A 72,089-nucleotide genomic window follows, 5' to 3' on the forward strand; every position below is an offset into this window, starting at 1 on the left:
CCTGGGTAATTGTGTACTAAAATGCAATCTTCCATACCATTTCAATAAATCAACATTTTACCCAAAATTTGGCCGTGAATATGCTGATACATCAATACTAGTATTGTTTTCCCTTGTAGCAACCTATATTTAAAAAGCAATTTTCCCACAAATTAACACTTCAAGAGATTGATGAAGGGGTTATAAAAGTTTGAAGAAACTAACACGTCACAGCATAATTTTTCATAAAAAATACAGATGTATTGTCTTTAATAAACTGACAATATTTACACTTTTGATAAAGCTGAAATCAACAGCTTTACATGTTAATAATATTTAATCTATACAAAGGAGTTTCCAGTATTATCTCTGTCATGGCTTTGGTGAAAACTATTACAAATAAAAGAATGTATAAATGAAACAGGTAACTACAAAGATCTGAACATCATTAATTTCCACTCACTTCATACACTTGCTCACATCCACGCAACAGCCTTAATATTGGATTTATATTATATGGAAAAAGATCTTTTGAAACTAATCTATCTATTGCTATCCTGAGACGAATTAGGACTGTCATTGTATCTTCTATTTCTCTGCCACAACAAGACACAAATTCTGCCCAGTTTTTCCTCACAAACTTCAAAAATCGCAGTAAGTATAATAAAAAACAAGTTTCATTTGAAACCAAAAAGTCTATTAGCAAATTATGGTCATACGAAACTATCTGAAGAAACTGCATAAAAGTTCTTACTGGACTCAGTGAGTGTTGGAGGTCAACTTGAGTTTGAGTTCTATAAAACAGTCCAACTACCACATCCAAGCAACACACCATACCTTCAATCAAAGCATCATCCTGATCCTTGAACAGCTGCACAACCCACTGGGCAAGAGGAGTTTCAGGATGAAATGGAATTAAGGCTTTTACACAACCATCTAACTGGCGGAGAACTTCTCGGATGCTTCGTTCGATGACCGCCATGTCCGCATCAATATCCTCTCCGCCAGAACTCTGAGAACTGTCACTGGAGCTATCACATCGTGTCTCTTTCACAGTCACGGCAACACTTTTCAAAACCAAAAGTGTCATTTTTTGAAGTAAAGGCAGATCTCCATCTCCGGCACCACCTCCAAATCTTCCACTACCACCTCTATACGGAAGTGCATCAAGGAGACGCCGATCCTTCACGTTGCGAACTATCAAATGTGCCAGCTCGCAGGGTTCCTCTGCAAGGATTTCTTGCAGTGCGAGCGTGCTACCATAACACAACACTTCATTAAACAAACTGATTATGTGCTTCCAAATTAGTGGCGGAATTGAGGAAGTAAGTAAAACAACAAATTTGTCCAGATCAGCATAAAAGGGCTTCGTATCAACCACAGAAAGATTTGCTTTCACTGATATGATTGCTTCCCACAAGCTTAAGAACGTAACAACAGTAGATTCATTTTCACTTGAATACGAAGCAATCAAATCATGAAACTTCCTAACAATTTCCGGCCACTTATTTTCAAGAGCTTTTATACACACACATTTTACCTGACTGTTGTCTAAGCCATCTGGATCTGACAAACTAACCACCTCGCAAGTCGATGGTCGATTATCATCCCCCTCTTCTTCCAGTGGATGATTATCCAATTCTTTCCACTCTATTACACGTTTGATTACTTCCAATGAAAATGATATCTTTTGAGGCTGAGTTGCTAATAAAACATTAAGAGTGAGACTCTCTAACCAAGATTGATCAACCTGAGATTTTGAAATAATTAAAAATGCAGATAATGCTCTGCTGGCTGTGAAGCAAATAAACTGGTCCGAGTTGGAAGAAAATTCTATCAACAATTCTACAATCCCATGCTCATTTTTAACAAGCTCATCACAGTATTCACTAATTCTAGCACATAAATACCCTTTGCTGCTCTGTTTTATGGCTATTTCACAAAGAAGCTGCAAAGTACTTATAAATAATAAGATATGGTCCCTTGTCCAGTTGGTTGCTGAGATTTCATACCCACAATCCTCTGACAGAACTTTGGCACACTGGAATGGCCTTCGGACACCTGTATCCGGCAGGGAGCAAAGACACTTTGTTAGAAGATGTTGCTGAAACACAACTAGCTCATGTTCTGGCTCCCCTTCACTCCCTGCTAACCCCATTTCTTCAACTCTTGCTTTTTTCTTCACTGGTTCAGCCATTGTTGGCGGTACAATTAATGTTTTTCTTTTATGAACCATGAACACTCTTGCACAATTCTTGGTATCATGTAATGCTTCTTGATGAGTAAAACAAAAGAACTTCTAAACACATGAAAACATCTGAAAGATTCATTGTCATGTAATCTGCTTCTTCTCAACCATATTTTATAAGCTCACTGCAACACCGGGTCAATATCAAATGCTCCTTCTGTGAGATTGTGTGGTTCCATCTTTCAAACATACCCTGCAAAAAATAAACAAATATGTAAATTACATTAATGATAACATAATCAAGTTTACACAAATGCATGTGTATGTATTTTACTGTATGTTCAGTTTTCCACCTCTCTAGAGAAATATAAACAACAAAATGGACAGAGAACATTGTGAGGGGAACTGTTTACATTGCAATCAAAGGAAACATAATCACAACATAGAACTTTTTAGACAAATCAATCACACTCCCAGAAAAATAGGCATGATTCTCAATAGTTGTATACTATAGAATTTACATAAAATATACGAACTGATAAAGACTTACAAAAGAAAATTAGATTGAAATATGTTATTTTATGCAATTACAAATCAGGTAGGTTTACAAAAGGTTTCCAAATATAAAAAACAATGAGAAGTTTCTAAATTTTTACTTGAAAAATCATGGTTATTTTGCAAAAAAGCCTAACATATTAAATTCATCTGACAGATCACCATGTGAAATGCAAAATTTACATCTACACCTGTAATGAAGGAAAATTCTCTTCTAATACTATAATTTATACTGCACTTACATTTAAATATTAAGCACATCAAAAACTACACAAATTATACTATCTACAAACACTAACAACCACTGCACTCTAGTATGTATTCAACTAGGAAATCATCAGGTATGGAAGAATGCGTGTTGCTAATTGTCCTACATTGTGGAGAAAGGGACAGTAATTTGCTCCACGGTGTTAACTTTTTATACGGCTTATGTAAGAGAAGCATGGAGCATTTAATCCCACGAAACCATATATTGAACAAAATCTTAAGTAATCGCTAATATTCCGCAATATGTGTTAACAGACATAAATCAAAATCAAACCATGTCAAAATTGCATTCGTAGCATGATGAAATCGCAATAAAACAAAAGGAACTTGGGCCCATAATTCCTCTGTGTACCTGCCATGAGAGTTATTCTTAGGGACTGGATTTCTATGCAATTACATATTTATCCCCTTGTATGTGGACCAAAAGTGTCAAATGTAGGAAAATTATACTGTTGGGAACAATATAAAAATGAATTCCATGTTACATATTTTGAAGTAATTACCTATTTTATATTTAGGTAATTAATTTTACTACTGTCATATATTTGCAAAGAATATTTGTTGAATAGTGCCTGCAGATCAGCAGTTCAAGCAGTGGCGTAATTGGAATCTCCAAAAAAAATCCACTTGAGGCTGAAAAATAGCACAGGAATGAAGGAAACGATCAAAGACTATGAAAAACATCATTACATATCTTAAAATGCATATGTATTTTTTGCATATTTCAGTAACTTTTATGTACAGATCTTGTATGTTTTGGCTACATAAAAATCTCGGCCTTAGACATCATGGTACTCATACCATTCCTTCTGTAGTCAATAAAGTTGCATGTGTGTATTGGAACCAAATTAAGTGCAAACATAATTACCTGATTATCACATAGTAGTACATATTTATTTTGTAATACAACAGTAAAACGTGACAAATTCTCTAAGATACAAGTATTCTTCAATGTAATGTTCTACATATTTTAAGCATGAAATTGGATAATTGCCTGATCATCATATAGTAGTGGAGCCTTGTTTAACACATTAGCCCAGTCTACTTCGCTGCACTTTTTGACTCTCTTTGCAGCGAAGTGTCTAGTTGGTTACATGGTGCAACACAGAGTCGTTTAGTTCGTTGATTTGGAGTCAAGTACTGTATTTCTGCACCGTTTGCACTACGTTCTGGATTGGTGTGTGTGGTTTATGGTCACGTGGTGAGTGCTAACTAATCAAATGAACGTTTAAAGCAGCAGACAGGCATTTGTTGAATCTTCTGAACTTGACCACCACTTTCCTTCCACTTGGTTGAACATCAATTCCTTGCACCCCCCTGACACTGGAATACACCTGCACTACACAGACTGTCAAAAAGTGCAGCAAACTCGACGGGACTATTGAGACTTGGGTAACAGTTTGATATAGGCAAAACACATTTCTTCAATTTTACAGGAGAAAGTACTTACGGCACTGAGTTTCTGTAGACTTTTGAAAGGTCGTGGAAGTGTTTTCTCCCTTCGTACAATTTATTCAGCCAGTAAAACATGTATTTTTCAACATTAATGTCTCTGCGATGCAGAAAAACTCTTTCCTCTATTACCTTCGACTACGTGAACCAAATGTTCCGTGTGTTCGATGACGTAACCCCCGGTCAGAGTTACCAACGATGCCATTGTTTTCCCAGAACATGAGAATTTTAACTATGTTTGCCTAACCTAACAGAACCTAACCTTGCCGTGAATGGTTCATGAGGCTATTTATGAATGGTTTGTGGGGTTTTGGAACCTGGAGGAAAAAAATCTACACCAGAAAGTAGAAATTTTTTGGTTAAGGTGGTTTGAAACACTGCATACACAGATGATAGAGAATGCTAGACAAGATTTGCCCGCCATATTGTGTGTAACACAAGCGAAAAAGCAACGAACAATAAATAGCTATTTTTATTTTTCTGTAGTTTATGGTTATTACAAGCATAAGAAAACAGTTTTTTCTTTGTGACGTTTCAGGAGAACACACGCTCCTTTCATCAGACATTTATTTTCATTTTGACTAAAGATACAGTTATAACAATGGTTACTAATTTTTTAAACAAAAAGAATCCATTATATAATGGATGTTGTCAATGTTACATTGTTGTAATATATCAACTTAACTGTGAAAAGAAGCAGTCTGTTTTATTTTTATTTCAGATTATTATTATTTAATTATGAATCCCAAATATCATCAGGTAATTCAAATTCATCGTTGTTTTCACAAAGTCTCTTGATGTTTTCTGTTACATTAAATTTTAAAGATGGTGGCTTACTCCATTTGTGAAAAAGAAAACTCCATACTGGATCTATGTTACCATTTTCATTATTTAATTTATTCCAGTGTTCTTCTGCAATGAACGAAGCTTCCCAGACATTCAACTCTGTGTTTCCCGTTAATCTTTTTAAAACCCTTCTCTTTTTAATCAAATGCTTCTCTTCGATGATATGAGTTGACAAACCTGTTCTTGGGTTTAGATTTATAATGTCCAAATCGTGTTCGTGCCATCTTATTGCCATTTTCCTTGCTGTTTGTCCCACATAATCCTTTGAACATGAACAACTTATATTATATATTCCTGTGGTTTCCACATCTGGGAGAGAGTTTCTCATTTTGAATTCATTAAATGTACATTCCAAACTTCTTGGTGATTTAAAAACAATTTTGAAATTAAAACTTCTAAAAATTTTTGCAATTTTATGTGAGAATCCCTTGTGGAATGGAATGCACACACATTTCTTTTCAACAGATTTTTCACCTTTGTCTGTATTTCTCTTTTCCTTTAGTTTTCTTGCAACTTGTTTTTTGATTTGGTTTATTCTGTTAGTTTGAAAGCCATTTTCTTTTGCTATATTAAAAAGCCTTTCTTCTTCATTTTTGATATCCTTATTATTATCAGGCAAAATTTAAAAATATGTTATCCATTGTTATACGCGAATGTTCTGAATTGGCATGGATGTATTTTTCCCCCTGCTAATTTTTTCCTATGGACTGATGTTTGAATTGTTGAGTCAGTTGTCTTAATTTGCAGATCACGGAAAGAAATTACATTGTTATTCATGGGTTCGCAAGTGAATTTTATACGACGATGTGATTCATTTAACAATTTAAATACGTCCATGATGGTGTTCTCATTTTTAGCAATAATTAGCACATCATCTACATATCTGATGTAGAGTTAACCCAGTAGAATCATGGGAAATGGTTCAATGGTTTACTGTATGTGCAAATTACAATGACTTTATATTTGATGGCAAAATCTATCAGCAAAGTAATGGTCTATCAATGGGAAACCCAGTATCCGGAATCATCTCCAGCATTTTCCTTCATTACATAGAATCTCCAATTGTTAATGAGATAGGTGCGGATATCAAACTTTACATCAGATATGTAGATTACCATCGACTACGTGAATCAAATGTTCCGTGCATTCGATATGTAACCCCCTGTTTGTGTTGCAACCACGTGGTAGTTTTACAAGATGACGTGTGAGCAGGATTTTTTTTTTCCAATTTAATTTTCTATGTTAGCCTAACCTAACTTTCCGTGAATGGTTTGTGGTTCAAGTTTCGCTTAAAAACCTTGTGTGAATAGTTTGTGCAGCATTTTTTCGGTTAATAAGTTTGGAAACACTGCATATCAGCTGACAATAGACAACGTTAATCAAGATTTGCCTGCCATATTGTGTGTAAAGAAAGCGAATTAGCAATGAACAATAAATACTTGTAATGTGAAAAATTACACTTTTTTCAGCGAAAAAAGCAAAATCCCACGTTCAAAAATGTTCCGCTATACATAACAGGTAAGTACACATGTAAATAATTAGGAAATAAACGAGTGAAATGTGTTTTCACAATACCATACTCTTAGCAGGTTTTGTTCAATATATGCTTTCGTGGTTAGGTTAGGCATGTTAGGTTTGGTTCCCTTAGCATTAAAATAAAGTCCCCAAATGCATTCTACTAAGGTTCTGATTTACTTCTACATTCATTCCCACGCTTCTACGACATTTACTGTCGCTTCTCGATGGAGAATATCTTGTCCATGAGAAGTGCGTAAGTTGTTTTTTTCAACATAAATAACTTTTTTCAAGTCCAAACAGTGCTCATTACTTTAACCCTCAACTACAGTTGTGACGTCCCACGGACCGGAGTGTTCCTTTTGCTTGTTACCCCGCCATTAGTTTTGACCTTGAGGCTACCTCTCTTTCAGTACCTTCCTCAACTTCAGTGTTTCTGTGAAAGCGTGAAGGGAAAGGTTGCATTAACTGCTTCTGTGGTGTTCTATTTATATACTGTGTTTGAGGGTTAAAATCACCGACGATTTATTACGATCAGTAGACAAGAGAATTGCAGATTTTTTATTTGTGGCATATACTGAATAGAAGGACCCGTGGTTTTGAAGAACGAATGTTCAACAATAACTATGGACTAAATTCACGTTGATCAGCTGTGTGTAAATACTCAGTTGAGAGATATTTTGGCTTAGTGAATTTGGTTTCCTTAAACTCACAATATAAACAAAATATATTTTTGAGAACTTAAAAAGAATGTTTCGCTCTCAAAACTATGTAATTGTGCTCAGTGAATAACAAAGCATACATGATTAAATTCACATAATTTAAAATATGTCCTGCTATAGTTCTATTCCTTTTTTACTTAGAGGTCCTGTGGACTGCACAAATATGTTAGTGCCCGAAATGTTCACGACAGCGATTAAGGGTTAAGGAAGGTTCAAATTTCCTGTGACAATAATTTCCAAAAGTCTATGACAATTAGTCTTTGTGCTAGGAGAAATCATAAAACAATCGGAACAGTTACCAAAATTACAATTATTTCAGTGAAAAAAAGCAAAATCCCACCTTAAATAATGTTTTGCAATGCATAATAGGTAAGCACGAATGTAAAAAAAGACGAAATGGACGAGTGAAATGTATTTTGGCTATATCAAATTGTTACCGAGACTTGTGCACATAGTAGTACATATTATTTATTTTGTAATGCAACAATAAAACGTTACAAATTCTCTAGGATACAAGTATCCTTCAATGTAATGTTATTTGTATTTTAAGCATGACATTGGATAATTGCCTGATCATCATATAGTAGTGGAGCCTTGTTTAACACATTGAGACTTGTGCATAGTAGTACATATTATTTATTTTGTAATGCAACAATAAAACGTTACAAATTCTCTAGGATACAAGTATCCTTCAATGTAATGTCATTTGTATTTTAAGCATGAAATTGGATAATTGCCTGATCATCATATAGTAGTGGAGCCTTGTTTAACACATTGAGACTTGTGCATAGTAGTACATATTATTTATTTTGTAATAAAACAGTGGCTAGAATGTACAATATAGAGAAAGTCTCCAATTTTGTTAATTTTCGGTATACTAACTAATTTTGGCCTCCTAATCACTAATCTGTTGTAAAAAACCGGGGGTCACGTTTGGAAATTGTACATTTTGATGAAAAATTGTTCGTTAGCACCAAAAACCATCCACGGGTAGCCCCACAGACCATTGACGTTAGCCCCAAAAACCATCCATGGGTAGCCCCACGAACCATTCACACGAGGTTAGGTTAGGCCTGTTAGGTTAGGTTCCATTAGCACTCATTTCACCCCTACATTCATCGAATAAATAGGGATCGTACTAGAATTGAACATCATAAATAATTTTCTTGTAAAACAACGGCGTGGTTGGACACAATGACAGGATATTACATTTTTGTTCGTAAAACTACGCATATACACCTATATATATAAAAAATTCAATCGGCTTTTTTTCAAATTTTCAGACGTGACCCCCGGTTTCTTTCAACAGATTCGTTATTAGGAGGTCAAAATTAGTTAGTATACCGAAAATTAACAAAATTGGAGACTTTCTCTATATTGTAAATTCGCTCCAAAACAGTAAAACGTGACAAATTCTCTAGGATACAAGGATCCTTCAATGTAATGTTATTCATATTTTAAGCATGAAATTGGTCATTTGCCAAAAAAAAAAACATGACCAATCATCAATCTAACAATTCGACCTCTCATTTCTGTCACTTTAAGTGTAGTATAATTAAAACGAGAGTCCTTCATATAGTGGTTTGAAGTAAATGAAGTGAAAATCAGATTTTTCTCTATTAGTATTTCAATTTTACCCATGCATATACCGGTCGAGTAAGTGTATTGTTTACTATCAGAATATCGAGCGTTCTGTGTACCTGTGGAGCTTATGAATGTTATTATCTTCTAAAATCCGTAACTTATCACAACTTAAATGTAAGAGGTCAGTCGCTCTAAAATATAACTAGAAATAAATATATTAAGCAGTAAAAAGCCCATCAGGTACACAAAAAATAAAAAATATCGAATAAAACTGTTACTCACGTAAAATCACTCCAACTTGAATTCATCTTCAATTATGTAGCGGGTACCTCTACTGCTCAAATTGCACGGGAAATATGATTTCAACTCTGACTTCGAACATCAATCCTCAGTTATAGTTTAAATTTTGTGTAAATTTTCACTGCAGAATATTCAAGTTAATAAATATCGCACAAAAACTTCCTATTTGGCAAGGTATAATTAATTTTCTATGAACTACACATCACGATTAGGAACAATATGACGCTGTCATCAAAATAAAACCCACAAACATTTATATACAAATTAGCAAGAAAATATTTAAATTAAAGCGTGAAAATAAAAAAATTGGTACTCTTGCTTTGAAAATTATTCATAATTGTGCTATATTGATGTGTACGTATTTTTACTTGAAATAAAAATGTATTTTTTTTACATTCACATATTTTCAGTAGTCCCTTTGGTATCCGGGTTGGTAACAGTGTTGCCGGATGTGCACGTGCTTCTGCTCATTTTGCATAAAGCTTTTTCCTCTTCGTTTCGTATAAACAATAGACTAATGCGTAGGGGTGTGCGGGACGGGAATAGTTTTGGCAGGGATTGGAAATGTTTAAAATCCCGACGATCGGGGCAGGAAAACGTAGTCATTTTCATATTGAAGCGAGCATCCTCCGAGTATGGTCATGCAGTGCAGTCTTGAAGAAGAGAGAATGGGTGAAGTCCTGGACTGTAAGAGTGAAAGTCTATTTCGACTGTAGCGCCAACAAATACTACCAGTAGATAAAAACAGGGAGTTTTCCCCGCGTTTTAAACACTTGTTTTTCACAATATAAATCACACAGCATTTTCAAATGTTCTTACACGTACACTTCCACACATGAGAAGAACTTTAACCAACAACTTTCTGGCTCATAACGAGGTACGTAGCCAGGAGGAGGGCTAAGGGGGCTGAAGACTGCGAAATCCCACAAATATATAATTTACTCGTAAATAGCGTGTTGTGGTAACTAATTTTACTTCCTTAGATCGAAAAAAGTTTTAGTGTTTATTAGAGGAAACAAATTATATTTTTATTTTCTACCATTTAATCCAAAGAATAATTGATTCCACAGCTCTCAAAATGAGAGGTCACTTTATGAGTAAAATTTGGCCCTAACTTTTACATTCATTTTTTTAACGGAATGTGTAAAAGTTAATAACAAAATACAATAACTATGAATTTCAGTACACCAAAATGTAAGAAAAATAATGGACAACAGTGTTTCATATTCACTCATAGGCTAGGGTGACCAGACGTCCTGATTTTCGCAGGACAGTCCTTTTTTTTAGGGTTATGTCCTGCGGTCTGCGATGACACTCCAGAAGACCAAAGATGTCCTTTTTTTCGACAGTGTCCTCCGAAATGTCCTGCAAAACGTCTGTGCAACTGTTAGTGCCTTTTAAATTAATAGTATTGTTAATTTGCATAGAAATACTTGTAGATCTAAAAAAAATACGCTCGAGGCCTTCTTCTTTCTGTAAAGCTTATATTTATTGCTTGGGAGCAGATATTGCATGCAGTCTGTTCATAATATGACATGCAAGATACCGAGTGATGACTAAAAATATATACAGGGGCGCTTTGAAAATTAAAAACAGCCCAATTGTGGGATTTGCATATTTCGTTCATTGATGAGATGATTACTACAGCTGCGGCAAGAGACAAATATTTTCTCAGTACTGATTAATATTTTAATATTATTTCACGATGTATGGATGTTTTATGGTACGAAGGTGAGGAAACATAAAAGAACAGTAAGAACAAAAGAGAGATAGGACGTTAATATGATAAATTAAAAAGATAAGTAAAAGGAGGAACGAAAAAGAGAGAAATGAAAAGGAAAATGCTCCGTGGCTTAGTGGTTGAACGTTAGGACGCCAGGGGTCCTGTGGTCGAATCCCAGCCTGGCATGGACGTTCTTTGCGAGTGTCCATTCATGAATTTAATAATATCATCACTCATATCCATTATTGCAATTAGCCAAAAGTGACAGAAAAGCGACGTTAAGTAATAAAAATCACATCAAATCAAGAAGAAAACAGACTAAGGAGAATCGTGTTAACATACATTTCAGGAGACATGCAAGCAGCATGACTTTCGCTTTGCCAAGGAGGGGCGGGGGGGTGCACTTGACCCTGTGTTGTATTAGTTATAGCTGCAACCATGGGTGTCCTGCTCTTCGTTTAAAAAAAATCTGGTCACCCTAGCATAGGCAGATTGAGTATTAAAGTCTCTCCATTTATACAGGGTGTCTAGGCTAGAGGTATACAAAAATTAACACACATTATTTAGCATCTGTAAAGTTTATTAACTTTCTTGTCCCGGTTTTGTACAAAGTAACTCAGAAAGTTTTTATGTACGATGGTAAACCTCAATGTGGGCACCATTTCGAGCTCGACAGATATCCAAACGATACTCAAGCTAGTGCCAGCTTTGAGGCGTTATTAGTGCAACCGATTGAACAATATGCTGTCTCAATTCGCTCAAATTGTGAACTTTCCACTTGTACACAACATCTTTAATGAAGCTTCATGCAAGAAAATAGTCTTATGGTATGAAACCTGGGGATCTCTGTGGCCAGGCAGTTGAGCCCATTTTACGATCCAACATTTAGGAAACGTTTCTTTCAGAGACGTGCGCATGCGTGACTCAACAACAATTTTGATCGTACAAGTGGACTACTGAAATCTTGGATCGATGGTCTATCGACTGATCTTCACTACGAGACAATATAAGGAGTAGTGTTTGCATTAAAAGTAGTTATTTTTGAATACCTCTAGCCAGACACCCTGTATAATAACAATTATATCAATAAAAAAAAAATTGAAATTAAAATTCTATAATAATTATAATTGTAAAATGACAATTATAACCGTGGTAAAAATTATTATTGTCATTATTATTTCTACTAATCAAGTTTTTTCAGTGGCCTGGCTCCCCACTACAAATATTTTGGCGATGCCTGTGCTGATATGGGATGAGCCCCTCCCAAAATAAAATCCTGACTAAGGCCCTGCCTTTCGGACCAAATTTACCGACATAACTGAAATCTCGAATGGGCCTGGTTAAAGCAAACTATTGTAGGTGAAAGCACCCACACTTTTGATGGGCAATTGTTCTCCCATTTAAATACATGGGGAATTTGATGCTGAACGTGCTGCTATTACATTAAATTGCAAGTTTAATTTCATCTTAACATCAGAAATTATGTCGGAACATGATACATAAATAATCAGTGCTGTGAAGGTAAGAATTTTAATAAGATGATCGTCAACAACAGAAAAGATATCGGAACTCAAAAAAAACTTAAAATTTGCACAGCACTTGTTTACGTCATTTGCAATTTTCACAATTTAAGTGCTTTATTCTTGTGAATCTCGAAAAGAATAATACATAATAATTTCATGTGACTGTACTTTTATATCTTTATATATACTGACTCCTTTTTTTATGTGATGTCATACTTTTCCTCATGGCTAGTAAATATGGTTCATACATATTTATTGAGAATAGTTATTACAAAAAATATATTATATTCTGTTTCATGTCTCGCAACCTTTCTTATTTACAGGAATTAAAAAAAGAAAGTAAAGTGTTCCCGTGTTATGCATCACACCATGAAGGCATATAGGGGGTGTTGGGTTAGGGCCCCTCACATTCTTGATCACGGCCGAAGGTGGGAGTGATGTGATCAGCACCACGCCCCAGGCTGCCTTTACCCCCTGGAGTTTCATCCAGGTGCCCACTTTATATGATGCTGGATGGGTGCCGGAGCTGCTTGAACAGGTGGAAAATTTCCTGGTCCTTCCCCCGCCGGGGATAGAACCCGGGTCTCTTGCATGGTATTCAGATGCCCTAACAACTGAGCTACCGTGGCTTTTTTATAATGTATACTTTACAGGAATTATAATTTTAAAATTGTTGTAACCCAAAACAAAAAGGACGAAAATACGGGGAGAAAATCTGCTTAATACAAAGAAAACATATGATAATTTTAAGTTATCGGATAGGGCATGCGCTTACTCACTTAATACATTTTTTCTTTGTAATTTGGGTAGTTTCTCAGATTCCTACTCCCGCCGTTCAATTACACATATTCGCAAGTCACAAGAGGAAACATAAAAGCGTAGTGTAAAAATCTAAATTTTTGTATTATAGACCCATGACAACTACGGACAACCAAAATTACGAGGGTGAATGAAATATGAACGAGCCTTGATTGGCTAAGCGTCGGAATGGGTAGCAGGGTTTGATTGGGCATGTGCGGCCGGTAGGTGGGGTTGTCGTGAGTCAGGAACCAGAACAGCGGGTGGGTCGCATGTTTAGTTTAGTAGCTCTCACGATGAGTGAGCAGTGTGTGCCAGTGTCTGTTGCGCAACGCATAATCATCAAGTTCCTCACCCAGGAAAACGTCACACCGACTGAAATTTACCGGAGACGGCAGGCCCAGTTTGGGAATGGTACCCTCTCGTGGGCAAGAGTGAAGGTGTGGTGTAAGGAATTCCAGCAAGGCCGTGAACGTGTTGCAAATGAAGTGCACCCCCGTCGTCCTCGCACCAGTGACGAATGACAACATGGCTCATGTTCATGAGCTTGTCGAACAGGATCGCCGAGTCACTGTGAAGCAAATTGCAGCAGAACTTGGTGTGAGCTATGGAAGTGTCCAATCAATTATCACAAAGCACTTGGGCTTCCGCAAAATCACAGCTCGGTGGGTTCCCAAGCTGCTGAATGTTGCTCAAAAAGATGACCGAGTTCGCATTGCTCGCCAGCTTCACACTCGTTTTGATGTGGAAGGGGAAGCGTTTTTGCATCGCATCGTTACCTGTGACGAGACATGGGTGCATCATTACACCCCAGCATCCAAGTGTGCCAGCATGGAGTGGAGGAGGAAAGGCGAAGGAAACCCCGTGAAGGCCAAAGTTCGGTTGTCTGCGGGGAAGGTGTTGGCCACGGTGTTTTGTGACTGGAGGGGGATCCTACTGGTGGATTTCTTACACGAACGTCGGACCATCAACGCACCCTACTACTGCGGCCTCCTGGATCAAGTTAAGGTGCAGTATCGACGCAAACGACGAGGCTGTCCCATCCGCCAGGTCTTGTTCCTCCACGACAACGCCAGACCCCATACAGCAGGGGTTAAGTGGCAGAAACTGGAGGAAATGCACTGGGAACCACTTCCGCATCCACCATACAGCCCAGACCTTTCACCATGTGATTTTCACCTGTTCGGACCCCTCAAAGAAGCACTTGGGGGCGAGCAATTTGCGACCAATGATCAGGTGGAAACCTTTGTGCGCAACTGGTTGGCTACCCGCCCAGCTTCATTCTACGAGAACGGCATCAAGAACCTACCACAACGTTGGGAAAAATGTATCACTAAGGGCGGAGACTATGTAGAAAAATAAGATGTGGGAATGTCTCCGTTTCCTTCAATAAATTTTGTTTTTCCGCACAAGGCTCGTTCATATTTGATTCACCCTCGTACATCAAGTTTAGAGTTCATTGTGTATAAACATACTATATTTAGACCGTCTGAGCTACGCTGTCCTTGCGCTTTAATATATTAATTCTTAGGTTAAGGAGAATGTAATTTTCAGAAACTTATGACTTCCTACATAATCTTAAAGGTTTGCTAAACACATTTTTGTTATCGATTTACATGATAAATTCTTACCTTCATTGAAAATATTGTTCGAATAGCCATCCTATCACACTCCAATGTAAAGCTTAGGGCAAGCAGAACGAAAATTATTTAAGGACACAAAGTGTTAGCGGAAAAGTTTGGCAATTAACAGCCCCAATGGGGGGGGGGGGGGCAAGTACAGTTTACTTTCCTTTGGTACATAAGGTTTAGCATAGTGTGAGGGTAAAAGTGGCAAAAAGTGGGAAGAAACTGGCCTCCTAATCACGGCCACTGGGTTACAAAGGCCGAAATGCATGTGGTGGTTGCACATTTGCCACCAAAGGTAATTTGAACAGAAGTTTCTTCCTCTTGGAATTCCTTTGAAACCAATGTTAAACCTTCATAGGTAACTCGAAAGCTTGGAAGCCTATCCGGAAATCACTTGGCTGGTATCTCGGGAAAACCTTCTGGAAAATGAGGTTCATATTCTGCTGTACAGATCCTCAGTCACAAGAGGAATACATGCTACCCAGAACAGGCTTATCTCCCCCTCCCCAAAAAAAAATATTGTTCTTGGTACCTTCTCAGAGGCCATCCCCAAGCCAAAAACAACTACAGACTCCTTTATTTCGCTTGGCAACTGCAGATTAGCACTTTCTACTGTTTCTTTAAATCACATTAGTCAGATGAAGAGAGCTCATAGTCATGAGTGTTGAAGGTATAACTTAATGAAGATGGCAGAAATTCCTGTGCCAAAAATGTACTGCAAATTTCAATGCTAACTGTCGACCTTCCCTCGCATGATCACAATGTTAAACTCCTGACACCAATGGTGATTTAAGTCACAAATTTTAATTTCATATTCAGGGATTAATTATACTTATCTGTTAGAGGTAAGCAATTCACAGCAAAAACCTTGCTTTGTGTAATTCATTGAAGTGGATACAATTTTTGATTCTCGGGGTGGGTTATGTAAGGTTGGAATTTTTTCATTGTTTCTGCATGTAGCAGCTCCAAGGCTCACCTGCTTCAAATCAATGGGTACCTGGAGGCAACCATGGGAAAAGGGGGGGGGGGGTAAAGGCAGGTGTAGCATGGTCCTCATCACATCACCCTCACACCTCCAATATGGACGGGATCGAGAATATGTGAGGCCCTACCCCCACATCCCCTAAATGTGATTTCATGGCATGGTCTATGTGCACAGGGAACTTTACTTTTACCTCCTGCATTGGCCACATATTTATCAGTTAGCAATTGTATATTTTACAACATACACGTATAGTCAACTTCCTACATTAATGACATCTTTTTAGTTTCTTTGTGTTTCTGGCATAACTTCACACACTTCTACATCTCAACTCATATGATTATACAGAACTTTTGTTATAGAGAGGTGAAGCTATTTCTCACTCACATGAATTCATGTACGTTGATTTCAATCAGTAAGGTTTAAAAGTACTTAGAAAATATGTCCAACTGCCATGAAGATTCAGCATTCAACAAACTAAAGGAAGGCAAAAAAAATAAGAAATATTACAATCTAGTGTCAAATCTTTATTGGCCCATTACTACCTGATATGCTTAGCATATGGAATTTAAAAGTTTCTTTTATTTACGTATGTATCTACTACTGTAAGGATATTTTCATATAAATACAAAAGTACCTTTGATGATTGCTTCACATTACTTGCTAATAAATGGCATTGAGGAATGATTACAAAATTTTGACACATGGCATAGATATATATTTCAATAATTTCATCCATATTATCTGTGTGTTCCTAAAACAGACATCTGAATATGTTCTGGAATCTCACAACTGTATTTTTCTGGGAGAGAGATTCAATTATAAATGCTAATGCTCAACACACTTTCTTTAGCAGCAACAAATTAAACATTAATTTGTGAAATCAAAACTAAAATTAACACTTTACTTGCACATTTTCACACTTAAGGTGACTGTAATTAAGGTACGAACACAATGTGTTTTAAATAAAATCTCACAAACGTTTTACTCCTTGTCTAATATGATAGCACCACGGCTGATTGAAATGCACAAATGAAAATGACAATCTAATGACTGGTAACAAGACATCATTTTGCAAACTAAATTAAGGTCATGATATTACAGCAATCAAACAGTGTGTATAACACAGTGATGATTTATCAGTCACACAATTATCTGAAATTGTTTTAAACTTATCCTAGCTTTGCACGGCAAGAAAAACACACGCTTGTGCTCAATCGTGTTTCTACACTTCAAATCTGTGAGAGGGGGGACACTTAACGGGTATCACTTATTTTGTCTGGAGTAGTCACCACCACTTTTCATAGCGGAAGTCACTCATCTTGAAACCAAGCAGGTCACTGACATTCGGGTTGGAGGGACAATAATTCTTCATACAAAATAAACATTTGCTCTTCAATTATGTATTTCCCACAGAAGTTAGATTTCAAGTTGAATATCACTGTAGATTCAGTGTCTCTTCAATATGTTATGTGTCGTAATCTTCATCAACAACCCTCACAGGGTTGTTCTGAGCAATGATAGGTTTTTGTTCCAAACCCTGAGTCGGATGGAGGGTTGTAGACACAGCACTTGCACACACTACAGAGTTGGATGACACAAAGTTTGCTGCCAACAATGGATGAGCTACTTGGTCAATGGTGGCACTTGAATGACTCTCTGTGTAAAAATTTGGACTTATGTATGCTTCACTGCATGACGGGGCTACTTGTACTGGAATCTGAGGTACATTGGTGTCTTTCGGAACACTTGCTGGTGGATAAATATTCCCATCAACTTCAAAAGGGCTCACAGGGCTGCAAACAGGTCTTCCTTTTGCATTATTCTGATATGTTGCAGGATCTGGTTTGTAACTGAAAATTTAAGAAAGGTTAGTTACTCCAATAATTTTATATTAATTGGCTATACACAGGCTAAGAGCTTGAAATTTTATTCATGTTCATTGCTTTAGCACACTTTTTAAGTGTACTACTATTACTTTGTTTATGTACAGTATAACAATAGTAAGTTGTCATTACATAGTTATATGTAACTACAAATGGAACAAAAATACAACCTGTTCATTTGAAATATGTGACAGGTTTGTAACCCAACAACCCAACCTGACACTGTAGCAATTTGGCCATTTGTAAGAACTAACTAAAAATATGAATTAAGGGGGTTACGCAAAATAATGTGAACATCTAAGAAGATAATCACTAGCCTAATATAGTGCAGGACCACCCTTAGCATTCATATTTTGAATTTGTATATTTGTTAGTGTTAAAACAAGTACAAAGTTTCAAGTATCTAGGTGTTACAATCAGTAGTAATGGAAAATAGAGGAAGAAATAAACACTAGAATATAGAATACAGATTATATTATGCTATAAACAAAGGATTTTTAGGGAAGAAATGAAGCTAAAAAACAAAAATGATTGTTTAGAAATCAAAATATATGCCAACATTGATATCTGGAAGTTAATCTTGAATAATTAATGAAAAAAACCAAAACTTGCAAACAGTAGAAATGAAATATCTGAGGAAAACAGTGGGAAAGATGAGAAGGGACAAAACCAAGGAGAGGGTGTGTAAGGAGAGACCAAAGACTTCGCGAGAGGAAGCTGTTACTACCTCGGCTGTGAAGAGTCCATGACGATCTTCTAGGAGGAGGAAACCACCTGACAGACTGGAGCTGTCATTTGGAAGAAGGGGAAAGTTACAGTAGATAGAATATAAAACATCTATGATGTTATAATCTCTTTGTATGTAGATATTCAATTTTGTTTTGTTTTTTGGTTGTCGAGGATGGAGTTGAAATATTTTGAGTTATGGATTAAATTGTTATTTTACATAAAATCGAACCCATATGAGTTATTATATTATCGTGGTTGGCAATGCAGCAACTACATTACATGCTGCCATTGCTCAGCAGGTCAGTTCTTGTGTTCCTGATAGCCTTGCTTACCAGTGGTTTGTCAATAAAGCTCGGACATGAATAATTTGTTTATGCAACTTGTACTGTTTTAGCCTAGTTTAACCACGTTCTATAGATGAACATGGAGCTCAACAATCACTTTCGTAGCAGTGATCATCTTATTATAGTGGAACCACAAGCAAAAAAAAAAAAAACTTGTGCAGACCCACGACTCCTATCCACCGTACTCCCACGTGGCAGAGTGGAGCATGCTTTCTTATGGCCCGAGCTGAACAGAGGAAGGAAAAGGTGCATGAAGGCATTTCGTTGAAGATTCTTTTCCTTGTGGTCGCTCTGTAGGGGTCAGAGGCATCTTCTTTAATGTCCTTTTGACTATCAGGTTAGTTTAGTTTTCTGGCCATGATTAGTCCTCATTGATGATGTTTTCCCACTAACTTTGTATGCAGTAGTGCTGTATATTAAATGCAAAGGTAAAAAAAAAAGTACATAAATTAGATATTGTTAATAGCGGTCTTCACATTATTGTTGTTTCTAACCCCTATATACACCAAATACAGGTTTACTGTGCACAATTCATACAAAGTAAAGCAATAGGGTCATTCCATGTCAAATCAACGAATTTTAAAATAATTGGTTGCATGACCATTTTTGAATAATTTCATTTTTAGTACATACGTTTGTACATGTTTCTAGATATCAAAACCAATGTTAAAAAAAATATATTGTCTTTAGTTCTCCTGAGGCAGCCATTTTTCCAACATGGCATATGGCCTTTTTTGCTCATGTAGCAGTTTATGGAAACCTTAATATCTCATCTATCTAGAGATCCAAAACAAGTCATTTTGTAGCTAATGAAGCATACTTTCTTATGTTTTGCTCAAAATTGAATCCTAACCAAAATTATGGTGGAAATTTGGGTAAAAATAGTTAAAAAATTGGATTTTTAAGCCAATTTCTTTAATGAAGGGGTTTAGTCTAAGGCTTGAATTTTTTTTCGTGTGTACACCTAGCTGCATGGTGTCTGCAAATAAAGTATTAGTGCTTAGAAATGCCACCCTTTTTTTCAGCATTGGCTTAAACATGGCCGTTTATGAAATTTTGCCAGTTTTCGGGGTTAAGTATCTCAGATGGGTCCTCTTGAAAAATTTTGAAATTTGGCATGAAGAAAGACGTAACTTTTAGACTCAACTCATTTGGCCAATATGAGGTAGCGTGTGACCCCATTTGTGACATTGCTGTATAAGGTTAAGCTACATGTATACCTAAAATAATGAAATATTTCCTTTTTTCTTTTTTAAAATTGGATTTAAAAAGCCACAGAAAATATACGACGGTAATCCCAAAAGTAAGGTCTCCAATTTTTTTTTAAATATAAAGAAACGTTTATTGTCAATAATGTTTACATCATTTTAAAGCTTGAACATTTATCTATTTTTCTACATAATTGCTATTTTGGTCAATGCATTTTTGTAAGCGCTGCAGCAGTTTTTGTATACCCATGTCATACCAGCTCGCTGCCATGTCGTTGAGGAAACGTCAAACCTCATCCTTCATCTCGTCGTCGTTGCTGAGGCACGTTCCGGCCAAATGTTCTTTCAACTTGGGAAACAGGTGGAAGTCACTGGGTGCCAAGTCTGGACAATAAGGTGGGTGGGCAATGATGTCCCATCCAAACTGTTGCAGGAGAGTTACGGTTTGAAGGGCGATGTGGGGGCGAGCGTTGTCGTGGAGAATGCTTATGCCCCTGCTCAACATTCCTCTTCTCCAGTTCTGAATCGCCCGCCTGAGATTTTTCAGTGTCTCACAATAACTGTCAGTGTTTATTGTGGTCCCAGAAGCCATGAAGTCGACCAACAATACCCCCTTTCAATTCCATAACAGTTGCCACAACTTTATCGGCAGACTGTGTTTGTTTGAATTTTTGCGGCTTGGGAGAAGAGGAGTGCCGCCACCCACATGATTGTTGTTTGGTCTCTGGTGTGAAGTGAAATGCCCAGGTTTTGTTACCCGTGACAATCGAATCCAAAAAAATTGTCCTTTTCGTCTGCATAGCGGCAAAGAAATTTGCGGGAAGAGTCAACTCGTTGCCGTTTGCATCCTTCAGTGAGCATTCGCGGGACCCATCGTGTGCACAAGTTCCGATATTGCAACATTTCCGTCAAAATCCTATGAATTGTGCTTCGGGAAACCTCAGGAAGCAACGTACACAGATCATCCAGAGTGATCCGTTGATCTTCACGCATGGTTTGCTCAACCTTCGCGACTGTCTCGTCGGAAATTGATGGTCTCCCGCTTCTTTCTTCGTCGTGAATTTCAGTACGACCAGCTGCAAACTCTCTACACCACTTGGGAACATTTTTGACATCCATGCACAACTCACCATACACTTCCGTCAATTGGCAATGAATTTTAATCAGTTTAACACCTTTTGCGTTCAAAAACTGAATAACTGCGCGAACTTCACACTTGGCAGTAGCGCTGAGCAGGAGCTCCATTACAAACGACTGCCAAGCCATGACTGAGCGTCCCAGCGAGGTGTGTGTGTGGGCTTGTTTGGGAGTGGGGGAGCAACCAACACAACAGTGTTGCCAACTGCCAAATAAAAAGTTTCTTTGTATTTAAAAAATATAGGAGACCTTACTTTTGGGATTACCCTAGTAGTAACATAGGATTTTAATACTTGACTAGCCAGAAATTGAAATTACAAGATATGACAATAGAAGATCTACAAAATCTCGTTGCAAAGAGTTAGACATGTTTGATAGGATTTGAGGAAAGTCTGGAGTTGATATGTGCATGAACAATCTGTGTTGTCATTCTTTCTTTGCCTAATGTGGTAAGAGGTAGTGACTTGTGAATGTTTATTGTGTGTGACTGGAAAAGGAGTGTTCTGCAGGTTTTTTAACTGGAGAGGACTGTCATAAAGACACTTTTGGTAAAGTAGCCAAAGATTTCGTTAATCTTAAACAACTTAGTGAAAATAATAAAACACTTCTTAGGTCGAGGCTACAGATGGATGATTCTACATATGGATGACTTAAGAGACAATATGCAAATGCCAATAAAAAAAGTTCTTCTTAAATACATCTTTTTAGGGCCGGTTTTTCAATGTGAGATTAAAGTTTGAGTTGGTCAAATAACTAGAGGTTACTGCAATTTTGGGGTTTTCCATCCGCGGTCAGCTCCTCAACTGGAGGTTAAGTGACACTGAACTTGATCTGTGCTTCATCTGGTGGCCAGCAAGATGACTGGTAGTTTCCGAACAAACATGGCTGCCTCATCGGAAGATAGATCTCCACCAGACAGTTTCTCAGACACATTGAACCAGAAATAATTCAATAAAAGCTACATTGGTGTAAAAATAAACTTGTTGTGCTTGGCAGAGTTCAAATGAAGTGCGCAGTAACAGGCAAAACTAAACAAATGGTCGCTAGACTTTGATTTGTGAAAACGTACTGTAGACATCTGTCCTATGGCGAAGCAAATATCAAGGTGGCAAGTTGGTGTAGTGGATAAGGACGGTAGCTTGGAGCGTGCGATCTATTTTATGTCATGAGCTCGAGTCCTGCTGCTGACTTTTTTTTTTTTTTTGTTATCGTTCATTTACCACGATTTTGACATTGATTCTATTTTTAATTTTGCACGATCCTAAAATATGAATTAAAAATTGTTCATATTATATCGTCGGGTAGAGATACAATATTAAAGTTGCCTACAAAGTATGAATGTTCAATAAAGTATTTAATTTATCTGTGATGTTACTTTTTCCCAGGGAAAAATATGTGCTCTTCGAAACATCTTATTTGACCACCCCGAAAGAATTCTAAGTCCCGAATTCGTAAAGTTAGTAACATTGCACTTCGGCTCCAGGTGAGAGTAGCCAACTTTGAGTTGGTCCTTCCACTAGACGAAAAACGCTGCGTTGAGAGGTTTTCGATTTCGCACTTTCCATGAACTTAGAAACTATAAACCGCTATTATAATACACAATCAAACAGAAATAATTTTTACGATTCTGCTTGCTCGACTTGAAATTAGAGGGGTTTGAGACACTGAATACAGTTTTTCTCCACCTGGAGGAAATCACCATCAAGTTTGTGCAGAAAGAAGGAAATTTATGAGGAGTTTATGCGACATTTTATTTACAATACCTTGCATAATATCGAACAGTTCTCAAAAAATAATATTTTTTATGATGTCGAGAAAATGTGCTTGGAACACAGGAAGGTGGGAGTCTTCATAAACGTCAACATGTTTTTAAGAACATAACGTAGAGCAGTTGGTTAAACGCTGTTATCTTTATTTTTCGTTAAGCATGAAAGGTCGCAGGTTCAAATCTCACCCTCTCCTCTTTTTTTTCTCAACAGAGACCGTTGATATTAGAATATTTAAAAAATGAATCTGATGCATCACCTTCTGCACATTTTCCCCCTTAGGAGTTGCAGATTTCCAGGATTTAAAGTTCAAACTTTTTTTTAGTTATTCTTCATGAGTTGTATTAACACACAGGATGCAAAATGTTAAGGTAATTAAGGTATGTATTGTTTATGTTCTTCACTGACACCTACAGTATTGATTATTTCAATATACTAAAAAAAACATATAGTACAGTTATGCTAAGTAGTGATGTAGTGCATTACTGTAACAAAGGAGAGAGTTTAATGAGTTCAACTTGCTAAGATTGGTAATTTTATGTCTGTTCCTTCGTAATGACTCTTGTCAATCCCCTCACCACCATCTTACCATGCATCTAAAACTAATAGTAAATGGTCAATTAACATAAGTAAATGGTTATTGCAACGGAGGCCGATGCGATAATACTAATACGTATTTATATAGTGAGTGACAAACAAACAATTCAAAACCTCAGAATGATCGCTAATTCGTTACTGCTTTGTCTCTAAAATATTTGTCTTATTTCAACAGAAAGTACGAGTATCAGATCTAACAAACTTTCCCCACTAACTTTGCAATATTAAAAACCACCATCACAGACTTAGCTCTACGTAACTTGATTCTGTGCATTTCACGTGGCATGCAACTTCCTCCTATCATTGAAATAACTTCCTGTTACTATTTCCTTTCACCTCGTGAAATACAGAGATCAATGTTAACTTCTTAGCACGGTGGAGAATCGAACCTACGACATCCCTCGTGAGAATCAAGCACGCTACCTCATCTCCAGGTAGCTCACGTTAAAATTTGCTACCAGTTTGAAGAAGCCAATTCACACATAATGTCATGTCTATAATTTCCTCATGACAATTTTTATGAGGAAACAAATTCAGAAAAAATCGAGAAATGCTGAAATGGAAAAATGATGAACATTTCTATTGGTGTTTTGCAATATTTTGTAAATTGTGTGTAAATTCCGTGTTTTGAACAAATAATCGTATAGTTACGAAGTCTTTTGTTGTTTGTTTAAAGTAGGAACAGGAGAGCAAAAAAGGAGTAATTTGAACCAGACCTCGGTTGCCAAGAAACTTCAGCTCTTTCCACAGACTGTAGGAAAAGAGAGAGGAAAGATATATTCAACGTATGAAATATAAAATATGTGTGAAATTAAAACAATGGAATGGATACCTTGCAAGTGCATCCTAACGAACTTCAAACGATGAAAAACATATTTTAATGGTGGAAAACTGCAACTCATTTTCGAAATATGAACCTGATTTTTTCTGCATTATAAAGTGGAGATATGGGACGATATGATACCTCAGCACGAAAAATTTAAGTAAGCCACCTCCTTCCCTCCAACTTTTTCAATGTTCATAATTAGTATTTCAGGTCCAGAAGTTGATGAAAGATCAACTTTTTTTCTGACCCTTAAAAACAATGCTAAACCTGATATCATGTCAGTTTCCCTTCAGTTAGAGCCTGAAAACACTTTTTTTGGCTTTTAGTTTATTTGTCAGTATTTTTAACAGTTTTTGTTGCATTTTTATTTATTTTTGAGGTTTATTTTTCTCCTCCCTTGTTATTACTAGTAAAACTTACATATTTAAATTTCTTGACAAGGTCCTTTTAGCAAATTCACCATGTCTCGAAAATACGGTCAATGGAAAAGCACAATATTATTCTGAACTGAAATGTTTGGCAATGGATTAAAATACTTTGTGTGAAGACTACTTTAAGGTTCTTTTTCTGGAAACTATTATCGCTTTAATCTGTGGTTTTAAAGTAAAATTAGACACAATATTAAATGAAATTATACTCTGGTGTATGCGAAGCAGAACTGTATTTTCGGATGCTGGCCGACTACAGTATCGTAGAAGGCTTACTCTGAAAGGAGATGAATTGGTTGATTTGGTGTTTTACGTCCACTTTATGCACAGTAAGGCTAATCAGGACTGGACCTAAAGTTTAAAGTGGGATCCGAACCACTATGTGCCTCCACTGGAAAGAAGATGAAATAATTTATAAAGAAAAACCTTGAGGTATATTTTATGTAACCTTGAAGTAAACAAAGAAAACTACATTATCACTTAGTTGCTCTTTTCTCCTTTGGTTCAGTAGTTTCAACTACCAAACAACGGGCTTCGATTTATTAGACTACTTACTCTCTCGTAATTTATGAAAAAAATCAAGCTTTCATTTTTACAGCGAAAATTATTTTATAATATTTTTTTACCATTTTTAGATCATTCTATAGGTCATCTTTTGAATTTTTTTAGGTCATCAACTCCTGAGCCCTAGTCATAATGTTTAATCCTACAAGCATTCCTCCGCTATCCTAAAGACTTGAGCAAACACCTAAAACTTTCCACTTCACACTGCACTACACCACAACAGAAATGTGTATGTCTTCATCCCTCGAACAGAGTGCATAAAATAACCTGAACTGTGTGGTGTAGAGGGATCGTGCTTGCTTGCGGAATGAAAGGTCATGGCTTCAAACCTACTTCTTTGCAAAATATTTTTTGGAAAGTAAACGGCTTTGGACAAGAATGCTTATCTACGTTTCTTCGATATTTCCGTTAATATTTATGCGATTTATGTCAAGCATTTCTGGATGCAGAAACATGCGATGTATAGTGTGAGGAGGATAGTTTGTTTCAAACGTTGAATATAGCATACTATTTGTTGTTGTATCATTTGAAAATCCGACGTATATTTTAGGTCTGCAGTGGAGAGCACAAACAAAGAACATCATATTTGTGTGTATGTGTGTGAGATGGTATGTGTGTCTTATTGTTTTAAGTCTACCTTATGCACGGATAGGCTAATCGGGACTGGACCTACAGTTTAAACAGAATCCGAACCACTGTGCAATGAGCCTCCACGTGATATCAAACCCGGGACACATTGATTACAACATCCGGTTTAAGAACATATATACTGCTGGACAATGAAAACCGGACACTTTAATATTTGACATCTGAATTGCAATAACAGCTCGCAGGTATATTACAGAATGTTCGGCAGATCATGTAGTACCATATGCACCATTCATAGGCTCGGACTTTGTTTATGCATTCGTACTTAATTCAGTTTCTGCAACATTTAGTTAGCCCTTGTACCAGAGCTTTTATCGACCCAATGCGTTATCACAAAAAATGCAAGTGTCCGTTTTTTTTTTGTCCAGCAGTATATTTATGACATATAAATATTTAATGTGTGTTAACGTAACTTTTGGCAGCTGAATAAATAGAAAAGTCTTGCCAAAAATATGCCAATCACTAAAATTCAAGAAGTTGAGCAAAAACATTCCCAAGGTATGCATTGCATAAATATTTACAGTGATTTAATATAATCTTATATTACATTATTACAACACTTCATACTCTATAAATAACAATAATAAAAACAAAAATCAGGAGTGGGTGAGATTTGAACCTACGATGTTTCGTTCTTGACGAAAAAGTATAACAAGACAACCACCTAACCAACTGCTCCAGGAGATTACTAAAGTGAAACTCTGTAACACAAGTTGATCTCAGTTGAAAGAACATTTTGCAGGAGTTCCGAATCATTTTTCGCCACAGATCAAGGAAAAGACGCACTTTGTAGAATCGTCTGGTATTGTGCAATTTATCTTTACTGTAATTTTGCCTAAAATCGAGAGAAATTTGCTTCATTGCATTCAAATGTGATGTCAATTCTCTCCAGGTGGTGGAGAACCAGTTCAGTGTTTCCAACTGCACATAAATTCCCTATTTTCTATATCAGAACTAATACTCTTAAAAATATATCAACATTTGTATTTCCAATTTACGATTTTTGTTTAATTGCATATTATATTAGTGGTTTAGGTTTCTAACTTCATGGAATTTGAAAGAATGAAGAAATTCACAAGAGCGTTTTTGTTTAGAAAGAAAAACTGTTGCTAAGTTGGATACTATTTGTCGACTCATAAGTGCTGTTGCCAAATTTATGAATTCAGGACTTTGAATTTTTTCAGGGTGGTCAAATAAGATGTTGCGAAGAGTACAGAGTGGGGTATAAACTTCTAGTCAAAATATACGTGCAAAGTCTCAACATATTTTCCTAATTACATGGCTAGATAGGAGTTATTTGCATCTGATGTCTCTTTCATCCTGTATGAAACAATGCTTATTTGTACTATTTTGTGTTTTGTGATGTCTATCTGGTTTATGGCAAAAGCTAAATGTGTAGTCATTGTTTTGACCTTATATGTATTTTTTGTAGCAATGCAATACCTGCACGTTAGGTTCTGTATTTGCAATGTAAACAATGAATTTCAACAACTGCAAGTGCCCTATTGTAGTTCTACCTTTTCACGCGAAATTTGATTGGAATTTAGAAATCTAGATGGCAGTGGGATCGAATTCCTCGCACCAGCATTACCAACATATAATTGTTCCGTGCCTAACCTAAGGTCAGCGAACCTCTGGTTATTTTCGAAATGAAAAACCCGGTGTTGGTTAAGAGTGGAGGTGAACTCCAACTGGTGGTTAGCTGACCGAAAAGTTGACCAGACATTGAAAAACTGGCCCTTATTTGGTTAAGTACACTGTGATCTTCTGAAATACCATTCACAGAAAAGGGTAAGTAATTGAATTTTTAAAATTAGATCAAGGGATATATCCCCATATAAAATGAAGTGTGCAAAATGATGCATCCAAAAACTTTAAATCAATCAATCAATCAAATTGCGTCACATAGCAAAACCAAAAAAGTAAGTATTATACCTTGTAAATCAATGTGCCCATGTTACAGTAAAATTTTCATCTCTGGTGAAAGTGGCTCACATAAATGCCAGAATGGAAATGATGCCTTTGTGCCAACCCAAGAAACACTGAAGGAAATGGATGCAGTTTGTTCTGCTTTCGAAGTATGTCCTGTTTCAATGCTGTAGAGCCTGATTGCAGAAAAATTCTACAGTGCTCTTGCTCACAAAACTATTTGCATCATACAAGGAATGCAAAGGAAGCTGGTAAGTTGTGTTCCAGAAAGTATCAGAACTGAAGAATAGAAGGCAAGTGTGACAATCCTTTGCGTGGACAGTACAATCATTAATTGAAATGTTGAAAAGAAAAATGTAAATTAGCAAAAAATAATGGTGAAAAGGTCAGAATCAAGTTTGATTACTACCAGTTGGTCAAGAAAAAATATATGTGATGAAATGGGGGTTTATGATCATTTAGTGAGAGTAGGAGCTTAGTGAAAGAACAAGGAATTCTGCATGATTTGACAAAGAGAATGAGTAGGAAACTGGAGCTGACAGCCAACTGCATGTGGGTACCAAATAAATCAAATCCATTGCAATGAGATTTCGTAGATCTGCAATTGTCATACCTTGTAATTATAATTTCCGGTCAATTATTAAAATCCTATGTTACTATATTTTCTGTGGCTTTTTTAACCCAATTTTAAAAAGAAAAAGAAAATATTCATTATTCTAGGCATACGTGTACATGTAGCTTAACCTTACACAGCAATGTCACAACTGGGGTCACATACGCTACCTCATATTGACCAAATGAGTTGAGTCTAAACGTTGAAATTTTTTATGCGAGTTAGGTTCATGCAGGGATTTCTTCATGCCAAATTTCAGAATTTTTCAAGAGGACCAATCTGAGATATTTAACCCCAAAAACTCGCAAAATTCCAAAAACGGCCATGTTTAAGCCCATGCTGAAAAAAAAGGATTGCATTTCTAAGCACTGATATTTTATTTGCACACACCATGCAGGTAGGTCGACACACGAAAAAAAATGCAAGCCTTAGACTAAACCCCTTCATTAAAGAAATTGGCTTAAAAATCCAATTTTTAACTATTGTTACCAACATTTCCACCATAATTTTTGTTCTTAGGATTCAATTTTGAGCAAAACATACTTGAATATCATAGAAAGTATGCTTCATTAGCTACAAAATGAATTTTGTTTCAGATCTCTAGCTCTAATGGTTTTTGAGATACTAAGGTTTCCATAAACTGCTACATAAGCAAAAAAAGCCATGTGCCATGTTGGAAAAATGGCTGCCCCAGGATAACTAAAGACAATTTTTTTTTTTACCTTGGTTTTGATATCTAGAAACATGTACAAACATATGTACTAAAAATGATTTTTTTTTCTAAAATGGTCATGCAACCACCAGATGACCCAATAACCAATGTGAAAGACATATTGTACTTACATATTGATGGATACAAACATCAAGGTTAAGAAAATCAAGACATTTCATGCAAAGAGGTTTCTCTTTTTCCCTCCAACATTATTGTAAGCTTACTTTTCTCCCTCTTACTATTGTACTTTTATTTTGACAGAACCTTTAATTTCATGTAAAAAAAAAAAAATTCTACAGGGACTTCAATATTATCACATGTAAAATCTGCAAAGAGCAGTGTAGCTAATGCTGAGTCCCTCACAGTCTTACTACTTGAAACTACATGTAAATCCAAATCGATTTTAATACTTTTGGAATATGTACATTTTTCTCATTCCAATGCAACTTCAGATATTTGATCAAACTGTCACATAAACTTATGACTGGGCATACTAGTGCACGGAAGATTCTTTTTCAAAGAGGGCTGGAATTGTAAAGATTGATAGTACATAGCTGCGTTCTAAGGGGTGGGCGTTTCACACTATAAAATTCATAATTACCTTTTTAAATTTAGTTTTAAACGTTTCTCAAAGACAAAAATGGTAATCAGGGACATTTGAAAATAGGTTTCCAATTACCCCTTTGGTTTTTCCTGAGTTCTTTACTGCTTTTGTTAGAAAATTGTGATTTTTCCCAATTTCGGGAGGGGCAGTTGCCCATCAGCTCCATACTACATTTGCCAGTGCTCACAGAACTGTTGCATACATGTTGTTCAGTACTACCTTTTACTTGTGCTTTATTCATATCTTCGCTGTCTTAGCTAAAATAGCCATTTATCCATTTCTGACATCAGTTGACTCAATCTTTGAAACCCCCGCCCCCTCAACCATATTTCATTGCTCCCGTGGGAATGGATAGAAACCAGTGAAGAGTAAGAAGTGAGAAGCTGGGCAATTCTAAAGTCACGATGTCCGTTTTGTTCATAAAAACAAAATTCCATGACTTTACCAGGTTTTCTAAACCGAATCATTACGGAAATTAGTGTATATGAACATGTTTGGAGGAAGGTCACTCTGAATTAGCTAAGGAGGAAGGTCACTCTGAATTAGCTAAGGAGGAAGGTCACTCTGAATTAGCTAAACACTCACATTTAGAATTGGGAGCCATGGTGTTCGAAACAGTAGGGCTCTAACTGCCACACGGGGGACCTGGGCTCGATTTCAGAGGTGGTTGATGTAAGATAATAATTTTTCTGACCTTGTCCCTTGATAAAGTGGCTCTGTAACTCACCTAGCTGGTGGCTGGAGCATGATGCTAATCACATAACCTTCAAAATGGCTGAGACCAAAGAATGTGTGGGGCCCTACCGCCACTTCCCCCTATATCTATGCCTCATGGTACGGTGCAAAGTGCACGGAAAGAGTGTCTCTACCTTACCTCACACTTAGAATCCCACATGACTAAATTTTAGAATATTCACTTCACACGTAAAGGTAATAAGAAGAAGGAAAACTGAACAGTAACTGACTGTTGGGTAGGGAGAGAAACAAGTATCATGGGTGAGTTTCTAGGTAACACTTCAAATGTATTGACTAATAATTAACACAAATTATTTTTTCTACAAAGCTATAAGAATTATACTGCAATTAGTACATAGTTTTAGTATTTAGTAATATATGACTCCAGAATATCTATGTTCTTCATGAAGGTTCGCATAACCACATTTTGTACATGCAAAGTAATCTAACACAGTTATTTTTAGTGGTTTTTATTTGATTTTATACACAACGTTTTGTTCTGGTTTACCAGAATTTTTTCAAGCTACACATACAACAACACAACCTTACATGGCTAGTCAATCTACACTTCTAAGGAATTAATGTGTGTCCTTATTTCCTCCTAGGTAAAACTGGTTTTTCCACCTTGCAGGTGTTATAGCTGGCTGTTTCTCCCCCTCCCCTGCATCCTGTAACCTACTCTTCTTGAAATGGTTTAATGAGTACAAAGGAGAGAAGGAGAGTGATGAATTGGCAATGGCAGGGGTATATATGAAGTAGAATGTGGTGGATGTACAAGTAAGTACATAGGAGAGACAGGGAGAAACATCAATGAAAGAGACATTAAAGAGGAAGATCTAAGAATGACATTGAGTGAGCATATGTTGACAAATGGGCACACAATTAAGAAAGTAAAAATGGAGAAGAGAGAAAATGAAATGGAGAGGAAAGTGGCAGAGACACAACACATATGCAAAAACAGGGGAGAGAAAATTAACAAAAACTAAGGGGAAATTGGCATAAAATGGGTAGAACTAGTAAAAAAGCATGTGGAGAGCAAGTTGGTTAAATTTCCAGAGCCACCTTCAATTTTCTGCACAAAAATGGAAGAATTCACCTTACCAGATCAGTTCAAGGAGAAAGGGAAGGTCAGTGCCACCAGAAGGAGGATGGGAGGGAAAACAAGAAGAGTAGGTTACAGGATGGAGGGTAGGGGGAGAAACAGCCAGCTATAACACCTGCAAGGTGGAAAAACCAGTTTTGCCTAGGAGGAAATAAGGACACACATTAATTCCTTAGAAGTGTAGAGTGACTAGAGATGTGAGGTTGTGTTGTATGTGTAGCTTGAAAAAGTTCTGAGAAACCAGAACGAAACATCGCAGATAAAATCAAATAAAAACCACTAAAAATAACTGTGTTAGATTATTTTGCATATGACAACAGACAACTATGTACTGGAGACCTTCAAAAATTAAAACAAGAAAGTGTAGAAGATTCCTATACGACAAGAGTTGAAAACATAACCTCTTTTTACCTACAGTATTTCATATACAATTTCTACTGTTATACTCAGCATATCAAGTACATACACTATAGACAAGAATTAAATAACTCTTGTTTGCCCTATTTTTTTGTTCAAAAACCTACTTTTACTACACTAATACAAAAAACGTTGATTCTTCCAGAGAGTAAATTTCCCAGACATTTTCTAGAAAAAGTAAATTTCCTGACTTTTGAACTTCTTACACAATTACTATCATCACTTTCTATAACAGTCAAATGATACAAAATTTTATGTGAAAGCCTAAAAAATAATCATTAGAATGAAATGAATGAAAAACAATACTAAATATAATCACCTGGGGACTTCCGGTTTTTGGCTAGGCTTTGCTTCACTCGTATTAGTAATGGGAACTGGATTCACACTGACTGCAACTTCATCTGCCTCTCCACCAACGTCAGGTAAAGACTGTACTAGGTCCTTCAGAAAGTCAAACCTAGCTTCGGAAAGTATACATTGTTTCCTAGCAAGAAGTGATAAGTACAAAACTGGTTATTTTCTAGGCTCAGTTAGTAGCAAATAGCGTGTTAACCTCAAGATTGAAGTATAACACAAAATACCCCAATCATGAAAATAAACTAATATTACTTTACAGATGAGCTGATCCTATGGGAATTTGTCAATTCTTAAATCAGCCCTGATCCAGCAGAAATTTTATTGTGTGTGTATGTACCTCTTCTCCCTTCTTTTATCCTAATGACAGAAATGTGACATCGTAAAAATGCTTATAACCCATTGTGGTACTTTAGTTTCCTTTTATTCCCATCTTAACACTATGTGGAGCTGTGGTAGCCTGACTGCCACCCCGAGACCCAGCTTTGATTTCCATTGTGGGTGATCTAAGGTTGGAATTTTTCCAGTTTTATCCCTGGATAAAATGGCATTGTGCCAATCACATCACCTCTCTTCTCACATCGGAAGCAATGTTACCAAAAAGTCACAATTACATGAAACAGCAAATATCATCAATATAGGTTTTATGCATCAGGGTTTTGACCATTGTGGATTTTGTTCATTTCATGTTCAATATTTGGCTTTTGATGCACAAACCCTTATGTTTCCACTAAGATGGGTCCTTTGGACAGATGTAATAAATCTTGGTTTTATGGTAAACCAAGTACCTTCTTAAGGAAATGATTAGGTTGCCAAATAAGACCTTATGCATGTTAACTAAATCAACATAAATTTTAAAAAAATACAGTTAAATTTGTGGCATTTTTGGTAAATCTAATTTACTCTGATACTTATTTCAACACAATAATTTTTTTGTACTATATATTGTCAATGGGAGCATTTGATGTTACAAAAATCACAATTGGAAGTGTGTTTTGTGCTTGTAAATGTAAGAGTTAATATTGAAGTACTTGAAGTGGAAAATATTAGGTTAGTGCATTTGGGGAAAGAGGATGCAATTGGTGTCACTTGGTGACAATGAGTCAGCTTGGGGGGTTGCTTTGTGCAAATTTTCTTAGCTGGGCAGATACCATCCTCTTTACTTTGAGAACTACACACACTCAATATTACTCTAAGAAGATCATGTAACCATTATTGCATAACACAGTAACACAATAAACCTTAATCTGACTTTTAATCTTCTGTCGATGTTTCAATCCAGTTATCCAGAAAAATTTCAAGCAGACACTACCAAGTGGAACACACTCTTACATGGCATATCTCTTAAGGTTCTTTCCTAGGAGAAGGGGTTTTTCCACCTTGCTGTGCAGTGTTGTTAAGTTTAGTATGGGAATGTTCTGGGAAACTGAACCAAAACATTTCCAGAAGAACAATAAAAAGTCACTTTCAAAATCAAACTTATTGCATTGTTTTTGTAATATAATTCAAGAATAATAAGAAATGTAAGCCTTCCATGTTGTGGCAAACTCTATATATTCTTTGTGCACCCTACAATATGCTATTGCATCTTTCCTTGTACTGATTCACAATAACAGATGAGAAGACATGATCAACATGAGATTTTTATTGAACTTCACAGATGCTGGATTTAATGAAGTTAACATATTTGAACAACCATCTTTCATATCTGTTCTTGTTACTTAAATCTCAAAAAGGAGCACTAAAGAAACATACATGACATGCAACTGTTTTTCAAATATAAGTATTTTATTAACTATTTGTCAATAACAAATACACCACCAATAATGTTCACTTTAGGTTACTATAAAAGAGAGAAAACAGTTAACTTACATGTGTGACGGACTTAAAGTTTTTGCATTTCTAGCACTAGTGACTTCCATTGCTTTCGTTAGCAGTGACTCAACAAAAAGTTCTAATGCTCTAGGTACTTAGTTAAGGTTAATAACATTTCCAACATTATCACGTTTTACAAAGCTAAGTTGTCAATGAAACAGGGAAATTAATTGTGCCACACAGTCAAATTGAAAAAATAACTTCTAAAATGTTACAACAAAACAACAAAAATATTGCAAGAAAATTTTAAAGACCATACTAGGAAATCTGAATTCTATTCTCTCTCATAGATCAATGTAGTTCAGTTTCATATGATATAGAATGCAACACACGCATGCTTGCAAGCAGACTTGCAAATAAAGAGTAGGAGAAAAAAGTATGGCATTACGTTTGCAGAGTTTCACATGTATGTGCAATACCATACGTGTGCACTCCAGTACAGCAAGGCCAGCAGTGATGGCTGGCCCACAGCATTATAGTTGCAAAATAATTTTTTTAACTTATCATTTTTCATTATTTCTTCCTTATTACCTTCAAGGTTCGTCCTTTTCTGATGTGAGGCAATCCCAAGGTCTGTCGAATTGTAGCCTTCTCTTCCTGACTTCAAGCGGGGTGGTGGAAGCTAGTGGACAAATTTTCTCCTGAGATTTCAGTCTGTGTATGGGACTGGTGGCCACCCACCATAGTGAGCAAATTGGGGAGCTAAGAATGAGTACAGTAACTCGGTCATGGAAACCTACAACAAATGGGGGTAGGCCCCGGCCCGTATGGGCTGTTGCACCATGGGTTTTTCATTAAGGTTGGTGTAGTATATTCTTGCAAGCAATAGCAAACATCTTCTTAACAATTCCTGAATACTCGTAAATGTGGTTTTGATCATCGTTGATACGCAGAAAAGCATATATGACAAGTGGGACCTCCTATTTGAGTAACAGATAATTGCCCAATGAATCACTGCATTTAAATATCCCTCCACTCTAGTGCAAGATCATATTTGTTTGCCAGGTTTGCAATCATGGCAGCTTCACCCAATAAAATGAATATGTACTTCGATGACATCAATGAAACTCACGTATTATATGATAATATACAGTGCCTTTCACGGTGGTCGTCCATGTAGCGGCGGCCAGCTTGCCATGCAGGTGGGAGCACATCTGCCGGCATTTAGATCCACAACTGTACGCTGCCCTTGGCACTGGAAGCATCAGTATCCAGTGTCCAGTTTGCACGTGTTTCTGAAGTGTTAAAGGTTGTTAACAAGTGTTTTAGATTGTTTCATTTTAGATTCCATATTACTGGTGCTTTTCTGCAGTCTAATAATGCCACTCTATCCGTAGAATTTAAAACAACGAATTTTTATGTACAACTTTTACATCATTACGAATTCTTGTACGGAAGGAAGTTATAAGGCGTTTCACAGTAGAATTCCCAGATGTTCCTGTTCCACACAGAGACAGTGTTCGGAAAACTTGTGAACAAATTTAGGGAAACAGGGTCTGTCCTTGATAAGAAGCAAAGTGTGAAACGATGTGTGTTTACTGAGGAGGAAAGTAGATGACGTTAGAGCACGACTGGAACATAATGCTAAAATATCACTCCGGTGCCTCACACAAGAAACAAACATTATTAAGTTGTCTGCTTGGCACGCTACCAAGGTTTTAAACCTGAAGCCATACATTAGAAGAATTGAAAAAAAATATCAGGAGAGAAATTGAAGCAATTTCAGAAGAGAAACTGATAAGTGTTAGTGAAAAATTGCTAAAAAGATACCGTTAATGTATGGATGCAGAAGGAGAACATTTCCAAGGCCTCTTGTAACAACGCACGTGTTTATTCTTATTGTAACTGTCCATCTAATTGTACAAATTTATTTTATTACATAGGTAGCATTTCAGTTTAGGGGGATGTTACATCAAATTTGCCGGAAGACAAACTCTCGCTGCCAGGTGCGCTTGCCGCCACTCTGTGGACGATTTGACCGTGAAAGGGACTGTATATCAATATATATCATTTTAATGCAGAGGAAATTGTACCTGTAGTTAGCTTAAGAAATTATGAAATTCTTAACCCTAAAACACTACCGTACAAAATTTACATATGCTTTGAACTCAAATCCCTTCCCTACCTCCCACCCACTCACCCCTCCACCTAGCAGTGCCTCAAGTTGTCTGTCGGACATAAGGCAGCACTGTGGAACGGAGGGTGCAAGCGCTGATCGTCTTGATTTGGTTTGTTATGTTGTGCACTGTACGTCAATTTTACGTAGCTGTAGTAAAACGAGAAAAATCTTTCACGTAATTTTGGCATTTGAAAATTCGATTTGGATAGTTAGATTTTGAAAACAAAAAGCATGCACTATTTTCTTGCAAGACTTTAAAATTACATTCCTTCCTTATTTACAGTGTTATGAATATTATTATTGTTTGCTTTTCATTGTTCGAACTTTTTGCTTTAATTGTCAATCAAGACCTTCACTTAAAATATTCTGTTTAATAAAACCATATTTATACATTTTAAAATGAAGAATAACACTCCAATATATGGAAAAATAAGCAAAATAATGTTCACAAAGAATCGCAATTTGTTTACATGATGTAGAGGTTGTTTTAAAAATCGATTCTTTCATGTACTTAAAATTTACATAGTGGTAGTTACACTGTAATATTGGAACAAGGTATAGTGTTCTAGGGTTAAGGTAGTTAGAGTGGCAAGATTTAGTTTTCTGGTTGTGGGATTCTAAGCATCAACATAACACTCTCCATTCATATTGACCAAAACTGTGCTTTAGTTTTTCACTTGCAACATTTCTAACCAACTTACTTACTCTATCTTTACATGAAGTATTAAAGATAACTGCATCTTACAGGAATTTTGTCAACAAAGGAGAAATCCAGCAAATATGGAAATGACATACAAATAATGCACATGAACATTGCGAAAAAGGATATAAATAATCACAGGTACAGCTTGTGCGACTTTTCCGACTTCTTCATCGGTCTGCATGATTTTCTTGATACGACCCTACAAATGAAAAAAAAAAAGAATACATAAATAGATAACACTCAAAAATATGTAACAACCTTGACATCAAAGATAGTTCTTGCTATGATCCATATCTTATACAAACAAGTTTATGAAAGAAACTATCTAAGATTTTTAAAAGGGATTGCATAATCATTTTTATATTGTCTTAAGTCAAATCGTTGCAATTTGTTTAATTAATTCTGTTGCAGGTTATGTATATTTGCACAATTAGACTCAAAGGCTTAGGAGACTTAGAACCTGTCCAGATGGAAACTTATCATGTGTGCGCTTTCCAAAAATGCCGTGATGTAGCTCGAGAACTAATTGTCATTGATTGATGAAATCAGTTTTGTTACGGAATGACAAGACTTTTAATGGAGGTCAGGCCCGTAGCCAGGAATTCTTTGTAGGGGGGGGGGGCGAAGTCAATCCTAGAGGGGGCAAAATTTTAATATATTGTGTCGCATTGACAGATATAGCAGGTTACACAGAGGCAGTTGCCCCTCCCCCAAAAGAGATAAAGAACAGAAAAGGAATGATATCTTGAAACTCCAACGAACAAAAAAAAACTTCAAGCAACATCAAAAAGCAATATTCGACAAATGACTTTTCCAGATTGCCAAAGAATATAAAGTTTAACATAAATAGGCTAATAGGGACTGTATCTACTTGATATTTACAGGTCGATAATGTTAATAGACGATTAACATGTACCAACAGCTTTGGGCCTCTCTGAAGATCTGATTAAGGGAGCCCTTTATAAATCATGCTTCATAATGATTCCCTCTAGTTTTCAGTATGCAAGATTTTTATGCACAAAGGAATCTAACGAGAATCCAACAACACCATTGTGTTGTGTTATGCAAGAAAAATCAAATTAATTAAATAATAATGGTTACATATTATCTACACTTTGATAAATTGTGTAACAATTTGTAATACATTTTTTGTAGGCCTACTTGCTAAAACATTAAAACATGGGTCCCTTACTCCACCACGGATTCTATTTGCTTCAAATGAAAGAATCTTGCATCATTACAGACAATGTTTGCCTACTGGTTACGTTAATCATTTTGCAAAATATTGTGTTGTTGAAATACATGTGTTTGACACCCGAAAAATAAATAGGAATCCCTTGATTGATCAATGACTTTTTGGATTACAGTGTCATCTTTAATATTTTATATCAAGTTTTATAGAAGGAAATGTTGCATCCTCTTTACATTATGAAAAAACCTTTCTTAATGACTATGGTACGAAACCGAACGATATAAGGGGCCTCCTTCACCTTACCCCATTTCCGCGGCACAAGGTCTCTGGGCCGCTTATCGCCATATCCTTTTGAGCAGAAGCGTACAAACCCCAAATATCAGGGTTTTTTTTTAATGGTGATACTGATTTCTGCCAGTCACAGAATGGCTTAAGATATATGAATAAAATTAGGAGAGTCCACTCCATAGAAGAAGAGTTGACATAATTATTTGTAAAAAAATTAGATTGTGCCTAAGGTACTTTAACAGACAACGTCTGCTACAGGCACAATGGATTGTCATTTTCTTGAACCTACAAGGGTCGTTCAAGGTTGACCAGGACTTTTATTTCTGCAGAGGAAATAGGTAACAGAAGAAACACCAAACTATGTTAGTTTTTCAAAGTATTCTCCGTGCACGCCGAGGCACCGTTGCCATTGTTCTGGCAGCTCCCGAATTCCTTTGGCGTAGAAAGAACTTGGTTGTTGTCGTAGCCACTGGAGGACATCGCTCCGCAGTGCTTCGTCTGTCGTGAATTTCTTCCCTACCAGATGGTCTTTAAGGGGTGCAAACAAATGATAATCACTGGGGGCTAAATCCGGACTGTAGGGGGGATGGGGCAGAACTTCCCAGCGCATGTCGGCCAGAGTTGTTGTTGTCACATTGGCCGTGTGAGGGCGGGCATTGTCATGGAGAAGAATGACATTTCCAGACAACATCCCAGGTCTTTTCTTGCGAATGGACTTTCGTACAGCACCACTCAACAATGTGGAGTAATACTGGGCATTAATCGTGCTCCCTTTGTCCAGAAAATCCACATGGATAACGCCCTTCATGTCCCAGAAGACACTTGCCATGATCTTTCCAGCAGACGGCTGCGTTTTGCTTTTCTTGGGGGGCGGGGAACCTTTATGCCGCCACTCCATGCTACGTCTTTTGATCTCTGGGGTTGAATTGTGCAACCATGTTTCATCACACGTGATGATGGATTGCAACAATTCATCACCTTCTGCTCGAAACCGATTCAGAAGCTGTTCACAGACCGTCCTGCGTGTCCACTTCTGATCGAATGTCAGCTGGCGGGGAACCCACCCTGCACAGATTTTGCGGAAGCGTAAGTGGTCGTGAATGATTGTCTCAACACTCCCGACACTGATATTCACCTCGGCAGCAATATCCCGCACTGTTACTCGCCGGTTCTCAAGAATCATTTGCTCAAAACGTGCGATATTGACTGGTGTGACTGCAGTCGGGCGAATGTGTCCATGCGCTTCATTTGTCACCAGCTCCCGTCCTTCGCGAAACTGCTCACACCATTCGTACACTCTTGTCCGCGACATCATTTGTTTACCATACTGTGCTTGCAATCGTCTGAAAATCTCAGCTGGTTTCACTTTCTCCTTCACAGGATATTTGATTACACATCGCTGCTCCACAGCCACAGACACACTGCTTGCCGCCATGTTCGCTGCAACTGCTGTGCATGCATGAAATACGTCATGCCGGGCGCTAGTTACTCGCGAAGGAATACATTACATCACCCGCACGTTTCATCATGATCCGGCTATTCATCGATTTTTTACGTACGAAAATCCCGGTCAACCTTGAACGACCCTTGTATATTCATAGGGTGCCGCCTGATAGCACCGACAACTTTCACAGTCTGTACAGGACATCAAGGCAAGCAAGTTTTCTCAAGTCACTATTTGCTCGTCTAATTCTTCTTTCGATATTACAAGCAATCGAAATATTGCATATTCTGTCCTTGATGTATGCAATCCCATTGATAGCTTCGCAGTTGCAAATGTCATTTATTTTTACTGCCGTTTAAAATTCTGAGAGCAATATATAAGTTTCTATGGAAACGATGTCATGGAAACAGTCAGGATTAAGACTCAAATTTTCTTTTATAAAATGGATATCATAACACACGCGTATATTGCTTATGTTATTTCTGTATGTGAGCGAAGCGAGCAAGAAAATTTTACGAAATGTACTTTTATTTGTATAACATTTGAAATCGCTGTGCCCCCTGCAAGTGCCCTTAGCCGTCTGGAAGAAAAATGCAAGAAACACTTGAAAACTAATTCCATCTTGAGTATCCATTTGTCCTGCTATTCTTAGAGTCTGCTAGTCAGGTTTCTTTACTTCAATGTTTGCCCCCCCCCCAGATTGGTCTTCCTTCCAAGATTGGGGGGACAATGCCCCTGCCCCCTGTGGTTGCAGCACTGTTTGTGAGTGCCTCATCATAAATTTCACGTCATCACTCATTGTCACGATTAGCTAGATGTGGCAGAAAATCAACGCTACGTAAAAAAATCAAATATCCACTCCCTCTCTCTATCACATGATTCGCTATTACCAAAATGTAGACTTGGGAAACAAAAAATTATGGTGTTGAACCTTCATAGCAACACATCCAAATGCATTAGGTACCTTAAATACAAGACCACTCAAAATGTCACAACTGTTCTAGAAAATTGAACTTTGAAAATTGCGAAATCATTTCACGAAGTCTGAATCTGGAAGGGAATATTTCCCCCAATCCTGATACGACGTTATATGGAATCCCACACACCTTCATAAATCACTAAATCAATAAATGTCTTTGTTATGTTGCTAGAGTAATACAGGATATAATTGTAAAGATTAGTGAGAATTCCAGGTAGAAATGTGTTCTGTATTTTTCACAGGGGGGGGGGCAAAGCAGGCTCTCAGGGGGAGCAGTTGCCCCCCCTCTAGCTACGGGCCTGGTGGAGGTGAAATTTATACATTGTAAAGTCACGGACACTATGCATTGTACCCTCATTTACTTAATTGGGTTTGTTAAAACACTATGACAGTACCTCCCAACAATGAATGTTAAAGGAAGAACAAAATAAAAGAAATTAAAGAAAACATTGGTATTTCGCATGTCCCTGTAGCCAGTACAGTAGACGAAAGTAAACTAAAAAAATGCAGTCTGTGGCAGTGGTAGGTTCCTACACACGTTGAAATAGGGTGATACTCCTTTGATGAAAAAAATAATGTATAAGAAAAGCAGTGTTGCAAATTTGCAGGGAAGCACAACGAAAGACCATCCTTTGAGGATATGTAATGCCCATCCCACAATTTGAAAGTTGTAAATTGGAGTTTCCGTTGGACCCCTAATTTTTACAGCTTGTGCAAATATCCAGATAATGGATAATTTCCTAGCCAATTTCAGAAATCTGTCTAACAGAATTACCTGGGTAATTTGGATATTCAAATTATCTGAATGATGCAGATATGTGAATATGCACATTATCCAGATATGTTTTGTTTTATGTAGTCTCCACATGTTTTCTGTTTGTCTAAAACAGATTATCAACCAGTTCAGTAAAAATGTTCCGGAAGGTCATAACTGAAATTCTCCTACTCAGAGACCTCTGGAACTCGTTCGAAGTATCGGATTGTGGTGAAATTTGATATGGAGACTACAGAGATCACGGGGAAGTGAATATTGACTAAACAAATAGTTCAAATTTTGACCGCCTGGTGGAATTGTGGTACTGAGAATTACAATTCCCCAACTCACGGTTTTCTGAAGCTCATTTGAAGAAACAGATTGAGGTATATATATATAAAGTTCAAATTTTCACAGTCAGGTGCAAATTAGTCACTGAAATAACAAGAGCCAGACATGTAAATTTTATTTTTAGTTTATATCAATTGAGCAGTGCTTGACTTACCCGGCACCGCACAGTAAAGATAAGACATATGGTTAAGGTGTTTTGGCCCCTTCATGGTTATTTTGCGCTTCAAAGATGAGAAATTATGAAAAAAATTCTATCGGATTTATTGTAGTATAGCATGGAAACTATTAATCTGGAAGCAAAAATAATAAAACCAAAAAGAAAGAGCATTTATTTTTGAATCATTACATTTGGAATTATAGAACAGAAGTTACAGCGATTTTTGTAAAGATCTGAAAAAGCTAACATCATTGCACGCCGCTGTTTGATAATGGCTGCTAGATCCAAACGCAAGTGTGAAAGAAATTTTCAATGTCGGTTAGATGATGTAGAAATAAGTGATAAGACTTATTAGCATTTTTTTAAAAAAAGTGATGCGACACGGGTTGGTCGAAATGGTATGGAATGACACACTACATTAATTATTTTCAGTATTATAAGCTTGGATGATCCTTTATTTTACAAGTTACTTCAAACTGTTGACAATCATAGAACCTCACAAGTACTTAAAGCAATAATTTACAACATTTTCTGTAAAAACCCACATGGGATATAGAGGACATCAAAATAAACAACTTTTCTCAGTAACATTTTGTGGCACCACATGCAATACCTACAATTCTCAAGCTCCCACCTGTTCCACACCAAGAAAGCCATTCTATTCTCCCTGGCCCTCAGGGAACACCACCTTAACACTTCACCTACCTCCCGTCAGAATTACAACCTCCGCCTACACCAAGTTCTGGTCAACCGTGGATATCCCTCCACCCTGGTCACCAAACAAATATCCAGAGCTGCCTCACACACCACCACCACTCATCACCCAATATCATCCCCACCTCAACAAAATCAGGCACACAATATGCTCTCTTCTCCCCATTCTCCACAGTGATCCTGAAACCAGGAACATCTTTCCCGACAAGCCCAGAGTGGGTTTCAAATGCCCCTTCCCCCAACTTCCAAAACATCCTGGTTCACAACACTCCTTCACCACACAACCAACATCCCCCTGCCCACAAATGCAACCCTCCTAGATGCAAAACCTGCACCATTCTCATCATTTCTCACACCCTCCAAGTGCACACGCCCACTGGCAAATTTATCCTCCACCCCAAAGAAACCTGCTACACCTCAAACCTGATCTACATCCTCATCTGCAACATCTGTGGTGACTTTTACCTGGGGGAAACATCAAATTCACCCAACCTCGGCATCAATAACCACCGCTCCTCCACCCACAACTTGGACTTCACTGTTGCCGTCCCATACCAACCACCACAATATCCCTTACAACTACTGCTTCTGGCTAGCGATCATCCATCTCTTACCCCAAACAACCTCAGTTCGCAAAATATGGGAGAGGGCCGACATATCAGCCATGAGTGCACCACTCCACCTGGCCGGAACAAGGCCACCCAGTAACATCCCCACCCAATTTCCACCCATCCCACCACTCACAGTTTTCGAGGAACCTGGTGACAGAAATGCATTTTTCTTTCTTCTTCTTCTTCGAGCAAGACCTGGCAACTCTGCAGGTCTCAACGTTTGGTTCCATCTTTTCTCCTTCCACTGAAGATGCAGCTACAGTCTGCGAAAATTTGAACTATTTCTACGGTCAGGTGAGTGTTTCCTTTCTCTTTCTTTGCTTTTTATTTAGCCCTTTTGGCCCTCCTATCTCTTATCCATATATTATATTATACCTATCTGTAATAAGGGCATGCGGAACAGTTTCCACAGGGCTCTTTCCCCCATGGCAGTGTTGCCAACTTTTGGAACCAGGTCTGGCTCTTTCCTGCACTCCTTCGGCTGTGAACTGGGGCACCTGGCCCCATGCCCAACTATGATGCCATCACTGGTTTTGGTCCACATAGACCAAATTTAGCCATGATTAAACATTTTGCACATGATATTGTTATATTGGCTGTCGCCACACCCCCTCATATCTCCCAAGATACTTTTTTATAGTGCCGTGTTGACATAAAATTGAAATAATATTGTTATCAGGATACCCTTTATTTTCGATTTCATATGACCATCAGTGGATTATTGAGATGGGTGATGGTGAAAACTAAGAATAAATTGTTATCAATTTAGAGTTAACGGTAATTGCAGCGCCCCACCAGTTTGACAATTAACATTACCTTAGGAAGCACTTTATTCAGCCTTCGTAAATCTAGCTCCTTGAAAGTCAGTTTTAACTCCATTTAAGGTGAAATTTTGCTCTTTTATGTGCATCAGGTTTTGCAACACTGGCAGGATAGCCGTAGAAGGCAAGGAGAAATGCATTGGGCTTGTGGGAGTATTATTTGATTTGTTCTCTTGGGAATATCAAACTTCGGCGGGAATAGGGAAAGAAAAAAGATAACAACGGGAGGAGGGCAGTTTGAGGATGCATTTCACCAGCGGAAAAGTCGAAACATCCATTTGATTAGCCGTAACTTGATGTTGAAGTTGATTCCCCATAAGGAAGACATGGGATTCAGGAAATTCTCATCCATCATATTTTTCAAACATTGTGTCCAAAAAAAAAATGCTTCCACTTGCAACATGGAGACAAATTTATACCATTGGATACACAGCTTTTTTTTTAGAAGTGCCTATTCGGGCGATACTGATATAAATGCACAATTGGTGCCATGCTGCATATATATTTTCTTATATTACGTTGCTCCATGTAGCATATGTGAAAGTCATACATGTCATGTGGACAAAAAGAATAACATTCATCATGCATTTTCTGTCTTTCAAAAGTACAGTTTGTGTGTTTGTTTTCCATTATTTATTAGATAATGTGAAATTGAACATGTTGAAAAAATATTTCAAAATCATTTGTTCCAAAACAAATGCTTTAGCACAGACTTCTACCCCCCTTTGCGTGATATACAAGGATAATAATGTCTCTGCTGATGATGGGTTTTTCGAAAAAATCTGGGCAAAATGCCAAACCTGTCTTTAATGCCAATGAGTTATTTAGTTAGCCAGATAATAAAAGTACTTCAATGCATTTAGACTGTACTGAAATAACTTAAACAAATGTGCCTGGTGGACAAAGATTAGAGCAATTAAAAATTACTGTTTATTTCTGAATTCTGATGTCATGAAACTAAAATCAAAGGAAGCTGTGGTGTTTCGCATACTCTTACGTATTGTTAGACGTCACAAATGCTTTGATCAAAACCTCATGTGGCACGGTGTGAACGATGTAAACGCTCAACAAATTTTCTTGTCTTGCGCTTGCAACTGAGTGTGTTGTATTTCCTTACTTTGAAATTGAACACAGAAACATAACTAACAATTATTTACAAATATAAAATTTTATTAGGAATCTTGAAATTGAAGCAGTTGTCTATACCTAACAAAAGAGGACGGCCCAAGTTCCTTTTGCGTTATCGCGATTTCATCATGCTACGAATGCAATTTTAACATGGTTCGGTTTCGATTTACTTCTGATAAAACAAACTGCGAGACGTTTTAGCAATTACTTAAGATTTTATTCAATATATGCATTTGTAGGTAGGTTAGGTATTTAGGCTCTATTAGCATTAAAATAAAGTACCTAAATTCATACTACTAAGGTTCTGATTTACTTCTACATTAATTCCCACTAGTCTGCGATACTTACAGTTGCTTGTCAATGGTTTTCATTGATTGATTGAGTTGCTTTATTTGACTTCACTTTTTGTGCCATGTTTGGCTAATTTGGATGAGTGATATGATGAAATTGATGAATAGACAATCACAAACATCCATGCCCAGGCCAGGATTCAAACCCAGGACCCCTGGCATCGTAGCACACTGTGCTAACCACTCTGCCACAGGGGCCGGCACTCTGTCAATGGAAAGTGTGCATGCTTCCGCAAAGTAATCTTAATTTTTTTTTTTAAAAAAAAAGTGCTTATTACTTTAGGGAACGTTCAAATATCATGTGACCATGATTGCCAAAATTCTATGATAATTAGTCTTCCTGCTAGGAGAACTTGAAAAAAAAAATCATAACACAATTGGAACCGTTACCCCGGGTAAAAGAGGACTGCTGGTAACCAGTGGCGTGCCAAGAGGGTGCGAATTCACAATACCGAACGTTTCTCCAATTTGTTTGAAATTTGGCCTTCTAATCACAAATCTGCAGTTCAAATTTGGCGCTCACATTTAGAAATGTCAAAATAAGCAAAATTGAGTGGTCCGCGATCAGCACCAGTGCTCATTATTAACCGGAAAATTTTCTGTTTCAAATACTTAAAAAATGATATATACACCCCTTATATTGCTACGACCCCAAATTTTAGCTATGCTTGCCTAACCTAACCTTACCGTGAATGATTCTTGGGGCTATCCGTCAATGGTGTGTGCACCCGTGCATGGTCTTACGACCTCAAGTTTTAACTAACCTTACCGGAATGGTCAGTGCGGAGATACGTCAATGGTTTTCCGGTAATTGCGACAAGGAACCAATAAGAAATCTTATTTTCATAGCACTTTCACAGCTAACTTTGTTCATCGAAGACGCCATTTTCGTATCCTGCAATTTTACGATCCATGCACTGTTGCTATAAACTTACCTCTAATGAAATCAATTCACATTCAACATCCTCTTCTACATCGTGATTGTCACTTTCACTTCCATCATTTTCGTCCTCTATGGATTTCTCTGTGGGATCATTTTGGGCAAAACACAGAAATCCATAAGTTTCTTAATTAGCCCATGGCCATCCTCCTCCACACTGCACCTAAGGATGTGTCCAACATTCACAACTTTTTTTTCTGCTCCCTTCCTCCATTCTAACACGATCCGTGCTCTCCAAGTATGAAACCACACTGTGGCAATGCTGTAGACACTGTAACTGATTGACTGATTGCGAACGTCAATTGTCCATATCAACAAATATGGTTCCCATACTTCTATCCGGAGAATGATTGTGAGAACTGAAGGTGTTTTCTTGCAATTTCTACATGTAAGCGCCAAATTTCAACTGCACATTCGTGATAGGAGGCCAAAATTAGTAAGTACACCGAATTTCAAACAAATCGGAGATACTTCCAGTATTGTAAATATATATCCCTCTTTGGCCCAGCATTCATAAAAAAAGAACATCAAAGGTAGGCAGACAGAGCGAATTTACAATACCGGACCCTGCCCGATTTTTGTAATATTTCACATACTCACTAATTGAGGCCCCCTAATCACAAATTTCAAGTTAAAATTACAAAATATGCAAAATTGAGTGTTCAGTGATCGGAACACAACCCTGGATTTCTCCACGAAAACAATGTTTATTGCAATATTTTACGTTTTAGAACAAAATTAATATATTCCTGATATTACTAAGACCCCAAATTTTAACTATGCTTCCCTAACCTAACCTTACCGTGAATGGTTTGTGAGGCTACATGTGCATGGTTCTACGAACCAAAATCTTAACTGTTTGCTCACCTAACCTTACCGAGAATGTTTTGTGGGGCTACCCGAGAATAGTTTGTGGGTCAATTGCGATCACGGACTGATAAAAAATGTTAGTTTCGTATCACTGTAATGGCAAAATTTCCTCACTGAAGACGCCATTTTCGTAGCCTGCAATTGAACGTTCGATGCACTGTTGTCAAACTTACCTCTAATCAAAACAGTCCACATTCCACATGCTCTTCTCTCTCGTGATTGTCACGATCACTAACTTGGGTACTTGGTTACTATCCTTCACGCACATTTATTTATTTTTACAGAAGAAACTACTTACTGTAATAAGTTTCTGTAGCATTGTCGAACATCGGGAAGGTGTTTTGTGTGATGTGGGAATGTTTCATAGCTGAAATTCATGTTGTTCGTTGAAAGGAAAACATTGGCGCTAGCCCCACGAACCATTGGCATGTGGATAGGTTAGTTCTGTTAGGTTAGGAAACATAGTTAAAATTTGGTGTCGTGTTAGTATCAGGATCTAGAAATTGGAAATAATTGCAAACCATTGGTGCTAGCCCCACGAACCAGTGGTGCGTGGTTAGGTTAGTTCGTCTCAGGCAAGCAAAAAGGCCTAACAGAAAGACGTACTGGTAATGTGAAAAATTGCAATTAATATCATCAAAACAACGTTGATACACCTTCAGGAATGTTCTGTGAAGCAGATACATAAGTACGAATGTCAAAAATTGACTAAACAAAAAAATTAGAGGTGTCTGAAGGATAGTAAATTTTTACCGTTCATATCAACAAACATGGTTCCCATGCTTGTATCCGGAGAATGATTGCGAAAATTGTGAAACTTATTTTACTACTTCTACACGTCACCCCCAGATAATTCATTGGGAATACGTATTTCGTCAGTATAAGAACTAGGATAGAAATTACGGAAGGGTCCGGTATTCTTACCTGGCAGACTACCAGAAAATGTGTCTGTCCATAACCCCTCCCTTTCAAAAATCCTTGGGCACGCCACTGCTGGTAACCCAAGTTTAAGGGCCCTTAGCATTAAAATATCCTTCGTAAATGCTTCCAACTGTTTATGATGTAAAATCTGGTAAAGCATGAAACAGCGTTCATGCCTTGCTTAAGCTCTACTTTTCAAATCATAATTTCTCTGGTAAATAAGACTTACTGAAACTTTTAATTACCCTAATTAGATTCTCTAAGCTTTAAATGTTCTGTATGATTTTACAATACCGGAGGAACCGAAACAAGCGAGTCCTTTGGAGTGGGAGATCGGGACAAAGGGGAGGTAAGAATCCGTCGAGCAGTGACCTAGCATTAGAAACTATCACCATATTTCATAGCAACGTTCAAGGTTTGATATCAAAAGCGTCAGAGATTGATATATTTTTCGAGGAACAAAAAGAAAACAACAATGAAATTAGTTTTTTTTGTTGCACTGAACACTGGTTAGTGAAAGATGAAACAAAGTTTAATTATATTGATAATTTATGTATTGCATCTAGTTACAGTAGGCCAAATATAATAAGAGGAGGGTCTTTAATTTTCACTCAGAATGAACTTAAAAGTAACGTAGTTGAAATAAAACAAGCTGTTGAGTTGTCTGTAGAACAAGACTTCGAATGCGCAGCAATTGAAATAGCTATTTACAACTTATGCGTAATATCAATATATAGAACGCCTAGTGGAAATATGGATGTCTTCTTAAACAAGTTAACATTATTACTAGATCTCGTAACAAAAAGCTCCAAAAGGAATATTGTTGTTTGTGGAGATTTTAACATTGATGTAGCTAAAGACACAGCAGAAAAAAATAGTTTTCTGGATGTAATGAACTCTTTTGGTCTGTTTCATACAATTACAACTCCAACTAGAATCACCAAAAAAACAAAATGTACAATAGACAATATTTTTACCAATATAAACGTTAATAAATATTCAGTAGAAACTTGCATCAGAAACATGTGATTTTATAAACAATATGGCTGTTCACGTAAACGAGAAATTCGAAAAATTCCTTGATACTGTAAGATACCATTTTAATAAATGTTTTCCCATAAAAAAAAGCGCGAATTCTCAACAAAAACAATTGCCTATGGATAACCAAGGAAATTAAAAATCTTAGCAAATTAAAGCGATCATTGCATAAACAGAGTAAATATGCAAACAGCCCTACCCTTAAAGATCATTACAAACAGTTCAACAAAAATTACAAGAAAACATTAAAACATTGCAAACAATTGTATGTTGATAAAAAGTTGAATAATTCAGAAAACAAAACTGCAGAACTATGGAAAATGGTTAATCATATTACAGGTAAAAAAACGAACATGAATCAAGATATCATATTAGAAACAGGCAATGTAATAGAGACAGATCCGCAAGAAATAGCTAATACTTTTAATAATTATTTTGTTAATGTAGCACTTAACCTGCAACGTAACATCAGCGTAACGGACACATACAAAGAAAAGTTAAATAACGTGAAAAGATCTTTCACGGATTCTTTTTATATGACCCCTACTACAGACGAAGAAATTTCCAACATAATTCGAAATATGAAAAACAAAAAGTCAACAGGGCTAGATTCAATGCCGATTAACGTGATCAAAGAGGTTTGCACGTACATTAACGAGCCTTTGGCTAAATTAATTAACGAGTGTATGGAAAATGGCAGCTTTCCAGATTGTCTAAAAATATCAAAAGTAATACCCTTGTATAAGAAAGGAAATAAAACAAAAATTGAAAACTATAGACCAATTTCCTTATTGTCAATTTTTTCAAAAATTTTCGAAAAATTAATCTATAATAGGATAATAAAGTATGCAGAAGATAAAAAGATACTCATAAAGCAACAAAATGGGTTTGGGAAATCGAAAACGACAAAAAATGCCATTTTTGATGTAATTGATAATATTCTTTCCGCCATAAACAAAACGTATTCTGTTGTTGCAATTCTTTGTGATTTATCAAAAGCGTTTGACTGTGTGAATCATCACTTACTACTAGAGAAATTAAAATACTACGGAATCCGCGGTCTATCAAACAAATTAATAGAATCCTATTTATCGAATAGAAAACAGAGCGTTGCAATAAATAGCTTATCCAATAATGGGACGCAAACAACATATTACTCCGAATTGAAAGATGTGGTTATTGGAAACCCCAAGGATCGATACTAGGACCCCTATTGTTTTTATTGTTCATAAATGACCTTCCAGCAAATGTTGAAACTGCCCAAGTTACTCTTTTCGCTGATGATACTACGGCTTTGGTAGATTCTGTTAACGATGTAACTTTAATTCAAAAAACGGAAGAAGTTCTTACTGAACTACAAAGCTGGTTTTCAGCAAACAAACTTTCTATGAACAACGAAAAAACTAATATAATAAAATTTGGTGTATCTAGAGCCAAAAACTCTTCTATTAAGCAATATAATTTCACAGTAGGGCATGCCGTTATAACAGCTACTAACAATACAAAATTTCTTGGAATATTTATAGACGAGTGTCTAAACTGGAAAGTTCACATAGATCATTTATGCAAGAGGCTAAACACCGTATGTTACCAATTAAGAACCTTAAAAAATAGTTTCAATACAGTATGTTTGCTAAATATCTATTTCTCAAACTTCGAAAGTATTTTGAGGTATGGTATCCAATTTTGGGGGAACTCGGCTCAATCGCAGAGGATTTTTAAAATTCAAAAAAGAGCATTGCGTATTTTGGCAAATGCACATAAAACTGATACATGTAAACCGCTTTTCAAAAAATTACGTATATTAACACTTCCAAGTTTGTACATACTTGAAACACTTACTTTCATACACGAAACAAAATCGAACTATCCAAGGAACATAGACACTCACGATTACAATACCAGACAAAAAGATAAAGTGCGGCTAACTGCATTCCAAACAGGACCTTTTTACTCAGGCATCCAGTTATACAATATATTACCAAAAAGTTACAAAAGTTTTGAGAGAACCACAATCTTTAAAAGTAAAGTGAAAAAATTGTTATTGGAATACACATCATATTCAGTTCAAGAATTTCAAGAATTAAATAACTTGATAAAATAAATTTAGATTGTATACACTATATAACATGTACTTTTACAGCACTAGTTCACTTCAACAAATAATTTGTCATTGTGTGTTTTACTATTATATTATGTTATATTATTATAAAAAAAATTCTGCCAAATTGATGTATAGATATATATATTATGTGCGATGTCAACATGTTGTATTTTTGTAATGTACATGCACCAATGCCTCCAGGGGTACTTTCGGTGTGAAAATTGCTCAATAAAACTCAATAAACACTTCTCCAATTTCGTCTATATTTTGCATATTCACTAATTTAGGGCTCCTAATCACGAATCTGAAGTTAAAATTTGGCGCTCACGTGTTGAATTTCCAAAAAAAGGGGGTACGTGATCGCAACCAACAATGCAAGATTGCCGGAAGATTTTGTTTCTAATACCGAAAAAAAGAAATGTAATTTCTATCCTACTTCTTATACTCACAAAATACGTAGTCTCGATGAAGTATCAGAGGTTAACATGTGGGGGTAATGTGTTGAAATTGTTATTTAATGTGTAGAAGTTGTAAAATAAGCTTTTCAATTACCGCAATCATTCTCCGTATACAATAATGGAAACCATGTTTGTTGTGAATCACTTCATGCAAGAATGGCGGAAGGTAGTAATCTGTGTGGTGTGAGGAAGATGGCGACTTTGAAGGTATGAAATAAAGTTCTTTCATTCGTAACTTTTTCTTAGAGAATTTTAGTTGGGTACATATTAATAATACAGGCCATTCGTTCATAGGTAAGAATTTACAATATAGAGAAAGTCTCCAATTTTGTTAATTTTTGGTATACTAACTAATTTTGGCCTCCTAATCACGAATCTGTTGTAAAAAACCGGGGGTCACGTCTGGAAATTGTACATTTTGATGAAACATTGTTCATTAGCCCCAAAAACCATCCACGGGTAGCCCCACAAACCATTGACGTTAACCCCAAAAACCATCCACGTGCAGCCCCACAAACCATTGACGTTAGCCCCAAAAACCATCCACGGGTAGCCCCACGAACCATTCACATGAGGTTAGGTTAGGCCGGTTAGGTTAGGTTCCATTAGCACTCATTTCACACCTAAATTCATCGAAAAAATAGGGTTCGTACTAGAATTGAACATCATAAATCATTTTCTTGTAAAACAACGGTGTTGTTGGAAACAATGACATTTTTGTTTGTAAAACTACGCATATACACCTATATATAAAAAAAATTCAATCTGCTTTTTTTAAAAATTTCCAGAGGTGACCCCCGGTTTTTTACAACAGAATCGTCATTTGGAGGTCAAAATTAGTTAGTATACCGAAAATTAACAAAATTGGTGACTTTCTCTATATTGTAAATTCGCTCCCGTTCATATTTCGCACATTCAATATTTTAGGACACTTGATCACAATTTTGTAGTCATAATTTGTCGCTCAAGTGCTACGAAACTGAGAATTTTTGAGGGTGCCCCACACACTATTCACGCATAGCCGCAAACACCATTCACACATAGCCCCACAAACCATTCACGGTAAGGTTACGCAGACAGTTACAATTTGGGGTCGTAATTTCATTCTTTAAGTATTTTACGGTGCCGCACACACCATTCATGCATAGCCCCAAATACCATTCAAGGTTAGGCAACCATAGTTACAATTTGGGGTCGTAATTTCGTTTTTCAGTATTGGAAAGACGTAAATAATGAGCAATCGTGCATTGTTGGTTGCGATCACGGATCGCTTTTTAAATTCAACAGGTATGCTCCAAATTTTAACTTCAGATTCATGATTAGGAGACCTAAATTAGTGAGTATGCGAAATATGAACGAAATTGGAGAAGGGTCGGGTATTGTAAAATCGCTCCAAATTTTCTTCCACAGTGAGTTTCTGTACTCTAATTACTGAGGTTGCGTTGTCAAGAATATAAGATGACAGTTTTTGTCTCCTTGTTATTACTTGACATTGGTATTGTAGGAAGGCACATTTCAGACTAGTTGATTCAATGTACTGTAAAACGGTATTCAAACAACAGCATTTATGACTGACTATACATACCTACCTACTTACCACCTTTACAAATAATACAATATATTTTTTAAAATGTAAACATACACTTAGATAACGTGCTGTTGTAGCACACTTTGTACGAACATCACAAAATTGAAGCAATTCAATTCAGTACAACCTATTATCTTCCCCCCAGCTTGAGCAGCCTATGCCATTTCCATTTGTACACATAGAAGTAACAACAAACACATATCTACCCCCGCTGATGTTAGGTTTTCGTAAATGCTAGAAAACTGTATACGGTATTTTAAAAATCACAGGTTTAATTACTTACAGGTGGAAACCTGGAATTATATTTTTTCTTTTTGCTCGGCATCAGTGATAAGAAATATAGAACAAGTAGGGAAAGTTACACACTCCAAATTAATTTTTCACTTTCGCCTTGTCGTCCTACTTCGTAGAGTTGCTTTCATTATCATCACAGTGTATAAACCAAAAAGTATACACGGAAAGAGCGCCGAGTCCGCCCAAAAATGGAAATTACGCCGCGTCTGCGCACTTCATCTCTCGATTGTCTGCGACACTAGCGACGTCGCACCTTAGGTACAGTGAACTAACATGCGCTCTACTGTTAACAAATGAATGCAGCATCGCGTGAGTGTATTCGAATTTGAAATAACGATTGTCCGGTTGGTCCGGTCTGGTTTCGTTGAATGTAGGCTGACTGCTACCGTTGATGTCGAACTAGAGTATCATAGTTCGTTCGAGTTCGGGTTAATGTAGTTAAAAATTAAAACTATGAAGATAGATAATTATTTGAAGCAGTCTGTAATGATGTTTGACCGAATATGCTGGAAAAAAGCTATGGATACTATATAAGAGAGAGGTACGTATCTGTGTGTGTAGTTGCTTACTTCACGTGTATTTCGTGTATTTAATTCGTTTGTAACAACAAATTAAGCAAATATATGAAATGGGGATATAGGCTATATACTTTCATGGGTGGAAAATAAAATGATGCTATGCTTTGGTGTGTGCGCAAACAAGTGAGACCAAATTTATAATTGAAAGAAATGGGAAACCAAATAAACATTACAACGCACACATGGTATTTAGATAAATTGACCACATATTTGTACTAAAATTAAAAGTGCTGGTATTATTTTGAATCTTTCTATATCTTTAATTATTTTTTTTTGCCTTTATTGCCCAATTTTTTTTTTTTTTAAATTCAAGCTTGTTAAAAGTGGTTTGATGGTCATTCACTAAATACATAATAATAATAATTTCTTTATTTAGCGGGCAAGGTTCAGCCGTAGGCTGCTCTGTTATTTAATTTATATTATAGTATATACTGTGATTGTAATTGTATTTTTCTTTTTATAAAAATACTAAGATTTCGTTTTTTTTTTATTACAGATATTCACAGGTGTAGAGTGGAATGGAAAGTATGGACCGCAAGGACACATTTCGCTTTGTCTGTGAACAGAATACCCTGCCTGTTTTCTGCAACAATAATACTGAAAAAATGTTTCAGTGTGGTCGATTTTTGTTATCTTATTAGTGAATCTCCATTGAGGTGAAAGGGTTCAATTCTGTTTCTACGTACCGTACAGTGTTAGTGAATGAAGATTTTTTTTATATAAAGATGATATATGATTTCATTGATGAAGATTGTGTTTCCAGACAGTGTATAGTATTAGTAGTAATAGCATGTACAGCAAAAGGGAGTGAAGACAATAGCATACTTTTTATGGTGGTTATGTGATTCTACCCAAATGCAGAGAGCATGGTGATCTTCTGTTTCGATTAGTGTTTATTTGTGGCTGCTTTGTGGTTTCATGTAGTGTGCTAAGATACGTGGTTCTAGTGTATAAATGGATGCAATAATGAATTCAAAGAGAGTAATTCTATTTGGTTTGTTCTTTTTTCTTACTAAGGTGTAAGCATTAAACAGGAGAAAAAATTGAGGTGGAAATAACACAGGAAATATATTTAAAAGCACAACCATATATTATAATGGAGTGACTTGCTTCACCGCTGTGAAGCTAGCTTTCGGGCTATTTTCACCAGGTTTTAAAACTGCATGTGTATCATCTATGACCTGGCTTGTTCTTTTACATGGATATAATTGTTGATGTGAATCAAACTTACGTTAGTGTGCATTTATGTTCATGGAGTTTGAAAAAATACCACCAGGTATTCTGATATGGACTGCTGCTGCTATGTCAGTGAATGCTAATGTTAGGTTAGGCAGCTCAGGGTCTCACTGCAGAACATGGGCTGCTTTTTGCCTCTAAATAGACTAACAAAATTCCGTACCTTCTACTTCCATTTTCCGGTGTTACTTTTCCGATTACAATTATATTATTGCATGTAAAAAATGTTTTTCCTGCTGCTAAAAGCAATGCATTTCTCTTATTCGTTCGCGTCCATATTGTTTACGCAGTTACTTTATTTTGACGAGGAATGCCTACAAGGTTAGGTCTGTTAGGTTGGGTTCCAATAGCATAAACACAATGAAAAATGTTTTTCCTGCTGCTAAAAGAATGAATTTCTCTATTCGTTCACATCCATATTGTTTACGCACAGCTACTTTAATTATTTCGACGAGGAATGCCTACAAGGTTAGGTTAGGCCTGTTAGGTTGAGATCCAATAGCATAAATACAATGAAAAATATTGTTCCTGCTACTAAAATAATGCATTTCTCTTATTCGTTCGCGCCCATATTGTTTACGCAGTTACTTTATTTCGATGAGGAATGCCTGCAAGGTTAGGCCTGTTAGGTTGGGTTCCAATAGCATAAATACAATGAAAAATATTGTTCCTGCTACTAAAATAATGCATTTCTCTATTCGTTTGCATCCATATTGTTTACGCACAGCTATTTTAATTATTTCGACGAGGAATGCCTACAAGGTTAGGTTAGGCCTGTTAGGTTGGGTTCCAATAGCATAAATACAATGAGAAATGTTTTTCCTGCTACTAAAATTATGCATTTCTCTATTCGTTCGCGTCCATACTGTTTATGAACAGCTACTTTAATTATTTCGACGAGGAATGCCTACAAGGTTAGGTTAGACCCATTAGGTTGGGTTCCAATAGCATAAATACAATGAAAAATATTGTTCCTGATACTAAAATAATGCATTTCTTTATTCTTTCGCATCCATATTGTTTACGCACAGCTACTTTAATTATTTCGACGAGGAATGCCTACAAGGTTAGGTTGGGTTCCAATAGCATAAATACAATGAGAAATGTTTTTCCTGCTACTAAAATTATGCATTTCTCTATTCGTTTGCGTCCTTATTGTTTACGAACAGCTACTTTAATTATTACGATGAGGAATGCCTACAAGGTTAGGTTAGGCCCATTAGGTTGGGTTCCAATAGCATAAATGCAATGAAAAATATTGTTCCTGATACTAAAATAATGCATTTCCCTAGTCGTTCACGTTCATATTGTTTACGCACAGTTACTTTAATTATTTCAATGAGGAATGCCAACAAGGTTAGATTTTATTAGCATAAATACAATGACAAATTATTATTCAGGCTAAGAGAACTAAACCTAGCCACCTAACAACATAGGCATTTTTTGCTTTCACTAGATTTGTGCAGGAATGTGCGCCACCATGTCACTTTTTCCTTCCAAGAGCACCCAACCTGCATGGGTATTGCTAGTTTTTTTCTTTAATTTTCGCACCTTCAAACTTACTTTTCCCAATTACTAACTACAAAATATTACCAAAAGATTATGAACCGCGTTCCTCCTAAGCAGCCCATATTCTGCAGTCTTACCCAGCTCAGGTTTATGGCTGTTAGCATTAAAATTTCTTCCATAAATACTTTCAATACCTGATTGTGTAATTTCTGATCTTCAGCACCAGGTGAAAATAGCCCTATATGCTCGCCTCGGTGGTGGAAATAATTCTCCATATTGAATATTGAAGACTTTTTTTTTTAGCCGTATAGTTCACATATTTTGGTGAAGACACTTCTGACTTTACCAAGATATTCCATAGAAAACTTATATTTGGGAGTGGGGGTGAAAACTAACTAAAACAACTTCAGGTAAGTACCTCCATGTGTTTCAGCAATTTTTAACAGGAGTGGCACATAATGCAAAGTGCACATCCAAGAGCTATTGTGAAAAGTGAGTTCCAGTGTCTACTTATATTTATTTGGATTTTTCCATATTCTTAACCACCAATTTGCTTCAACAGGTAGTTGCATGTAAGATTTTTTCTTAAAAAAATAGGAGCCAACGATTAAGTATTTCCAAGAGGTCTTCCTTCTCGCAGATGGCGATACCAACCATGTGTTATGACGTCAGACGTGATATGCCTACGTTATTAAGTTTGGTTCTCTAAGCATAAATACACTGCAAATGTATTATTTATGCTCAGAGAGCTAATACTAATAAGCCTAACCTAACAACTTATGCATTTAGCCTAACAATGAAACCATAGCACAGTGACTTCAGAACGCAAGGTTGGTATCATTAAAAACTTACCGAACTGTAAGTAAAAGAAATAGAATCATTACAGGATGGCCTGGAAATAATTGTTAAAATGTGGAAATGTGAAAATAAGTTTTAATAAAGTGAGCAGGGGACCTTCCGTGAGTTGGCATTTTGATGGTGGTGTCATCAGATTTGAACCTACATGTACCTCACATGTGGCCTCTTTTTTACTCTGAATTTACATGATTTTTAGTGAATTACACTTGTTTCACTTAATGACAGGAGAGGAAGGAATGATTGCTTTTATTTAGGTATTATATAGACACTTATATGTTCATTACCATGGTATAATCTAAAAAAATCATTTTTGCATTAAAAAATCTAGTGATTTTTTTTGTTACACAAAAGAATTGTTACACCTTTCACTTGTTTAATGAATATACAAAGTAACACAATATGGGGACATAATACAGTAAGTACACTGTTCATGTAATGCAAATAAGATAACAAAATCATTATTTACGCAGTCTCTGCAATACATATGTTCGAGTAGAATACGTGCATACTTTTAGTAAGAATTAGCAGAATCTTACTGAGGAATATATAACATTCGATAAGTTTTCATAGCTATTTATTTAATTTCTTATGTTCATTTATGTAATGAAGGGGCCACCAAAGTAAACTTTTTTTTAAAACAAAGGGAGCCTCATCCTTGTGGGCAAATATAGGTTAGCCTGTAACTGAAAATGGCCAGTCTATGTATTTGGACTGCTTCACATCTTTATTGTTGCATGATAGTGGTGAAGTCAGTTTGTGCATTAATTTATCCTTGGGCACTTACTCCTTTGATGATTTTTTTCATTGAACAGTAGATTCACCTGTAAGCGAACTGAATTGATAGTTTGTGTGTTTTTAATTCCACTTATGCAGAGAATAGCTAATCAGGACTGAAACTAAAGTTTAGTAGGATCTGAACCACTGCTTCAACCAGTTATTGAAGTCTGGTCTAATGCACAGGTTTGGCCTTGATTACACTTTTAGGTTGTGAGGATGGGGGAGAGATTTAGCACCAGATATGTTTTTAAGATGTATGAAAAATTCATGCATTCTTTACCTGTGCTACTCCTGCATGCATATCGTAGTCAAGCATCGGTTTTTGTGTGTGTTGTTAGAAAGAGAGCACCCTGTGTTGCTGCATCTCCTCTTCCCTCCCGACCAGCAGCAGACGTGATTAATTTCAGTGTCTTGAAGATATTGTGCATGCATACTATTATTACTTTTAAAAATATTTACAAGTGTGAAGAAACAACCTTTTTTTCCCCTGTATACACCAGGGTACTTCAAGATTTTCATGCGTACTGCCACTGAGGCTAATAGAACAGTTGGTCGCAGGTCTCATTGCATTTTACTTTCACCGAAGATAATACCTCAGAGTAAAAATAATGAGGTTTCATAAGTACTAAAGAAACTTTAGCAAGCCAGAAGCTACTCTGAGGCTGCATTTTGGACAGTCCTCCTATGTACTGAATGGTTGTCATTCATATATTTTATTTACTTATTTACTTGTGCTTTTTTACTGTTAAACAAATAAATAAGGAAATACTGGTTTTAGTTTGTAGGAACGATAGGAGAGCATGATTTCATGCACTAATTGTGCTTTTTCCCCACTCTCAAGAACATTCTCGACTTTGAATTTATATAGGTTTACAATTTTATTGCAGCTGCATGAAGTGTACGAAATTGTGCCTAAAATTATGAAAAGTCAATTTTTTGGGGAGCAACAAAGAAAATACATAATAAAACTGATCTCATGGGTACAAATTAATTTACTCATATCACAGTGATAACTAGGGCTAGGAATTTTATGACCTAAAAATCATCAAAATATAAAAAATAAAATATGCTCTTATGACCCAAAATTTTACAAAATATGCCCTTATAACTGGACTGTTTCAAACATCAACATCTAAATGCAGAGATATTTGCACATATGTACTATTTTTAGTTCACTTTATGGGCACTGAGTTGAAATACACAATGAATACTTTCTCTAAATTTTCAAAGAAAAATGCAAAAGATCTTATACAGTGGAAAAAAAACTCGAGTGAAAATGGGAATAAGAGCAAATCCACTTAAAAAATGACTATATTTGTTGAAAATGTAAAACTATGCTGAATATGACCGAAAATTCATCAAAATATGCGTATCCCATACTAATAGCCAAATATGCCCTTAAAAAGCACCTTAATTTAATTAGTTTCTTCATAATATGAATGTCTACATGTTTAGGGAACATATCACCCCTACCCTAAAAAAAATATGCTGTGTCATGAAAATGATCCTAGCCCTAGTCATAACTATTATCAAAATAGATAAGTATATCCTTCTTAAAGTATAGACAATTAATTGATTTTAGTAATCGAACAACATATTTCAGTCCTTTAATGTTTTGCGCAATACGAAACTACTAAATTCAATATCCAATTGACTGTAGTGTTGAATCCGAAAGACGTCTGCATATAGCTTGCTTGCTGCGTTGCTATGGCAACCAACTTAGTTCGGTACCTAGACGGCGGCGGCAGCACCATTCCACCTCCCTGTTCCTCATTGGCCAATTTATTTCAAAATTTCTGACGTCATCTCAAGCCGTCTGCTAAAAAGTTTCCATTGTAAGTATAGGGAGTTATTTCTCTCCCCTAATCTTATTCTCTTTGGTATAAACTATGCAAGCGAGGAAGAACACACAGATTACTGGTAAGCATATCGGATGGACGATTATGCACGAATCGCACAACATATTCATAAGTCTACGAATCTTTGGTGGCGAAACGGTTTGCGAGAATTTAAAAGAAAGCCGAGTCTGCTGCCATGCACGTGTCAGCAGTAAGAATAAGCATCAAATTTGCTGCTGCCACGTAATTCGTCTGCTAAGAGGATGTTACAAATCTTAAGAACAGATTAAGACGAGAGAAATGCAAGTTTATGGTTAGTGGGAATGAATGTACAGGTAATTTAGAACCTTTTTCTTTAGAAAGCATTTAACGATATTATTTTAATGCTAATAGAACTTAACCTAACTAGGAGAGCATTTAGGTTTATTATTAGAAGAATGCTGAGGGACCTAATCTTAAAACATTTTTGTGAAAGTAATCGCTACAACTTTACAGTATGTGTTACAGACGTAATTGCATACATAGCATGATGAAATCACGTAAAACAAAGACCGAGTCTACTGCCACGAGCATCTTTTTTGAGGTTCCAGCAGAAAAAGAACGAGGCAGCACACACTGCCCTGATTGTCAATGAAAAGACAGGGTTGCCAAACAAAAAAATATCATAGTCTATAAAATATCAAGTACCAAAATGTGTTTTAAACACTTCTAAAAAAAACATGTTTAAAACACATTGTTTTAAACGTTTAAAACATTTGTAAAAAAAAACAAAGCCGTGTGTTTGAAACGTTTAAAACAAAGTGTTTTAAACACTTTTGTTTTAAACATGCCAACCCTGATGTATGCACTTCACACACTCAAGCCATTATGCACATTATTGTAAGAAGGGATGTGTTTAGGCCTATATTATATTTGAAATTGTTATAATAAACCGAAACGAAAAATTTTCAGACTGAAGCGACAAGCGATATCGGGATTTCGCATGGAAGCATTGGATCATATGATTGGATCTAAAGCAAACCATTCACCAGTCACGTGTGCGCTAATAACAGGCTGGGGCAACACAATGCACGGTATTGATAAAACGGCCCAGTCCGTGCCACTTATAAACGAATCCTCGGTGATCAATGAAATTTTTCGAACCGAAGCGACACGACAAGCTGCACGTGTCGCTCAGATTCCCAATAGCGTGTATTGTGCCGCCTGAGACTTGATTTCCCATGAGCGGTAAATGCTTATTTATAGACTAAATGGGCCTGTGTCGCTTGTCACTTCGGTAAGAACCACTCCTGTCGCGTGTCGCTTCGGTTTGAAACCTCACTAAGTGGTGTGCTTTTCACCACAACACAATACGCAGATAAACGATCAACATGCTTGTAACAAAAACAACACCTTCCGAATTAAAGATACACTACAAATTGCAGGTGTCGCTTGTCGCTCGGACTGGGCCGTTTTATCAATACCGTGCATTGTGTTGCCCCAGCCTGTTATTAGCGCACACGTGACTGGTGAATGGTTTGCTTTAGATCCAATCATATGATCCAATGCTTCCATGCGAAATCCCGATATCGCTTGTCGCTTCAGTCTGAAAATTTTTCGTTTCGGTTTATTATAACAATTTCAAATATAATATAGGCCTAAACACATCCCTTCTTACAATAATGTGCATAATGGTGAAGTATCGGGCTTGAGTGTGTGAAGAGCATACATCAGGGTTGGCATGTTTAAAACAAAAGTGTTTAAAACACTTTGTTTTAAACGTTTAAAACACACGGCTTTGTTTTTTTACAAATGTTTTAAACGTTTAAAACAATGTGTTTTAAACATGTTTTTTTAGAAGTGTTTAAAACACATTTTGGTACTTGATATTTCATAGTCTGTGATATTTTTTTGTTTGGCAATCCTGTCTTTTCATTGAAAATCAGGGCAGTGTCTGCTGCCACGTTCTTTTTCTGCTGGAACCTCAAAAAAGATGCGCGTGGCAGTAGACTCGGTCTTTGTTTTATCGTGATTTCATCATGCTATGTATGCAATTACGTCTGTAACACATACTGTAAAGTTGTAGCGATTACTTTCACAAAAAATGTTTTAAGATTAGGTCCCTCAGCATTCTTCTAATAATAAACCTAAATGCTCTCCTAGTTAGGTTAAGTTCTATTAGCATTAAAATAATATCGTTAAATGCTTTCTAAAGAAAAAGGTTCTAAATTACCTGTACATTCATTCCCACTAACCATAAACTTGCATTTCTCTCGTCTTAATCTGTTCTTAAGATTTGTAACATCCTCTTAGCAGACGAATTACGTGGCAGCAGCAAATTTGATGCTTATTCTTACTGCTGACACGTGCGTGGCAGCAGACTCGGCCTTGAATCAGTGTCAATTAATCCGTGCTTAACGGGTCTAACTTATCGCACAACACTTGAGCAACCTTATGTTCTGACATCACGGGAGAGAGCTGTTTAATTTTGGCCGAGTCTGCTGCCAGGCGCGTGTCAGCAGTAAGAATAAGCGTCAAATTAGCTCCTGCCACGTAATTCGACTGCCAAGAGGATGTTACAAATCTTAAGAACAAATGAAGACGATAAAAATGCAAGTACCAGGTGGTTATAACATAGAGGAGTTAAGGAGTAGAGGATTACCCCACATTTAAACCTCGCTGTGCTTTGAAATTGCATTTCCATCGGTGGCCAGTAGATGGCGCGGCCGTCTTCTTTTGCTGCTCGCAGTAAATAGGGGGGGAGATTCATTGTCCCACTGGAGTGTCCTTCACCACAGAAAGGACAGGGGTGGGTTGTGAAACAGGTTTTCTCAAAACGAGGGGGGAATATATGTCTTTTTCTGATTTCATGCAGTTCGTGAATTTACGGAATGAGGACTTTGCCAGGCAGCTACATACCCTACCAGGGCGCGAAATCATTGAAGATTGATTTTTTTTTGGGGGGGGGAAGAAGATTGTGGTCTACACAGACATACACAAACTATACATATATATTATGTATGTGCATGAAACTTTTCAAATTTTCTACCAAGCAACTGACAAGAAAGAGCCTATATGATTAATATTTATAATGTTATTAAATATAAAAGTAAATTACTAAACATGTAAAAATACATTAGTATTTAATACATATAAGGGAATTTATTTGATATTTTTTATGTATCAGATATTTATAACTGCCCTTCTCGATTGCGCCGTGAATAAGTTTTCGCCTTGCAATCAAGGAGTCCCGGGTTCGATACCTGGTGGAGGCACATAGTGGTTCGGATCCCACTTTAAACTATCGTTTGATTGACTTGTTATTGATTTTTAGTTTTGGTTATTATGTATAGGTTTTCTACCTACCTGTGGGTGATCGCGGTGATAGGGTTGAAGTAAAACATTATCTCTTATGCCTTTAGAATCGGTTTGGATGGAAGGGGGAAGGGTGCGTGGTATTCGCATTAACACAAGGTTAGTCGAGCAACTGTGCAGATTAAGGTTGACTAACAATGGCAGTGAGCCTAAAGTATCCAAAGTAAACATATATTGCTTAAATACAGGGTGCTCGGAAATTCCCCTTACAAACTCCTAGGGCTAGTAGAGGGGACTGAGTAGACAATATTTGGAATAGGAACCCAGGTCCGGAAACGTACCGTTTCTGTGCTACAACCATGACAATGTAGACAATGACGTCTACAAATTGTTGCGTTCCACTGTCGACACAGGTGTTGATTAATGAATAGTAAGTTTCTTTTTTGTTCCCTTGGCATTGTTACCAAATAAATGTGTTTGTATTATGGACTGAGTCACACGTCATTCACTTCCGTACCTTACGTAACACCTCATTTGACATGGTTGTAATAAATGATTACACTTTAGGTCATCAGGTGATCTTCTGACGTCATATACTGCCTACCCGGTTGCATACCAACACAGGCACATCCGACACATTGTCATGGTTGTAGCACGGAAACGGTACGTTTCCGGACATGGGTTCCTATTCCAAATATTGTCTACTCAGTCCCCTCTACTAGCCCTAGGAGTTTGTAAGGGGAATTTCCGAGCACCCTGTATGTCTGCATTATACAGTGACTCAACTACAGGGGGGACAGGGGCTAATGCGAGCAATTACCCCTTCGATTTCAAATTTTATGCAAATAAAAATTCATTTTGTAAAATTTTATTGCTTGTTTCGCTCGCATTATCTGCTATTCTTTTTTTAATCAAGTTCAGAGGGGCGGCGGGAGCCAGCTATTGGGCACGAATGATCTAAAAAAAAGTTGTAAAAGAGAGAATGCCATGGCGTCCAGGGAAATTAATTGCGCACTAATAAATCAATATTGTTTTCAATTGCACAAATTGGATCTAAAAATTTTTGAGGTATCTATGTGCATTTTTCCGGACCTTCTCATCGGACTAAAATGTATGATATAAAGTAATCCCCTCACATTAGCCTTCTAATACTAATAGTAACTAATGTATTCAACAATGTGCTCATTTCTGTTTTGGGGGTTGAACTGGACCTCTAGATTTCCAGTGTTAACCCAGCATCACAAGTTCAATTGGAATCTAGTAGACGGAAATATGGAGGACTCCAGCTTTGAAAGACGGGTAATAGGGCGGTGCTGGGACTTCATTCACTGAAAATTCGTCACTCAATGAAAGTCGATCGGAAAGACTGAATTCCGAAAAGGATTTCAATTTTAATAATAGTGGACATTATTAATAATAATTTCAACAATAGCATTTCTTTTCGATATATTTCATGAAACAAGACCTTTTTATATTAATAATAGATCGTCAGTGCTGGAGTTGTGGGTGTGGAGAAGGAGTGCAGAGGGGTGCTTTTCCCCCAGTTATGTACATTTCCATTAACCATCCCCTCCTGCTAGGATAATTTGCATAAGCATCCCCCACTTCTTCATTGTCTCCATGCTGATCTACACAAAGACCCTCCTCGACCAAGAGGCCTCCCCGATGGCGCAGTGGTAGCGTCGTCGCCTTGTAATCAAGGGGTCCCGGGTTCGATACCCGGTGAAGGCACAAGTGGTTCGGATCCCACTTTAAACTGTAGGTCCAGTCCCGATTAGCCTTACTGTGCATAAAGTGGACTTAAAACACCAAATCAATCCAATCCTCCTCGACCAAGCATACCAGCTATAGGAGTATCCACTTCGAGCACTGTAGATCATAAAATAAAAACACACTGGAAAGAAGGAAATGTCCACAGAATTTCAATATGGAAGAAAAATGAACTTCACAAAATGCCCCCAAATAATGGTAACATTTAACCCATACGCTGTGAACCCTTAGGGCAAAGGGATAATTCGACTCCACATCAAACTGAGTTTTGGGACCACTTTGAAGTAACATGGAACAGGTGTAAACTATTTTAGAGTTTTTTTTCAGCTCTTATTTGAATATAAAAAGGCTTAGAGCCATCTTGAAAATATTTGATGTGAAGTTACATTCAAATACCACACGTAAAATTAAAATTAGTGATAAAAGTTCATGATTTATCAAATTTAATTCTTTATATTGTGCAGCAACAAAGCAACGACTGGTTGAGTAACTGGATCTTTCTATACTGGATTCATGCAAGAAATAATAAGTTATGTCAGCGTTTCGTTAAAAAACGCAACAAAAGTTTTTTAGTGCCTAAAAACCTATTTTGCTTGTTAGAACCTATTTTAGGTTCCACTGTTACCTGTGCAATACAAAGTGGTCTGATCTGTGTGGTCTTGCTCACTTTGGCGTCACTTCCATGCTTTGTGGCATTCACGCCTTGCAAACTAACATTTCAGCATTGAAGTTTGCACCACTCACTATATTTTTGTTGTAAGATTTTCAGAATATAAGATGATCCTCACAGACAAAATTGCGCAGTTTTACTGTGGTTAACATGAAAACAGATTGGTGTCTAACTATACGGCGATGAGTGGATTTTAATAGCAAATTTCCAATGTTGAGTTCTGCCATCGCCGTAGGGTTAGGCAACACACATAACGTTATGCAAGATAGTGCATATTTCAGGATATATGTGTCCCATTTTCATTGCCGGTGACTATACCTAATCAGCAGTATTCAGAAATTTTGAACTATTTTAAGTTTTTTTTAACCTACTTCAGGATTTTTCGAGTCTAACTTAAGATTTTTAGGACCTATTTCAGGATTTTTAGAACCTATTTTAGGGTTTTTCGAACCTATTTTAGGATTTTTCGAGCCTAACTTAAGATTTTTAGGACCTATTTCAGGATTTTTAGAATCTAAAAATCCGAGGTCTAGTTATGAGATATGGGATTTTTCCTATAGATGTCCACCTGCGAGCAAGGAAGTTAATTCTGCATTTTGGAGGGGACACATATGTTAAGTTAGCCGGGCCCCTCTGGCCGAACCAGAACGCCCCTGCTTATTATCGAAGATGTCGTATCATATGTTACTGGAAACCAGATTTCTTTCTTGTAAATTAAATTATTTCATAAGCGACACTTCCTGTTGAATTTCTAAGCTATATAAAATTTCAGAAGCAGAGAGAGAGAGGAAGAATGTTGCGGGGATGGTTCTACACCTCGCCACACCCTGCATTGCCGGGCGGCCACTACGCCACTGTCTCTAATTATCATGATCAATTGAGCTTTCCTGGCTCCCTTCAGTAGCGGTTATGTCAATCTTCGCAGGTTTCAGATTCAAATCTTCTGTGGAAAAATAGCGACGCATTGGCTTCGAGGAGGAGGGCGGGGGGTAACCTTGAGTTAGGACTCACTCACTGTCGTTATGTTCCCAAGCTTACGACCGCAACCATTACCCCGATGCCCAAACTGCTCGCGGATCTGATTCAGGTTTGGCCCGCTTTTGAAGGTCCTACAGGCATTTTCTTCCCCCAACTCTCGTGTTTACAATCCCGCCAGAACCAGTTTCTCTGTGACGCAGGCCCGTAGCCAGGAATTTTTAGTAGGGGGGGGGGGGGCGAAGTCAATCCTAGAGGGGGCAAATTTTTAATATATTGTGTTGCATTGGAAAATGCCCCCCTCCCCCTCCTCCAAAAGTGATAAGTAACAGGAAAGGGATGATATCTTGAAACTCCAACGAACAAAAAAAGTTCGAGCAACATCAAATAACAATATTTCGATAATGACCTTTTCGGACTACCAAAGAATACAAAGATAAAGTTTAACATAAATAGGCTAATCGGGACTGTATCTACGTTATATTTACAGGTCAATAATGTTCATAGACGATTAATATGTACCAACAGCTTTGGGCTTCTCTGCATAACTGATTAAGGAAGACGTTTATAAATCGTGCTTCATAATGTTTTCCTCTAGTTTCCAGTATGCAAGATTTTTACGCACAAAGGAATCTAACGAGAATCCAAGAACACCATTGTGTTGTGTTAGGCAAGAAAAATAGAATTAATTAAATAATAATGGTTACATATTATCTACACTTTGATGAATTGTGTAAACATTTACATTTTTTTAGGCCTACTTGCAAAAACATTAAAATGGGTCCCTTACTCCACCATGGATTCTATTTGCTTCAAATGAAAGACTCTTGCATCACTTCAGACAATATTTGCCTACGTTAACCATTTTGCAAAATATTGTGTTGACACCTTACAAACAAATAGGAATCCCTTGATTGATCAGCGACTTCTTGGATTACACTGTCATCATTAATATTTCATGTTTTATCAAGTTTTATCGAGGGAAATGCTGTATCCTCTTTACATTTTGAAAAATACCTTCCTTAATGACTATGGTACGAAACCGAAAGATATAAGGGGCCTCCTTCGCTTTACCTCATTTCCGCGGCACGAAGTCTCTGAGCAGCTTATCGTCACCACTTTTTGAGCAGAAGAGTACAAACCCCAAATATCAGGGATTTTTATTCTGATACTAATTTTTACCAGTCACACAATGGCTTAAGATATATGAATAAAATTAGGAGAACCCACTACATAGCAGAAGAGTTGACATAATTATTTGTCAAAAAATTAGATTGTCCTTGAGGTAGGTTTAACAGACAACTTCTGCTACAGACACAATTTATTATTATAAATATAAGAAAATAAATAGAATGTAATTTGAGAGATTTTCAATCGTATTTATTTGACTGCAGCTTTTTTCTACTTGTCATTTTCTTGAACCTACATTCATAAGGTGCCGCCTGATAACATTGACAACTTTCACAGTGTGTGCAGGACATCAAGGGAAGCAACTTTTCTCAGTCACTATTTGCGCCTCTAATTCATCTTTCGATGTTACAAGCAATCAAAATAGGCATCTTCTGTCCTTAATGGATGCAATCCCATTGTAAGCTTCGTAGTAGCAAATGTCATTTATTTTTACTGCCGTTTAAAATTCTGAGAGCAATATATAACATGCTATTGAAACGATATCATGCAAACAGTCAGGGTTAAAACTTAACTTTTCCTTTATAAAATGGATATCATAACACACACCTATGTTGCTTACCATATTTGATGCGTTTCCATAGAGAAATGATTCATAAGATTTGAAATTGATATTTACACTCCATAAGATGCTTAGTGTAACCCTATCGAACTACAAATTTTATCGCTTTCTAACCGAAATAATAATTGTGAAACACTATCACATTTTCATCGTGTTTGATAATAATTTGAGCCAGTAAGCTGTCCTACATCTTTCACTAGCCGACCTACATGGTAGGATGGTTACATAACACACTGCGAAGCCAGGGGTTCCAGGTTCGAGCCTGGGCATGAGTCTTCTTTGTGAGCAGAGGCGAAACCACAATTTTTTATCTGGAGAAGGGGGTTAAGTACCAGGACAAACGTGCCAATAATAATAATAGTAATATAGTGGTGGTAATGGTAGTAATAATAGTAGCATTACAAGACGTTATTATCGTCGTAAATCATGCAAAAGGGGATAGAAGTCGGTGCTAAAGCATTTGTGTTTGAACAAATTATTTGAAATATTTTTTCAACACGTTCAATTTCATATTAGCTAATAATGGAAAACAAGCACACAAACCGTATTTTTCAAGGACAGAATAATGACGAACATTATTATTTTGTACATATGACAAGTATAACTTTCATGTATACAACATATATTTTAAACATATGTAACATAGAGCGACATAAAATAAGAAAAAACATATGCAACATGTTAACGCTAAATTGTGTACGTATTCAAAGTTTCTTTAATATATATATATATATATATATATAATTTAAATACATTACATGGTCAATTCATCCGCCAAATTGTCTCTGAAATGTGAACGCTCCATTTCCTCAAAAGAATTGTTCATGCACTTAAGCAGCAACAGTCTGAAGTATATATCTGGCCTTACCTCTCTCTCGGGTAATTTAGAATCCATTACAGAAAATAATCATATTGGGATCGAAGCGAGCAGGAAAATCTTTAGTATCAAATATTTGCAAACTGAAAACAATATTTATTTAATAGGGCACAACAAATTTCACGGGGAAAATGGCATTCTCTTTAACATTTTTTTTTATTTAGATCGTTTTGGCTCCCAGGGCTGACTCCCGCCGCACCCTAGCTATAGCTCTGAAAATGGGATTATAAGAATAGGAAATACTGACCTTGCGAGCGAAGCGAGCGAAAATTTTACGAAATGTACTTTTATTTGTAAAAGAAAGTTGAAATCGAGGGAGCAATTGCCCCTCTTTGCCCCCTGCAAGTGCCCTTAGCAGTCTGGAGGAAAATAGCAAGAAACACTTGAAAACTAATTCCAACTTGAATATCCATTTTGTTCTACTATTCTTAGATTCTGCTAGTCATGTTTCTTTACTTCAATATTTGCCCCCTCCCAGATTGGACTTCCGTTCAAGAATGGGGGGGGGGGGGACAATGCCCCTACCTACTGTGGTTGCAGCAGTGTTTGTGAGTGTCTCTTCATCAATTTCACGTCACTCCCTCTCTCTATCACATGAATCGCTATTACCAAAAGGTAGACTTGGGAAACAAAAAATTATGCTGTTCAAACTTCTTAGCAACACATCCAAGAAAAACATCCAAATACATTAGGCACTTTTAATACAAGACTACTCAAAATATCACAACTGTTCTACATACTGAAAATTGATAAATCATTTCCTGAAGTTTGAATCTGGAAGAGATTTTATTCCCCAAATCCTGATCCGACATTATACGGAATCCGACACACCTTCATAAATCACAAAATCAATAAATGTCTTTGTTGTGTTGCTAGAGTAATACAGGATCAAATTGTAAAGATTAGTGAGAATTCCAGGTAGGAATGTATTCTGTATTTTTTACAGGGGGGGGGCAGTTGCCCCTCTGCTCCCTATAGCTACAGGCCTGCTGTGACATCACCTACGTAGGTGAAACTTCTTCCGAGGGTCGCCATTTCAGCAACGAGAACATGTTGATTTGAAGAAGGCTCACACAAAGCATTTGTGTGTGTGGGGGGGGGGGGGCAGATTCGAAAGTGTTGAATGCTCAATTGATTGAATTAGGTTATTTACGTCGTTTTCTGCCACTTTGGCTAATCACGGCGATGAGGATGAGTGATGATATGATGAATATCATATGAGAACATTCACAATGAACATCCATGCCCAGGCCGGGCATCGAAATACACGTAGAACGAAACAATTTAATAATGATTGACTACTATAAATGTGGAGCTGAAAAAAAGGAAGGGGTGGGCTGACATCTGATTGGTGCCGTTCTGTCCGAGTCACCAAGTAGCTATCCAGGTTCTTTACTCTGGTGGTGAGAAATTGGAATTTCAATAATATTACATCCTTTGTAATGTGATAACTAGGTCTATGATTTTGATGCAAATGCATTTTTTTTTTGGTAAGGCAGAAACATTGCATAAGTAGATAGGAACGTATTTTACACGTAAGTGAATAAATGGTAACGCCATTGTTTGGGCACGTTTTTGCAATTCTTTGAACCTTTTT

General features: G+C 36.8%; 2 protein-coding genes across 2 annotated transcripts; both read right to left on the reverse strand.

Annotated features, from left to right (window-relative positions):
• Positions 1–232: 232 nt before the first annotated feature.
• On the reverse strand, positions 233–9,816 carry lin (protein lines homolog). The gene is made up of 2 exons (XM_083111455.1): positions 9,391–9,816; positions 233–2,420 (listed from the first exon to the last, which is right to left on the reverse strand). The coding sequence occupies exon 2, from the start codon at positions 2,213–2,215 to the stop codon at positions 428–430; it is 1,788 nt and encodes a 595-aa protein (XP_082967581.1). The 5' UTR covers positions 2,216–2,420; positions 9,391–9,816; the 3' UTR covers positions 233–427.
• Positions 9,817–16,574: 6,758 nt separating this feature from the next.
• NC2alpha (negative cofactor 2 alpha) lies at positions 16,575–54,501 on the reverse strand. The gene is made up of 5 exons (XM_083111998.1): positions 54,350–54,501; positions 37,485–37,557; positions 34,534–34,627; positions 32,627–32,791; positions 16,575–17,915 (listed from the first exon to the last, which is right to left on the reverse strand). Exons 1-5 carry the CDS (start codon positions 54,389–54,391, stop codon positions 17,531–17,533), a joined length of 759 nt encoding a protein of 252 aa, XP_082968124.1. The 5' UTR covers positions 54,392–54,501; the 3' UTR covers positions 16,575–17,530.
• Positions 54,502–72,089: the final 17,588 nt, after the last annotated feature.

This window comes from Lepisma saccharinum, chromosome 25 (genome assembly GCF_977018435.1).
Source record: "Lepisma saccharinum chromosome 25, izLepSacc3.1, whole genome shotgun sequence".
Classification (NCBI taxonomy): Eukaryota; Metazoa; Arthropoda; class Insecta; order Zygentoma; family Lepismatidae; genus Lepisma; species Lepisma saccharinum.

Excerpts from the sequence above, each read along its gene's own strand:
- lin (XM_083111455.1), bottom strand. The coding sequence starts at position 2,215 with ATGGTTCATAAAAGAAAAACATTAATTGTACCGCCAACAATGGCTGAA.
- NC2alpha (XM_083111998.1), bottom strand. The coding sequence starts at position 54,391 with ATGCCGAGCAAAAAGAAAAAATATAATTCCAGGTTTCCACCT. Across the intron at positions 37,558-54,349 it reads ATAATTCCAGGTTTCCACCT|GGTCGTATCAAGAAAATCAT; the intron begins GTAAGTAATTAA and ends TTTCATTTGTAG. Across the intron at positions 32,792-34,533 it reads ACTTTAAGTCCGTCACACAT|GAAACAATGTATACTTTCCG; the intron begins GTAAGTTAACTG and ends ACTTCTTGCTAG.